Source organism: Telmatherina bonti (assembly GCF_933228915.1).
Source record: "Telmatherina bonti genome assembly, chromosome: 15".
Lineage (NCBI taxonomy): Eukaryota > Metazoa > Chordata > Actinopteri > Atheriniformes > Telmatherinidae > Telmatherina > Telmatherina bonti.
The window spans coordinates 25,405,568-25,466,515 of record NC_136613.1 but is presented as its reverse complement, the minus strand read 5'-3'; the positions used below and the strand labels follow the sequence as shown (position 1 = coordinate 25,466,515).

Genomic DNA, 60,948 nt, shown 5'->3' with positions numbered 1-60,948 from the left:
TAAAACTATGAGATGCAGAGTAAAGTTACAAGATTTAAAACGAATGAGCAATAAAAATGACATAAAATTGACCTAGGTTTCTTGTTGACTTATGTGAACCAGACTGAATGAATTTTCAAATTAAATTTGAAATTTCAATTTAGAATCAAACACAACCTGGATGGCTTCACCATGAATGATTCTTAATCTGTGTTCACCACTGTGTCTGACTGTGATGGACTGGTGACCTATCCTGGCTGTACCCTGCCTCTCGCCCAATGACTACTGGTACAGGTTCCAGCTTCCCGCAACCTTAGATTGGACTAAATGTTAAAGAAAATGAATGGATGGCACTATGTCTGAAATCAGTGCTAATATTTTCTGCTTTTGTTTTATATATATATATATATATATATATATATATATATATATATATATATATATATATATATATATATATATATATATATATATATATATATATATATATACATATATATATATGCAGGATGTTATCATAAATTAATTCAAAGCATATCCATGTTCAGAATCAAAAGTAAAGAGCGGAGACAGGAGGACGGTGTCGCCTGAGAATTTAACCAGATTTTTGTTTTCCTGTGAAGATCTGCAGGTATTTGTTAACATAATAAAAAGCAGCCATGATAACACACAACTCTGTGTTGGACCAGTGTGTGAAGATTTTCTGCATGACTATTAAAAAACCTGTTGAGCTTTATCAGTGGGAAAAAAAGAGTATTGTTTAATACCATTTCCTCCTAACAAATTATATTTTAAGAAAAAAAAATCATTCTGTTAAATAATATGTGAATTATATTACATCCAATGCAGTGTAAACAAATTTCATATTTATGAATTATAAAAACACCCATTCAGTCCAACAATTATATCGAAACCCTTGACTCGTGTTTGGTTTTCCTATTTTCTTGCTATTCTTTGAATGCAGCACATTAGGTGTCCTTTCATGTGCCTGAAGAAAATCGTAAACGTTCCAATCAGCGACGCCGCTTCTGCCCTTCAGTGCAGGACTTACTCTTCATTTGCTAACTTTTAGTGTGTAAGAGCGTCTACACATTTTAATGTAGGTTTCAGGATCAATTCAGTTAGCGGTCTCTTTCCAGTAATTTACACGCAAACTACAGTCATGGAGTGTCGCGTGCTGTCCATTCAGAGTCATGTTGTCAGAGGATACGTAGGGAACAAGTCCGCGACATTTCCGCTGCAGGTGAGTAGAAATGCATGTTATATTTTAGTGGGTATTTTATAGTAGGCCAGTGGTGTGTAAAGAGAGAGAAAAACGGGGTAGGAACCGTGATGAAAACCCTGTAAAAGATTTGTTGGGTTTTGAAAGCGACTTCCCGATCTGTCAAATTAAATTGGGGTTTTCTATAATGTAACATAAGCGATCCATTTCTGCATCGACTAAAGATGTCATCTTTTTAAAGTTTAGGTGCTAAACTTGATGCCCAACACTAAAAATAGTTTAATGTGCCGTGAATGCAATTAAAATGTCACTGGCATTCAATATGAAGTCTTGCTGGTGCTTTGAATGTTTCGTCAGTCTTATCATACTGACTGCATATAGCTACAGGTATGAAATACTTCTAAGAAAGTTGCACGTATTGCTAAAATCAAGCAAAGTTTCACAGCTTCTGTGTGTTGACTGTAATTTCAGATACATCATTTTGCAATAACCATGTGTTGTCATTATAGTTATGGGAACTGCAGGTTGCAAACGTGATGCTTTTAATGGTATTCAGAGTTAAATAGTTGAAACCAAACACGATTATGTCATATTTCCTATTTTGATTACTTAACCAGAAAACAGTGCCCCATTCAGGTGGATTAAAGGGTCAGTGATTGGTTTGATAAGTGTGGAAATGATATGAAGGTGAAACGACTTCATAAGACAGTTAACACATTTTGTTTTAGTTTATTTCCCGTATTTGATAATAACGTCATGTTGTGGATGGACTCACAAATGAAGACTTTTGAAAACAGTGGAGGAAAATCCATGAGCTTATTTTAATGTTTGTTTTCATGGCTTTTTCATTTCTCTGTTCTCAGGTACTGGGCTTTGAAGTAGACTCCATCAACTCTGTGCAGTTCTCCAATCACACAGGTTGGCTGCAGATTTCCATCTCATTATTCAGATGTGTTAGATGTGAGGCAATCTACTGGCAGAAATTCATTTTAGTGTTCTTCATACATTTAGTGTTTCTTTTTTGTGTGGGAAAAAAAAGATGTTTTTACTATTTTAGAGAGTTTTTTTCATTCAAATGAGCAGTGAATCCCTCTACTTGCCTGTCTGTAATGTTGTACTAACGTATTACTACAGTAGCCCTGGGGAAAAAAAACAAGCCAGTTTTTTCAGATTTACTCTTATTGTCCCACAACTATTTTAAGAATATTCTTATTGTTGCTACTTTCCAATAGGAGTGTTCACATTTATCATACTGAACCTTTTAAAGAGCACTTTATAGCTTTGGGGTTTACGTGAAGCTTGTTTTCATCACTATTTTGTGCTAATTTTTCATATGGCGAATTTACTGAACAGAAAAATAGATTATTCTGATATTGATTCAGTGTTGAATATCACAAAAAAACACTTAGTATGTTTATGTTCTCTCATATTATTAGATCATTTTGGCTTTTTTTATTTTTATTTTTTATTTAAATTTTTTTTTTTAAATTTAAATTGAGACAAACAAGGAAAAGCCAACTCCCAAGACTGGAAAAGTCTACACAATCCCACCCTGATGTTCTTAGCTTAAGCCCACTGAGTTCCCAGAAATGAGAAGGTCCAAGTGATTCAGTAAAACAAAAGGAGCAGAGTGAGGATAAAAACCACATGGAGCATCTTATTCAGCGCTTCCTCCCCCACAGTACTTGCGCAATTTTAAGTGATTGTTAGCATCAGTATGAAGCAAGTCATCACATGTTTATAATAAGAAAACTTTCACATTCCAGGCAAACTCCTCACTCTCATGCGAGAATAAACAGACGAAATAAACAATTTACTTAATTTGTACTTGGTAGAAAAAAAAAACAAGATGTGCTCCATCTGCATGTTTTATGTGACTTGGTGGATTTCTCTTTCAGTCGGGTTCAAACAGGTGGACTCTGGTACTGTTAGAATGAAAACTTGAAGTTAATGGTTTTCAGCGACTCTCCTTCAGCTCTCGTGGTTAACTCATAACAAGGGCTTGGACTCTCAAATTAGACTTTGTTACATGATGTAAAGGCTTTATTGCACAGTAAATGCTTACACAATTGAACTGAAAATAAGATAACAAAACGTCTAATCAACATGACATTTATTTTTAAACTTATCAAGAGCATTATTTAAGTTAATGAAGTTCTAAAATAAAGATAAAATGACGTAGATTTCTAATATAAATGGAAGAACATTCCTGCATTGTATGCGGTGCACTTGGGACTTGTTTCCACACAGACAGTACAGATTGACTGGTGATGTAAAACGGACAAGTATGAAGACTTAAAGGAATCACTGAACCCTGTTAATGTTTTCTGTTTATAGGTTTTTTTCTTTTTAAGACAACCATTAAAAAGGTGTGGTGTCCAGTAGCTATTGATGCTGTGCTCCTAGCCTGAATTGGAGCTTTAGCATTTTAAAATATGAGAAATAATCCTTTTGTTTGTCTTTTACTCAGAGGATTTTAGTCTTTATTTTTGTGATACAGTGAGCAGTGCTACAACGTTATCGAGCCACTATATCCAGGTCGCACTTTATCAGGTAAACTACATTCTGAATGTTGTTTTGGGACTAATCCAATTCTCCCCCTGGTTTTACTAAGTTGTGATTTAGAAAAAGTTAACACTTATAATGCTTTTGTATTTAACTTACCTGAGCAAATAGACAGCAGTCAAATAAATGAGCGAAAGCTAAAAGAGGGATTATTTTTCTCATCCAAATGTTACTCATCTAAATCTAATCTAAAACCCAAATATAAATCATTATACATTAGTTTGTCACTATTTTTACTCAACCTAAATATGTCTGTTTTGCTCCACACCATTGCCTCCAGGAGGTGTCTGGACTGTATTCTGCTGCTGATCATTACGAGTCCATTATGGAGCAACGTGGATGTTCTTGGGTTGAGGAAAAACAGTAACTTAAATAGGTTTGATGCAAAAGTGGCGTGGTCTGAAACAATTTATAGTGGCTCATTTGTAGGTCGCTTCTTAACGCTACCTTGCCCATCAGGAAAGCTCAATATACTCCCAACTGCAGGAAGGACACCGCTCCTATATGATATCCGGCCCCAATTTCCAAAAAAAAAGAAAAAGATCTCTTAAAGGTTTCCGTACCATAATGACCACATTTAGCTAACCATTGAAAATTTGTTAAGATCGATTCTTAAGATTCATTCTTTCATATTTTATTTCTTATTTTTGTTTACTTACTTTTCTGTTCTGAATCAAATGTTATAAGATTCTATTTAACTAAAAATTACTTAAAACATAGAGATTTCAGCCACATATGATATTTTCTTTCTTGCTGCTAATATTTACCTCATCAGTTATGATGTCCCAGTCTCTAAAAACATGTTAGTTATTGTAATCTTTGCTTGGAGAAGAAAAGAAGAAAACCCAGTCGTAAGTGGACAATTAATGTCTCAAATGTAATATCGCACCATTAGACACCAGACTATAAAATCCTCCATGGGAGCCACAGCGTCTTAAATAATGTTGCCTGGCAACCGGGTCCACATACGCTACACCCTAACCCAAATTCCAACCCACCAAAGAGAAGACCCCTTATTTAAATGTCCACAAACTCAGCACTGAACTCATTCAACTCCTCAACACACCCACAAAGATTTATGTCAGTCGGATGAATGATTGCTTCGATCTGGAAGATGAGGTTTTAGGGACAGGTTGTCATTGAAAGACATTCACCCTTTCTTTGGTGGAATCGACTGATTCCTAAAGGATCTACATGTCAACGTTATGCCCGTACTTTTAGATAAACATGTCACCATAATGGGGTTGAATTAATTTCAACTGGTTTTTCAGATGACTTGTTGGATAACTGTTAGAAAAATAAAAATGTTTGTTAACATGCATGTTGGACAGAAACTGAGTTCATCCTTATTCCACGGATATCTGGTATCGCCGTAACACTGTCAGAAAGCTGAAACGCTTCGTACCACCCCATTAGGGAAAACAATAACACAGTGAAACTAATGGGGGGGCTCAAGACACATGCAGAGATGATAGGATTATTATCTTGGGTTCATGTGTTAAAGTATGTGAAGAATGTGCTTCCACCACAGGGGCAGGAGACTGTTACTAAGAAATCACTTGAATCAGTTAAACCTCTGCTCGTTGCAAAGAGGAGGCTAATTAGTTTCGTGCTAAATAACTAAAGTGTGACACTATAATCCCTTGTCTAGTTTGAAAAGCATCTGTAAAAATTTCTATTTGTTAATGTCCATTTTAAGTAGAGGCAGAAGTAGTGCGCCCCCCCCCCCCCCCGTAAGCACACCACATGCTACCACTTTGCTGAAAGACTTCGTCTAGAGGTGCATTCAGGGTAAAACTTGTCCATATGAACTCGATCCAACACTGTACCAAATTGTTTTTGCCTGTCCGTTTTGTGTCCAGTCATTTGCAGTCAGAACAACTTCTGCGGGTTTATTCTGGGTTAAGCGTGAAAGGGAGACAAAGAAAGGAGGGAGCTGGTAGCCAGGATACAAGGTTACTATTCAGCCTGTGGAGGCCTCTCCTGGCACCACAAAAAGGTTGGGTGGGGGGGGTGGAGACCAGAGAGGACAAACATGCACTTGGAAGAATTACACAACAGCATGCAGAGAAAAATGGTTTTATCAGTTTGAAAAGGGGGAATATTTATTTCCTCAAAATTTAAAGTTGCCATATTTCCTTTTTTATATGTATACTGTACTTCTTAAGGAAGCTGAGATGGTTTAACGTCTGCACCAAGATGTTGCATATCTTCTATAAGTCTGTTGTGGAGAGTGCAGTCAGCTTTGCAGCCATCTGCTGGGGTAGTAGCATCAGAAACAGAGACTTGAAGAGAATCAACAAACTGATCAAGAAAGCTGCTTCTGTGCTTGGAGTAACTCAGGAGCCGCTGGAGCTGATTGTCTAAAGAAGAATGATGCACAAGCTGATGAAGATGATGGAGGATTCTTCACACCCTCTCCACAACACAGTGAAGAAACAACAAAGTGTGTTCCGTGAGAGGCTTCTTCAGGTCCGATGTAAGACTGACAGATAGAGAAGATCATTCCTGCCAGCAGCCATCAGCCTCCAGAACAAGACCTCCTCAAATTAATTATTATTATAGAATACAATATTGAATTTCCCTTTGGGGATTAATTAGTATTTTTCATTTCATTTTATTTCATTCTATTTATGTTTCATCAGAATGAAAGAAGATGCTTTTGTTGTTTTTCTTTAGTTTGAATCCACTCAACATATAAACTGCAAGATGACCCAAGTCCCATTTACTGTGTTTTCAGGCTACGCCCACTGGAAGGGACAGGTACTGACCGCAGAGGAGCTCATTGTGTTGTACGAGGGCATCAAGCTCAATAAGGTCAACCACTATGACTACATTCTTACAGGTGAGTTTAGGAGGAGTTATAGTCTGTATAATATATAGAATAGTTTTCTCCGACTCTACTTCTTGGGGACTGCAGTTCTGCAGGTTATGGAGGTTTCCCTGCTCCAGCACACTTGATCAAGTTGCTGTTTGCTCGGCAGTCCTTGTGTTGGTGAAGCATTTCTGGATCTGAAAAGGCTTCTAATTCTCTTTTTTTCCCAAGTGTTCCTGCTGAAACACACCAGACTCAGACTCAGACAAGCTCAGCACATGTCTGCTAAATACACATTTAAATCCGGTGTGTTGCATCAGGGACAATTGGAAAACAGCAGGACACTGGCCCTCCAGGACCAGGATTGGGCATCCCGGCTCTAAACCACCAGATTTTATTATCCAGACTGATTCAGTTTAATATCTGTAAACATGTCCCTGCATAAGTCATTAATATACAGTTACATCTGGGACAGTGTGTGTTGGTGGTGGCATTGCATCTTCATTCTACCTCAGACTGTGATGTTCTGCAAGGGAGGATATTTGAATCAGTCTTATTTTCTTTGTTCAAAGATTTACCAAACTCTTGCCATAATGTCTATACATAGATCTATGTGATGTAGATGATGCTGTGATCTATACTCAATCAAAAGATGCTCATTAAGCTGCTGGTGTCCTTACAGAAGCATTCTCCTCTGTGTATCATTGTTCTTGGCCTGCTGCTGAACGTCAAGAGGACAGTATGCATGCACTTTGCCAAACATTATCTAGGTGTAATGTGGTCAAAGATCTTTCTGAATGGGGTGGAGCTTGATGTTAAATATAAATATTTTGGTGTATTAGATCCTAGACTGTCATTCATAATCAATAATAAAAAATAAATAAATTAAAAAAAAAGAACTGTCCGTGTTAATCTTCAAAACTTCTGATATATCAAACACAACCGAACTGAGAACGCAGCTAATATGTGTTTTCCACTCCATGACTTTCTGCACAAGTTGAACTTTGTCTGAGGTGTGTCGAGGCTTATGTTCTTTTACAGTGGGACTTTTTTATGTATCAATGTTTGTCTGGAGTATATTTTTTATTACCTTTTTTCTTTGTACCAACTGTATGATTTTCATGTTTTCTATTTTAACATCTTTTAGCAGCAATGGATAGAAATAAGCCTTGGGCTGTTATCTGCTGTGTTTACATTTATACTTTATAAAATCCATATTGTGCTAGCAAAGTAAATAAAACTGGAGTTGAAACAGCTTGCTTTCAAGTTCCACACAAGTCTGACTTGTTAATGTGAGTGAAGTGAATTAGGGTTTGAAAACAATCCAAATGTGATCAAATCACCAGCAACTTCTTGCTAATAAAATAATAATAAAGTTGTTACTTTCAAGTAAGAGACTGTGAGAAACAACAGTATGTCTATCTGACAGCAACGTTCATGAAACACACACAGTTTTACTGCTGTTTGATAATTTTCTCTGATTCTCGTGCCTTAGGGTACAGCAGGGACACGTCCTTCTTGGAGACGGTGGTTGATATTATCCAGGAGCTGAAGAAAGCCAATCCCAGCTTGGTATACGGTAGGTGATGGATTACATTTTTCATTTTGAAATGATTTTAAAATAAGAATAAGTACATGGCAGTGTTTGTTTTTTCTTCCCTCCCTCAGTTTGTGATCCTGTTATGGGAGACCAGGGTGCTATGGTAAGCGCTCTCCACTAAACTCCCATGTTTTTTGTCTTATATCTGCATAGGTATTAATGACTTGCTGAATTTGCATATTAGTAGTAATATGTAACATTTCTATGGAGAGTTTGTTAAAGTAGTTTACAGTTTAAGTGGAGGAAACGCTTCTTGTTTCAGTATGTTCCGGAAAATCTGCTGCCCGTCTACAAGAACAAAGTAGTGCCTTTGGCCGACATCCTCACTCCCAACCAGTTTGAAGCAGAGTGAGAGCATTTTAAACACCTCCTACAGAAAAGAGAGAAAGAAATGAGTCGATTTAGTGCTTGATAATGTGGAAAATCTTATGCTCTCTGGTTTTCACTAGGCTGTTAACTGGTAGGAAAATTAACACAGAGGGCGATGCTGTCGAGGTAAGCATGAGAAACATTTCCTGTTTCTGCATTTAGATGTAAAATGATGCTTGAAGAAGATAATCCTCATCTTTTCTTTCAGGTGATGGACTTGCTTCATGAAATGGGCCCAGAGACAGTGGTCCTTACCAGTACAGACCTGCCTTCGAAACGTGGGGACCAGTTTCTGGTGGCGCTTGGCAGCCAAAAAATAAGTAAAGCTCAAACTTTTCTTCACAGGGAGCACCATCTTCCCTCTTATATGAACGCTGGCAGCTTGTCGTTTGCATTAGTTGGACTTTGATTTTGAACGTTCAGTGTGACAGGAGTTGTACTATACCAACTGCAAGTCTGTAGGTAAACAGGAAAAGTTGTGGTGTATGAAATTAGATAGATAGACTCTTTCACGGTACTTAAACTTCTGGGGTTCCAGCATCGTCATTGTGTGTCTTCTTTTTCCTGCAGAGAAACCAGATGGGACCATCACCAGTCAAAAAATCTGCCTGGACATCCCCAAAGTCGATGCTGTGTTTGTGGGGACTGGGGACCTCTTTGCCGCCATGCTGTTAGCTTGGACTCACCATCACCCCAAGGACCTAAAGGTTGGTGCCACATGTGCATTGTCAGTGAAAATTTGATTAAATGCTTCCTGTACCTTTCCGTATGTCACTAAATATGTTGTTACTCATCTTTTCGTCTTTCCTTTTTCCTCTCAGACTGCCTGTGAGAAAACCGTTTCAGTCATGCACCATGTCATTAAGAGGACCATCACATATGCCAATGGTAGGGTCTGTTTGTCTGTCTGTGCTTCATGAGAGCTCTTTATGTTGTCTTCAAGTTATTTCCTGGATAAGGACACTCTACTCCCTGTTATTATTTTATTTACAAAAAAGGCAGTATTTGGTAACCATGGTTAATGTTATGTGGAGCAGCTGCTTTTATTTTAAATCCTTATTGCTGGTGTTTTACAGATGTGGTTGAGCTTCAGTGTAACAAGAAGTCACCTTGTAATGTCATGTTTGCTTCTCTTATTTTAACTTAAACGAACTGAACTCTAGGCTAAGGAGTAAAAACCAGAGGTCTACAAGCCTAATGTATTAACTGCTGTCCTTTTTCTTCTGCGTTTCAGAAATGGCTGGTCCTGGAAAGAAGCCCAGTCCTGCCCAGCTTGAGCTGAGGATGGTCCAGAGCAAAGCTGACATAGAGAGTCCTGCCATTGCAGTGGAAGCTAAGGTTCTCCAAAACCCATTGCACTGAAAACTGTCAACTTTCTGGGAACATTCACATTGTGTTGGTAGAAATCTGACCAGTCAACCGGACACCTGTAGGATTTTTCACATTAAAAACTGTCACGAGTCTCTGCCTTACGTAACCTCTGAGGAAGTAAAACCATGTATTAGTAGTGGTCAGCAGGATGTGCTGTATTTTCTCTGCTCACAAACACACTGGTGTCACTGCCATCTGTGTCTGTAGACTGTAGACCTCATCTGCCCTTTATTAAAGAAAAAAAAGGAATTAATGATGTTTAGGTTAAAGAGTGGCTTGAATGAAGTTGAATCCTCGTTAAAGAGTGAAAATAAAACAAACTCATTCCAGTTCTCTAGAAAGAAAAACCAACGATGTGTGCATGACCATGCATCTGCTTGTTGTGACTGCAAAGTCAGGACTAGTCATGTGTACTTTGTGTGTTGCTCACAGAGCTTTATAAGCACACTAATATACTGTTTGTAATGGCATTAACACATGCTGTTAGGTCAGAATGCATAGTGCAGAAGCACTGTGCACATTTTATCTGAAATGATTTTCATAAGACCTTATGAATGCATGCACTTGGGTGTTTTATCACTTCATAAAGTGTTACCACCTCACACATAATGATTAGATTAATTTTGTGCTAAGACGTGTAATTTTAACACCCTCAAAATGTTGAACATCATATGCAATTGATTCATGGTCTAGTTTTATTGTCCTATCTGATTTCACTGATTTATTTTAGAGAAATTCTAACTGTAATAATGATGATAATAATCGCTTACATAACGTAATGTTCTTTAAATCAGTTGTCTTTTTTTTAATTACCTGTTGTTGTTTTTTTTTGTTTTTTTAATTATGCAATACTTTCTTGAACTAGCAGGTGTGTAACGTGTTAGATTCATGTCCTGAACATCTCAAATTGAGGTATTTGCACAGATAATCTTTAATATAATTAATAGTGGTCACAATTTTTATTTTGGACTGTTGTCATATCTCAAGGCTGTACAAGAGACAGCGATGTGTAGCCTTAACAGGGTTAGAAAAGCAAAACATTGGTTGTGAATGTTTTTGTGCTCTGATAGCAGATACTTACACATAGTGTTAAAGAGCCAAGTGCCAAACCTTGAACTGCTGCTGTCACAGAGCATTATACGAACAGAAATGATAATAAATTACTAATCTTTTACTGAAACTGCATTGATGGTTTTGGCTGTGTTTTGATTCTGTCTTTTGTTTCATTCCATGTAAAAATTTACATATAAATCTTTTAAAGGAAAGATTTCTTTTTTTTTTTTTTTGGTTTGCTTTTGCAAATTCTGACATAATTATTGTTGGGTTTTTTTTTTTTTAACTGTTATTAAATGTAAGTCTGGATGGTACAGGCAAGAGTCATTGTTCATCCACGTGTTCACTTGAGGGAGCTGTTGTGCCTTGAGGTTATTTTACTACACTTGCATACAAATGAGAAATGTGTGACAGAATGAAATCCTCCTAATCTGTGCATCAATGAAAAGCGCTATAGGAGAAAATCTGGGATTAATTGAAGATTACCACCATTTACACTACATTTACAGATTTAGCATGTACCAAATGGCTGCACATATTTTACATTTGTATTTAAAAAGTCTTTTTTTTTTTCTCTCAGGAGCAAATAAAGGTAAACAAAATCTCTGTTACGCCAGATGCTTACTTCATTGTGCGATTAGGGCTTGGTGACACAGCACTAATCCACAGTAAGAAGAGCCAGCATTAGCCCAGATAGCCAGACAGGCCAGTATGTGTTTGGCCAACTGCAGCCTTACAGAAACTCAGTTAAGACTTGTTAAATAATTTTAAGGTTAGCATGCAGGTGGTAATATGGCATGTTTAAAGCAGGCCTTTCTGTGAATATGTTCTTTTATTAAAGCAAGTTGTTCCTGTTTCATACTCTGGTCAGGTAGGTGGAGAAAAGAAATGCTATCCCATCAGCAAGACTTCAGGTCACAGATGGCCGCAGAGGAAGTGTCTCAGCAAGAAGCGTCTGATCTGCTCCAGGTTTAGGCGCAGTCCCACGTACACAACAGTAGAGGGCAGAAGACAGAAGTGTGTGTGAGACTAGTGATGCAACAGAAGCAAGGCCGGATTATCCAATGGGCATAATGGGCACCGGCCCAGGGGCCCACACCCTCTTGGGCCCATGTGGGGATTACGTAGGCTTTATACCAACAGTTTGGACATGAAACAAAATGTACATAAAAGACAGATAGTTACACCACAGCTTCTTGTGTATTGCTATTGGTACCACTGGCTGAGAGATGTTAGAAATGTCTTTCACAGTTAATTCACAGTTTCCACAATGTTATGGTGTGGAATGGGGCCCCTGGTACAATCTGGGCCCAGGGGCCTGTGCACTTTTAATCTAGCACTGAACAGAGGCTGCAGACATCTAGGCAGAGCTGGGGTTTGAGGGAAATAAAAGCATTGTTCGAGTCTTATACAACTTCAAACAAGAAAATAATTATTTTCACACAATAATATGAATAATACATTTCCCTTGTAATAGACTTTAACAAATTTCAAAGTGCTACTGCAACAAAAACAGCAAAAACAAAACGACAAACAATTAAGCAAACACTTCAGAAAAAAAGATTAAAGTAAGATTAAATGTATTAACCTGTGGTTGCAAGTAAAAAAATTTGCTACATTACAATTTAATGCGCACGAATCAGACTTCTGTATTGTTTTTTTTTTTTTTTTTTTTTTTTAAAGGGATAATGAAAATCTTTTTTCCTGTGCTTGTCATTTCAACGTGTGGGAAATACTGTTAATTGGTTCCGATAATTAGATAAATAAAGATCCAGATTTCCTCCCGTGACAAAGAAGTATTTTCTTTTTAAATGGAGTTGATGAGAAGTAGGTGAAAGGTCAAGCAGAAATGCGCTGTTTTGCATGAATGCTGCACGTTTTCTGAACCAGTAAAATTGGATGAAAACAAGCATAAAAAGGAGGGCCACTAACAAATGTACTCTATTTGATGTAATATGACTTGCAGACCTGTGAGGGGCTGTAGTGGTCCGCCGTTTCATGCAGATAATATTGTATTTATGTGTGGAAATGAATATGGGGCTGGACCGGATGTAGGACCTGCCACCTTCAGACAGCATCGGAGGAAATGTGGAGCTACAAGCCACAAACAATAGCGCTCGTGCAAATCGCATTACCTTAAGTTTTTATTGCATTTCACAAAACGAGGCCACCTTTCTTTACAGATTATTTTGACGCCTCCAGAAGGCAGAAAAAACTAAAAGAAAAAAATCTACCAACTGGTTTGACTCCCAGGCGAATTATCCTCAGGTAAGACTGGAGTACCGCTGCTGACACTGGCTAGCTAGCATAGCTCAGACCCAGTCCTCTGTTTACAGAGGAGTTCATCAATGTGGGGAAAGTTGCCATTTGTTTGCAAAAGAACAGTCCAGTAGACAAACTCCACCCTTTTTTTCCAAAAGCAATTAGTACCCTTGATGGACTGAATTTGCTAAGTTAGCATGCTAACACGTACCGCTAGCTGCGCACGCTGCCCTTGTTATCCTGTCGCTGCGTTGTTGGGTTTTATTGTCAACTAGATTTCACTCATTAATGTTACTCACAGCACGAGCTGGACAGGTTTTATAAGTATTCACATGGTGAATGATTGGTGTCTGCAACTTTAGGTTCACCGAGCAGCTAGCTTACTACTCCGGCCGCAGTTAAGCCATGTGTGTCAGAAGATAAGCGCTGTCGGTGGTCGGAAGGAAGGGGTATACTAGTTAAACTGGTTAACTGGTTACTGAGCATTTACCAAACCAGGTTTCCCGCATTGGTGCAAGTTGTCCAGCTGTTAGCTGATGTTTAAGCACTTTGGCAACGTTTTTGATCGTGAATCAAGGTAACGTGAGAGACTAAAATAGCACACAGAGCTGGGCATCGCAGATCTGTTAATAAAATAAATAATATTAATGACGTTAGCACTGTCTCGCGGCACGTCATGCGGGACAGCTGCCTCTTAGTTGACCTACGCACCAGTTACACCACACAGGAGACGGAAGGTTACTGGAGTTCATTTCAGTGTTACTCCCAGAGCTAAAGCTAACTTCAGTCCTTTTTTCCCCAGCAAAACTTTATGGAAACCACAAAAACATATCTTGTATACTCAAGATTAAACAAAATGGGTACAATAAGTCAATACAGAAAAGACTAACAAGGTTACATACAAATTAATTAGAATTAAGCTTGAAGCAAGAACAAAAACAGAGGATACAATTTTATATGACAATTAAATATAAAGTATAAATTATGAGGAGGGATCTACACGATTAAAAATATTTTCATAAAAATTGAGAAGCCTCATATTCTTCATATTGTTTCAGAGAAACTCCTTAAAAAGTGAGTTAATTTCTATTTGGAATAAGGGAAACGGCAGTTGTTGTTTGAGGAATCTGTTTATGAATAAAGAATTTGGCTTGTAATATGAAATACTTAACTACATGTTCAAAAGGTTTATTGTTGGGGTTTTCATAATAGAAAATGATATTTTAGTTTATAGGAGCATGCAAGGTTCAGGTGATCACATAGGTGAATTTTGAGAACAGTTAAACATTTTGTTCTCTTGTAATAAAAAAAATAAATAAATAAAAAAAAGTTAGTTTAATCTTCTGCCTCACAAAAGGAGCATTTATTAGTTTTATTCAAATATCTGGAGATCACAGCATTAACCGGGTAAATATTATGAAGGTTCTTAAAATAAATTTCTTCAGCTTTGTTGGGAATTCAGTATTTATCAGGAAGAAGCCAAGGTTTCTCCCAATTAACATCTTGAATGTGAGATCTAAAAACACAAAATTACCACGTGGAGTGATTTTCCTTTCCATTTGAAATGTCTGACAAATATGTTTATTACAGTTTCTGTTTGTCATGGTAATACCATTCACAAGTGATGTAGGTTATATAGCTATGAGATCCAAAGGATAAATAATTTTTAATTAGAAAAATGAATCCAGGAGGAATAGCTTTCATTAAGAGGTTAAAATCTGTAGGAGTTACTGGAAAACTGTAATGTGCAAGAAACTGTTCAGAAGCCAACATATTGCCAGTTACATCAAATAGTGATATGATATTGGAAATACAATGGTTCCACCTCTACTTGAAAAACAAGGGTCTATTTTTCATAGTTATTTCCTCATTGTTCCAGATGATCATCTTGCGTGGGGCGAGATGTTGTAAGAGAAACATTATTTAGAGGCAAGAAGACACTGTTGATGAAACTTAGAAAGAGTTACTGATAGTTTAGTAGGAGAATAGTTGCATTTTAAAAGGTAGGAAAGTCCACCAATTGAGTTAATGTGCTAACTTCAGTCTCGCGACAAACGTGGGATGTCAGGCACGTCATCATTTCAGCTTCTCCTTTTATTCTTCTTCCTCCTCTTCAATGACTTTTTTGCATGCACTGTTAAACCCAATACGGTGATGTTTACTAGGGATTACACCTTACGATCCACGTTCATCTTATTTGACACTGACATGTAGATAAAGGAGTGTTAGATGGGATACCAGTTGTAGAGCCACTCGTTTTTAATGCGTGAACATTTGCACAACTAAATTTAATAGTGGTATACTTTTACAACACTGTTGGGTAAGTAAGCATAACTTTAAAAATAATTATTTAATACAAGCGGGATATAAACGGCTCAAGAAGAGCAATTGTTATCAGGATCAGTTAATTATATCTGTGGCATAATCTTATGAGCTTTCAAATAATCTTATTTCTGTCATACTGATTTCAGTGAGCCCACATGGCCGCTACACAAAATTTGATAAAATAAAATGCTACCTAATTATGTTGTGAAGTAAGTGGAATAAACTGGAACAAAACTTAAGTATTCCTGCCTGCAGTCTGGTGAGAAGAATTATACACAAACACTTTTGTTGTTGTTGTTGCAGGACTGTTCCTGTCTAAAAAGTGTCCCATTTAGTCTTAATTGTGCTATTTGTTAGCCAAGATTGAAACCTAAAAGCAAACTGAAATTGTCATTTTTATCACATATTTTCCCAGCAGTGTTTCCCAGTCCGAGTCCTCAGGATCCTCTGGCCTACACGTCTTACATGTGTTCTTACTTCAGTGCACTTGATTCAGATTAATGAACTTCCTCTTCGCAGCCTGTTGGCAAGCCATTCATTTACTTTGGGTGTGTTAAAGTAGGTCTGCTGTAAAACATGAAGGGCAGTGGGTCTTAAATATCAGGATTGGGAAACACTGTTTTATATTGATAATTTTAAGTATCTTCCTCAGAATGTGTTTGGTACAAAGTGCAGTCACATCCTACGCGTAGTAAACCATTGATCTCTGTTATCTGCTAATCAAGGGCAGTTTTGCCCTATAGGACTTTGAAGCATTATGATGTTGATAAGCCGTTATCTGAGTAATGACGTCTCGGATGGTACTTAAAGATTCTTGTAGTATTGTAGCGTCTGTATACCCAGTTACTCACTTCTGTGACTGTGGGCTTTAGTGCAAAATATCTTTGAGTATTTATATTTAAATTGGTGTTTTATGCTGAATATTTCACCCAGTAAAATCTTTTTGCCTTTTAGTCTATTCGTTAACTACTGCAATGAAAACCTAAATTATCCTAGAGTCTTATCACTCATCGGTTATTTGTATGTCCATCTACAATGCTGAGGCAGCCTTGAAAGGGTTAAAATTGGTTCTTAGCTTTTCTGCTTCAGCCAACCCTTTTAAATAATTTAATACTTTTTGCCATTTCTAAAATGAACCTTTTTCCAATTACTTTGACAAATAATCTGAATTGTTTACAGTATTTAGCTAATTTTTCCAGATCATAATCTATTCGGTTGCTTATTATATTATCTCCCAATGACAAGGATTAAATTAGTCTTTAAATTGCTGTTTTGACACCAACATTAAAAATGGGCTTTAGTGATAGGAAGTGAATCCAGATGGGATACAAATGGTCGCTCTTGGATGATTTTGAGTGCAGATGAGTATACTGGTGTTATATGAGGATTGAGAGCTTTGAAACATGAATGACCTTCATCGGTCAGCTACTACAGTGCATTTTTTATCTCCATTCGTTGTTGGTTTTTTTTGACTGGGGGTAAGACCTCAAGTCTATATTTTAACCTTTGCCCTACTTGCTTCAGTTGAGCCCTCATGGTTGCTGTCTGCTAGATTGTTATAACCTTGCTTGTAATAGAATTGGATGGCTGCTGGAAACCATTTTCTATACAGCTTACTGTCAAAAATGGAGGGCAAACATGGCAACAAAATCTCTGACTTCCAGGCTTTAGGATAATGCATCCCTAATTACACTTCACCAGTCAGGACGCACAGTGTGTTAATCATTCCTTGGAAATCACCACTTAGCTAATTTAAGGCGTTACCAACAGGTGGCTGATGGCAAGGTGAATCAAGAAAATCTACATTGTGACTGGTTTCTTCAGCATGACAGATGCCAACTTTACCCTGGCTAGAGAGAACCCAGGCCTGGTCTTTGTTAATGTTAATGAAATGTGACATATCCAGGGTGCACATAGCCTGCTAATCAGCACTAATCTGATCCACTGGATTAGAGGATGGGAATCCAGGCAAGACCATGCTTACAGTATGTGTGCCTACTTCCTTCCAGAAGTGAGCCATCTTCCAAGCCAACTTTCCTTCCATTTAGTATTGAGCTCTAGTTATTAGTTTTCTGCGTGCTCTTGCTTGCAATGGAAATCCATTCTTTTTAAAAAAAAATTTCTTCCTTTTCATTCCTTTGTTTGAACATCTTTTGCTGGTCAGGCAGTTCCTCCAACAGGTCTGAGATCTGGTCGTATTCTGCTGTCATCATCATAATCTCCCGCTTTCGTTCTGTGGGATTATCATGGCTATGAAGCAGACCAGCCTGTGACTGTCCACTGCGCTCTGCAGGCCTTTACTTTTTATATATTTATATTTTTTTACTCTGGTTGTGAGTTAGTGGGACACCAGGAGCCAAAATGCTGAACCAGAGCGCTGTCATGATCTTCACTGGGATTTGTGGGGCAATGGTGTTCATGGCCATGGCCTACTATGTCTACTGGTAAGTAAGGGGCAGTTTGGCTTGTTGCTGCAGCAATGCTGAGATAAGTCCTCAGTGATTTATGAGGAATTTTTAGAAGCTAGTGTAGAATTTCAGGGTGTACCATTAGCATGTGTAGCGAAGTCTTTTGATGACCAGATTACGTTTTTAGAATGACATGTCCTTAAAATGGGGCGGCTACAAAGCATGACGGATTTTTTTAAACGTATCTTAGCTGGTGTTTGAAAATGTACACTTTAGTATCATTTTGTTTATTGCAAGGTCTGTACAAGCAGTGGTTATTTGTTTGTGTAGAAGCTGCATTTAGATCCAGAGCAGAAGCAGCTGTCCAGCTCTAAGCAGCTTTAACTCGGTCAGCATTAGTAATCTTTCCACAAGTTGGGCCTGCAGACTTTGTCAGCTATTATTTGTCATTTCTATACACATTTTACAAATAATCTGTGGATGTCTTTGTTTATGCAAAATCATCTGTAGTTTCCACAGTACATGAATATTTCTTAATCTAATATTGTTGGTGCTTATTTAGGTTCAAACATTCACATTAAGATCCTCACATTGAGTGGTGAAGTATAAATATTTGGATTAAAAATGGGTTTTTAACTTCCTTTTCATTTAGTTTTTTTTTTTTTTTTTTTTTTTAATACACCAACTTAATAGCCCAAAAGACTGACCTGGAATGCCTGTCCAAACAATCATGCCTGCTAGGATGGTGTTTACTTCAGTTATCATGATATGGTTGCTTTAATTAGTGTTTGTGTGTTTTTATTCATAAACTTCACAGCAGTTCAGATATGATGCAAGTGAGAGTGAATAACTCTGCAATATTTTAATAGGTGAGTCAGAGGCGTAAACAGAGATAATCAGCAGATAAGCCCATTTAGCCATGCTGTCAGCTGATAAGACAAAAGAAAATTACACCGTAGCAGTCTCAAAGATGTGTTGGAGAAAATGTGGAAATGTTTGAAAGTTATAAGCTCTGGCCTTTCTTGATGTGTGTTTTATTGAAACTTGAACACACCATATTGTCAGTATGAGTTCGGGTTGATTGACAGAAATGCAATCGCAGGTCAGTCTGCTCTCGGCTTTTTTGGTTTACTTTTAGATTTTAGGCATTTTTGCACTTTGAGTACATATACAGTTGTGCTCTTATGTATTCACACCCTTTCATAAAAGAAAAGGCTGAATTTACAACAGTCACTCAAATAACTGGAGACTTAAAAAAGGAACAATTACTAAAAATTTGCAAAAATCTTTGCAAAAAAAAGAATTTAGTAAGATAAGACACCATTTTTTTCGTTTAATAGAGTTGAAGAAAGGAAAACAAACAAACAAACAAATTGGTCCTGGACAAATTAGAGCACTTTTCTGTTGAACAGTGGGACAAAATACCTGTCAACAGGTGCAGAAGTCTGACTGAGAGGAACAGAAAACACCTGAGTGTAGCGGAAACATTAAAGGATTGTTCAACAACATATTAGTTTATGAGTGATGTAATAAATTATCTTATTTGTTTGCTTTCTAAAAAGAATATTTCCATTGAGCCAGAATTAGAAAATAATGTGATGATTTTCATAAAATTTTTATTCATTATTACTTTAGTCAATTTCAGTTTATTTTACAGGCAGCTGTTTTTTTTTCCTTCTTTAATGAAAGGGTATGAATAAATATGAGCACAACTGTATGTTCAAAATTCTGAGTAAACTCTGGTTCTGTCACATGTTCACGGCCTCGACTTGCAGCTTAAAATTAATTCTAACCTGAAAATGCTGCTGGCAGGTTGTGTGGAGATGTGTGAGCAGAAGTTGTATTGTTTTGTGTGTGTGTGTGTGTGTGTGTGTGTGTGTGTGTGTGTGTGTGTGTGTGTGTGTGTGTGTGTGTGTGTGTGTGTGTGTGTGTGTGTGTGTGTGTGTGTGTGTGTGTGGTGGAATTAAAACAAAGTAATGACATATTGGGCAGACTTCTTGTGAGTCCCAGTTTGTTGCCACAGCAGAAGTTGGCCAAGGAACTTGTCCATTGGCAGCTTGTGTAAAACACAGCCAGAGTGACTAATCATCAGGGTACATTCAGTAATCGATTATTACATTTATCCATAAACATATAAGCACAAGAACGACTAAGAAGTCTAATCTTTCTTTCAAACCTGGTTGATACTTTTGGTCATAGCTTTTGGTTGTTTCTGTTCTCGTTAACTGTGACAAAGCAATTAGAAAATGTTTTTTTAAAAAAAGGGTAAAAACACATGTTTTGGATGTTTTCAAAATGTTTTATTAAAATATGTCCTTCATGTTGCTAAATATATCAGACATCTGGGTCAAAGTGGAAACCTGACTAATATTGTCAATCTCTGAGCTTTATAACCCAGCACACTGGTCTGTTTTATCTAGTTAAGCTGAGGAAAACAGCTGTTCAAAGAAAAATCAGATTAATATCCACCAGTCTCTGCTTTTTGGCCAAGTCATCAAAAAAGAAACATACAGTAATGTAACTTTACCCTCCCATTCAGTCTCACACCATATGAACAAAGGTCACACTTGTAACATAATGACATCTGTGCATGTTCATGCTGATAACCCGCCTCTGGTTTATCCATGAGACACCTGCAGCCGCTATTTCTAAGCGTCTGAGATATGGAAGTTTTGTGTTGCTTCGTTGAATGATCCAGGAAACTGAGCTGAACTTCGGTGGATTTGAATGTAAGATTTTATTATCTTTGCACCAAAGCAGCTTCATTAATGTTTGTTACAATGTGAGAGAGGCTGATTGCACTGGAAAGGACTTGTTGCCTCCCTTCATTAATCTGGCTTTTTATAAACTATGCTGTTTTATGCTATGACTGCTTGATAATAAAATGTTGCAGGCTGGAGATACAAGTGGGTGGAAATTTTTTAATTCCTTGTGGTTTATAATGAACCCATGTTCAGTTATTCATGCAGGGTCTGTGTTCCTACACTGTGTATTTAGTGCACTTTTATAAGACAGCGCTGTTGGAAGTAAAGCCAGAAGTTATTTCAGACACTGAACAAGAGGTTGCCAGAGCTGAAAAGTGTTGTCACTGGGACATGCGACAGTTGCACAATGTTTGCATCTCCCTAGAATACAGGAAACAGTAGACAACATTGTGTATTTGCTGTTTTTTTTCCCCTCATAGTTTTAGCAAAGAATGGAAGAATTTGCATAAATGTTGATGTTGCATTCAGTTGTACGATCATGATCTTTCATTCCCTATTTATCTATTTGCGCATTGTTTTTATGTAAATACATTATCTGTGGTAAAGATTTCTTGTCAACGTGGACTTGATGTATTAATATTTACACTTGATTCACTTTTTAATATTGTTTTAAATGTTTACACAACTCCACAGGGTAATGTAGAACAAAGCAGGTGGAGATTTGGCCAACTGTCTACAAGTTACAGATTAGAAATGGTCATCAGAACTGCGTTAAAACGGGCTTGACCTACACTCTAATGGGCTTTGGTGTCATTGTACGAACAGTGCATTTAGGGCCTCTTGATCTATTGTTGTGCTAATAAACAGTAATTGTGATGTTAAATAAAAAAAATACCAGATATTAATGTGATGCCAGTTTGATCTGTTTGTGTGTAGGATGATCTGCTTTTTAACCCGTTATTGTAGGGATTTGATAAATTTGGACTAGCCCAGTTTACTTAGCACAAATGCAAAGCCTTGCTCTTCAGTTTGTAACAGAGCTCGTAGTCTGACAGCCAAGTCCTGACGCAGAGCTAAACAGATGTCTCTAGGTCACCTGCAGTAGAAAAATGGAGCTTTTATAAGCCAATATGGAGGGCTCTGTGTGACCTCTTAGCAGAGCTTTATTGTCCAGATCTGTAATGTGTCAGTCTGTCTGGCCAGTTGTCCAGAAGATGGTCTTTTATTTGACTTAATGCAAACCCGAGAAAAGCGGCTAATAGTCAGGTATATACACATACACCTGTTGTGATAAAGTTTGGGCACAAAGTTTAATTCAGAAATGTAACAGGCGTTTTCAGGTCAAAATCAGCTGAAACAAAAGCTTGTTGGTGTTTGTGCGTCATTCATTTTGCCTCATTACTTTGCAAGACGTCTTATTAACTTGCCACCCACACAGTGTGATCGAGGCGGTTTCTAATCTCACAGCACTGCTGTCTTTATCTGGTGACATAATTCAAACTCTGGGCTGAAACACCCACAGAACCATGGACATGTTGCTGCAGCCTGCAACGTGCTAACTTTTATTCCTCTGCTGTCTTTGACAGGTCCGTGGTATTGGCCGAAGGACCGTGTAAACGCGGCTTGTAAAGAAATTCCACCGTGGTAAGAACGACTTGTCTTTTTTTTTTTTTCATTTTTAAATAAGGTTTCCCCCTGAAGCTCAGCCGAGCTAAACGGGCCACATCCTCCTGTCAACACCGTGCTATCAACATGTAATTGTTAGCCACGCTAGCATCCCTCTCTCTCTCCTTTTTTTTTTTTTCCACTTCTCGAGCTCTTTTCACATCTCAGCTCTGTTGTAGTCATTGTGGCTCTGCTCTCTGTCAGGTTTGTCGTGGTGTATAGAGAGGAGCCTCCTCAGCTCTCCAGGCTCCTCAGTCATGGCTCTCCTGGCCTACCTGAAGAGCCTGTTTATCCTGCAGCTGCTGATGGGCTTTGTGTTTGTGGTGAGCGGCCTCATCATAAACTTTATTCAGCTGTGCACCTGCATCCTCTGGCCGATCAACAAGCAGCTCTATCGCAGAATCAACTGCCGGCTCGCCTACTCCCTCTGGAGCCGTGAGTAGAGGATTTTCCAGTCTGTGTCTGTATATTTTATAGATATGTAAAATTTAAAACTGTGAGAGTATGAGGAAAATGCTGCAGGCTGTGGTGTTTGCATACATATTTTAAGCCCTTTTGTTAGGATTTCTGCCAAACGCTTCAGTGTTCAGGCTTCATATTTCATTTGTCACATGCACATCTGACATCGCGCCACAGTGACTCTCACAGATGATGAACTTTTACCTACTTAGACTCAACACCAGGACACAAGCAACTGCTGCTCTTACTCACTCCTGATCGTCCATTTGACTCAATCTGAAGTTTTGAAGAATAAAAATCCAAATAATGCATCAAAATAATTAAATACCGAGAAATGTTCTTAAAGTTTCCTGATCCCTAACTGTCATCACACTAACTGAATAGTTTTCCTCCAGTTAGTTTCATTAAACTGTTTTGTTGTAATTAGTTGTGGATTATTTGTCACCATCTTCCTAACTTGTGTCTGCGCAGAGCTGGTGATGCTGCTGGAGTGGTGGTCGGGCACAGAATGCACCCTATACACCGACCAGGCTACGGTGGACAAGTTTGGCAAGGAGCACGTCATCATCATCCTCAACCATAACTATGAAATTGACTTCCTCTGTGGCTGGACTATGTGTGAAAGATACGGTGTCTTAGGGGTCAGTTGAGCAACAAACTGTGCTCATATGTAGTCTTCACTGCTGCTAATAATTTCACCATTAAGAAAAGCCTCATTATTAAAACATGTGTACTTCCTCCCTCTATAGAGTTCAAAAGTGCTGGCCAAGCACGAGCTACTGAAGGTTCCTCTAATTGGCTGGACCTGGTACTTTCTAGAAATCGTTTTCTGCAAAAGAAAGTGGGAGGAGGACCGAGACACTGTCTTCACAGGCCTAAACAGACTCCGAGACTACCCTGAGTATATGTGGGTAAGTACGGACGTGTTGAAGTGTCGATGTTTCGACATCAAACTGGCGTTTTGCATCACATGCATTCAGCTCTCACCCAGTTAGACTGTAAAACAACCTCCCAGAAGATCTGACTTCTGGTTCTCATTTTGATGAAGTGTTGGTATAAAGTTAGTAAATAAAAATGCAGATTGTAGATAAACTAAAATTCCTTAAGCTTTACAAGAAAACAAACAATTCATCCTTGCAGTGAGTGTTCCTGCTGCTGCCCTTTGTCCCAGTTTCTCACACAGATTTATCTTGGCAGTGAAACACAAATAGTCTTCAGTGCAGCAGCTGGGTTTGACATCTCTCAACATGAGGTTGTCATTGTATTTTTATTTGATTTTTTTTTTTATTTTTCCTGGGGAACTTTATGCTCTAGACTTCATGCTAAAACATCATAGTAAACCAGGTTATTCTTTATTTTCATGAATTTTTCTCTATGAAAATCAAGGATGAACCTGTTTTTCAGGGTTTTTTGAGGTTGCTGATGTTATCTGAGTGTTTATTGTTCACCTTTTTCTCAAAGTGTAATTGGTTGTTGGAGATTTTCACAATGACTCATTGAACTCTCAGCAAACTGCTGCTAAGACAAGAATATTTTGGTTGATCTGCAGTCGATATGTCTACTTTTGTACACCTAAGTTGAAGTGGTGCTTTTATGATTGTGTAGTGTTTCACTGAGATGAATTAAATTAGTAATTTCACTAAAACAGGGTGGATGGGAGAAGAGAAAAGAGGTCATCCCAAGCCTGTGATTTATTCTGTTTCCTTATTGTACATGTTTGGAGGTAAATATGCATGAATCTGTAAGCACAGCTCTTCTCTCTCCACAGTTTCTGCTGTACTGTGAAGGAACCCGCTTTACAGAGAAGAAACACCAGATCAGCATGCAGGTTGCAGAGAGTAAAGGCCTGCCTAAACTCAAGTATCACCTGTTACCCCGAACCAAAGGATTCACCACCACACTGCAGTGTCTGAAGGGCACAGGTAGTTTTATTAGCTCTCACAGTCAATTCACTGTGAATAAAAAGAAACACTTTTAGAAGAAATTTTTAATCTGCTTTTTTCTTTTTTTTCCCTGTCTCTGCTTATCTCTCTATTACAGTAACTGCTGTTTATGACGTGACTCTTAACTTCAAAGACAACCAGACACCCACTCTCCTGGGCATCGTCAACGGCAAGAAATACAAAGCTGACATGAGAATTAGGTGCGTGTCACTTATGCTCTTATTTCATGTTTAATAGTCAGTGTTTGCAATAACTAGAGACAACAAAAGGATTTACTTTTTGCTTTTTTTTTTTTTTTTTTAAATATTTTGTTCTTCAACAATCCAAGTGAAGGAGGCTGACTTGATTCCAGTACTTCCATATAAGCAGTCTCCTCAAAAAACTAGTGGTCTGACACTCCAAGTTAAAGTGGGTTAGAATACAAAGAAGGACAGCTCTATTTTCTGTGTTTACCTGATTTAATTAGATTATTTTTTAATTGGTTTTACTCAATAAATGATGAAAAGTAAATGTTTGGAGATGTTTGATTCTTTATTTTAGTTTGGAGATCAGGAATGTAAACGGCGGCGCTTGATGCCCTCTGGTGGTGAAATGCTGCCACTACAGACCAAATGTGCCTCGCTTTATTTTATTATAAAACACTTGCAGTTTTGCTCTAAAATCTAGAAGAAATAAAAAGTAATATTAAATATTGTCTTCTAATGAAGCTGTAAATTGTCCATGTTTAGTTACTGCATTGCTCAGTCTGGCTGGCATGTCCTCTATAGATGTACATATAGCTGCCTGTCATTCTCATAAAGATCAAATTTCCTAAATAAAATTATGTCAGTTGACTTTTTGTCAACAAAGATTTACAGGTTGCAAATCTTAGCTGCTTTTTTGTGTAAATTAAACCTAGGTTCAGGGAGTCTTTATAATCCCTGTGGGGTTATTTGCTGTGCATCGAGCAGTAAAAATATCAATCAGTGCAACAATCACAGAGGTACAACAATAAATATTAAGAGTACCATAATAAATAGATTCATAAATAAGTCATCATGTGATCATTTGTTATGCTAGAGTCCTTCGACCCCAAGAAGCTGAACTTTTCTTTCTCATTTATATGTGCATGTAAAACTGAATTGGAAGCCACACATCCAACACATACAGAATAGAATCTCCAAAAATATTGCAATAATGAATAAAGTAAAATTTAATTTGGATTCCAAAGCCCTTTACTTGTTGTACTGCAGCCTTGTTTTGCCCCATATAAGTTATGGTGTGGAAATTTGGGGTAATAATTATAAGACTTCCCTACAATCAATTTTTAAACTTCAAAAAAGAGCAGTTAAAACCATTCATAAAGCTGGATTCTATGACCACACACACATACTATTTCTACAATCAAAATTATTTAAATTACATGACTTGGTAAACTTTTACACTGCACAGCTATTGTATAAGGCAAGTAAAAATGCAATACCAGCAAACATTCAAATTATGTTCAAAGTAAGAGAAGGAGAACATAATTTACGAGAATGTAATAATTTCAAATATCCACCTGTTAGAACCACCAGAAAGAGTATGTGTGTGACTGTCTGCGGGGTTAGACTCTGGAACGGGTTGGGGAGAGAACTTAAGCAATGCTCTTCTATTTATCAATTTAAAGCTAAGTATAAAGCAATGGTATTGATGAAATATAATGCAGAGGAATATATGTAGGGTTATTTATAAGTATAATGTTGTTATAAGTGTGATGCTCAAGTATTCTTTCATTCATTCAAGACTACAGTATTGTTGTGATTATGTATGTAGTGGTGATGATGTTAATAGTTACATTTCCATACATGAATGGTCATGCACATTTTAAATATCAGATCAGGGCTGGCAAGTAGTGGATCGGTTGTCCAGAGGGCGCCCCCTACTGGCAGCTGACTCACCAAAACCTTGTTTATTTTAATGCACAGTATAGACTCAAAAACAGAGCGTGTTCCTGTTGTTGGGAGCTGTCTCCAATAACAGCAGGTTCATATTAATAGCCAACCTTTTTAAGGGACAATACACACAAGTTAATGAATTTGTTATTAACATAAACACCACTTAGAGAAATTGCTTAATACAATCTTTATGATTGTATTACAGTCTATTTATATTACAGTCTATTTACATATTGTTTTTGAGTGAAGATGAGTTATAACAATACTAAGTTATTTATTATTGTCCCTTACCATTGTTGGTAATAGTGAACTTAACATTGTTGGTATTAAGTCTTCTTAACTAATGTTGGTATTAAGTCATGTCGTTACTATTGTTTGGTATTACTCATGACCATTGTTGGTATTGTGTCGTGCATCCTTTGTATTGTAAGGTTTTGATTTGTGTTATCTAGGGGTGGGATTTAATAAGTTTTTCTTCTTCCCACTCCTTTTCGAGCTTATATATATATATTTTTTTTTTTTTTTTTTTTTTTTGGTTATGTATATGTACATCTTGGTATTGGTTTTGTTCATCTGCTCGAAATAAAGTTACTACGAAAAAAAAAAAAAAAACTGTTTCTGACACTCCTGTGGTATCATTTACTCCATCCCATCCAGGCGGTTTCCTGTGGAGGATATTCCAGATGATGAGCAGGAGTGTGCCAGCTGGCTGCATAAGATCTACCAGGAGAAAGTAAGTGGACATCGCAGAGAGTCTGAAGAGAAGCAGCCAGAAAAAAGATCCTTTTTATCCTCCTGTATTGGTCAGCAGTGCCACTTGATAATTAGTGAAAGTTATAATCAAACCAGTCACCATAATCATAATAAAGAAAAAGGATATTGAACATAATAAAATTTGAAGGCAGCCATCCAGTTGTAAATGGAAATTAAGTACACTGTTGGATTGTAGCTACATTGGTTCCCTTTTCTGACAAACTCGGCACAGCGTTTCAAATCAGATGAAGCAGTTATAATCATCAGCTGTTTATTTTTTTCCTCATCGTCCTTCAGGATGCCTTGCAGGAAATGTACAGTAAGGAAGGCAAATTCCCTGGACCGACCATCATCCCCCCTCGACGCCTGTGGACACTGCTCAACTTCCTTTTTTGGGCCACCCTTCTGCTGTCGCCCCTCATCAACTTTGCTTGCGGAGTGGTTGTCAGCGGCTCCCCTCTCCTCATCATCGGCTTCATCATTTTCCTCATCATAGGTAAGTCAAAGCTGCATCAGCAGCTTGCAGATTGAAAACTGATGCTGCTGCTTTCATGTTGAATTGAAAAGAGAAAAGTTCCCATTGGAGCACTAATTTACCACTTCGTTTGCTCTTTTTTTTTTTTCTTTCTTTTTGTGCCTCCCCAGCCTCCATAGCTATCCGTCGTCTCATCGGAGTCACCGAGGTGAAGAAAACAGGCTCCAGTTATGGCAACCAGGAGGCCAAGAAACAAAACTAAAACTGTGTAACCCCCTCCCGTGTAAGGCTGTTTGTCTACGGCCGTCCTGCGGTGTCTCACCCCTACCCAGCTCCATTCTCCTCCTACTGTCGGGTCAGTTGGTAGGCTGGGGGAGCAGACCCACCTGTGAAAACATAGGACACCAGAGTGAAATATTTCTAATGGCACTAGAGTTGGAGAGAATAACAGAGGGTGGGCAGTCCAAGCTCTGGTGTCGCACCGAACATGAGGGGGGAGATTCAGTACTGTAATCCTTGCATCTTTCTTAATTCACATAGCCTCCATTTGAAGTTCCATTAAATTTCAGTAACACCCAAGATTAAGCTCCTAACATGTCTGAGGTCACATGTACCACCATTCAGCCCATTTTCTGAGCTGCACCACCTACCTCCACTTCCTGTCATACATCAGCCAGTCAGGGAGAAGGAACACAATCCAATCCATATTTAATCTTTTTCTAATCCTAAATCTCCATCCAGGGGTAGTTTGTCCCCTCTTAAAGCAGTCTTCAGCACGCAGGACGTCCCACTACCCTTTTCTCAATAAGATTGGCTTGTAATGGAAATCGGTGCCTTGAGGCCCAGCCTGGCTTTCCCTAATTGGGTCACTTCACCCAGATCATGCAAAATGTTGCATTATTTTTGCCCAGCTGTTTCACTGGTTTTGTATTTCCAGGCTCTAAGATGTGCACTGCTTCACCTAAACAGTGGTTTACTTTTGTTTATGGTGCAGAAATTATTATAAAATAATGAAATGTAAAAGGGAAATAATGTCCGATCAGCTAGCACAATAATTCTGGGTGGTTTCTGGAGCAAGACCTTATGGATGTGATTTTACCTCCAGCAGTTTTCATTACAAAAAATCTTTAAATAAAAACTCACATCATGCTTTGTAATGATCTAACTCCTGTGATCTTGGTGTACTGACCCTCTAACATCTTGGAATCAAACAGGCTGGTGTCTGTTTTACCACAGCAAGGGCTTTGAATGTGAAATCTGTCCTTTTTCAAGGACACCTACCATCTGTTACAGGTCTCATTTGCCGCCCACAGCACCAGAGCACATGGTTACAGTTTGATTCTTTTTCCAATCTCTCCATTTCCCAAATCCAGCTTTTACTTTCTGAACACATTTAGGAGTTTACTTTCATGTCCTCATTTGCTTCTAACCAGAGCATCTCCTAAATGTGCTGTTTATTAACCCCCTCCCCTCTGATGCCAGTCACGATGGTTGAAATGCAACTCACTGTTGGATGTGACTGTTGTGCTGCTGCTGTTGAATAGCAGCGGAGTCAGATAGATCAGGATAGAGGTCACCAACTGTCTTCATGTAGCCGCACAGCTGTTAGCATAGCCTGTAGTGATATTTCAACCTTTGCCTTAAAACAAGCTTGCTCAGGCAAGGGATTGCTTATTTGCCACCCCTTTAAAACAAAAAAAAAAAAAAAGAAGAAAAAAAATACACTCACTTGTGTTATGTTGGAGTACTTGTCCTCTTCCTCTCATTACCATAATGCATGGTGGAGTAGCATGCATTTATTTGGCTTCATTACCAAAATGAGTGAATTATTCCTTAAAAAAAAAAAAAAAAAAAAAAAAAAAAACACACTTGCAAAGGTGTCAGTTTGGTAAAATCATCCTCGCAACTGCACACAGTGCCGTTGGGTAAAGAAAGCTTGACGTGAAGGCAGGTACAACTTGGCTGTTGATGGTGTGCGTCGAGTTAAATGTTGGCTGCTGCAGTATTAGAGAAGGTCTTTTCCCTCTCTGAAATAAGCCACATTCTCTGGTCCATATTGGTAGCAAAAATATGGAGTGGGATGTGTGTGTGTGTTTTTTCACCCCCCCACCCCACCCCCAAAGCATTTCACCTAAACAGCAACGTTGTACGTCCTCTTTCTGTAGTCATCTCTTACCAGACAGACTTCATGCAAGCCTTAATTAGTGCTGCTTAAATCTTACTTTTTGTGTGTGTGTGTGTGTGTGTGTGTGTGTGTGTGTGTGTGTGTGTGTGTGTGTGTGTGTGTGTGTGTGTGTGTGTGTGTGTGTGTGTGTGTGTGTGTGTGTGTGTGTGTGTGTGTGTGTGTGTGTGTAATATAGAGGCGAACTCACATGTTAGGGAAGGTTTGAAAGTTTTTACAGCAAACAAAAAAAAAGACAATAAGCAGGTTTTTGGGATTCGTTGCCAAGTAACTTGCTATGAAGTTTTAACATAAATAGAGCCAAGTTGCTTATAAAGAATTTTGTTCACTCTTCTTTTACACAAAGTTAGTTTGAGTCGCATCATTTCAAATCCGCGAGAAACATTCAGGATTCAGATGTGTTTCTGTTCTAAATCTCCATTCAATGTGAACGCCGTGCGAAAATCCTACTCCACAACTCCACAAGGCTTCGAGAAGATTCAAATCCGTATTTGCAAAAATGTTCTGCACTGGATGTTTTTCTTTCTTGTTTAACTCAGTAAAGAAACATACCTGTGATCATTTTCCCCTTCTCATCTGAATTTTTGATTACTGTGAAGCAACTCTACAAATCCAGACTTCTTTAGACAAACCACTTTTTAAAACCTCCAGGAATCCCATTAGCAGCACCTCTTGCATCAGCTTATGTTTTGTTTTCTACAGCTATTTTTATGTTTTCTTTAATTTAAACACTTGAGAATATTAAAGGATTTAATCACAAAGCAAACTCTTACTCTTTGGACTTATTTGGATTTGTGTGACTCTCTTTGGCGTGTAGGTGAAAGAAGAGCAGCTTAGTGTGAAACCTGTGACTGTGGGAGTTTCCTCTTTCCATGTCGCCTTCATCAACAGCCATGTCGCAGAGGCACTCTGGCTTTCATCCACTTTCATTTATCATGATTGCATCTAAGACACAGTATCAAGTTACATCAATGGGACTTTGTCTGGGGACTGTATAAACTATAAATATGTACATATCCTACTGTAAGAGATGAATGTCACACTCAAGTTGTAGAGATGTACGTAGCTGCTCTATAGACCATTTGAATGACACATCATTATTCTATCCTACATCCACAGAAAGGTGTGGATACATTATTGCTGGATGTGTGAACTGTACAAATATATACATAATGTAAATGATGAGTAGAATACTTAGTTTTTAAATACTGGTTTAGACTTCTGTCCTCTTGACAGCGCCGTGACTTCAGGCTTTGACCAAATGTACCACTGATGGACCACAGGAGGAGGATTCGAAGTGAGCAGTCCTGCAGCTGCCGTTTACAAGCGATATCACACTCGACACAGTGGGGCTGTAAATACCTCCAGCAACGCCGTTCTAATGAAATCTACAACAGCCGTCACAAACTATGCGTACGGAGCATTTCCCACACTTTGTAATTATTGTTTCCTACTGTAGTCACTTCCTTTTTGCATGATGTGCATTTCTGCACAGCCACTGAATTGAGTTAATTCTGACTCAGGGATTCTTTTACAGATGGGAAATGCAACAGTTGTGGCATTAACTCTGAATCTGAATAAAGAGGCTTTCTGGGGAACATCACTACGAGTTTCATTATTGCTGCTGTTACCATTATGATTGCAACAGTTATAGGTCATTTTTGAGAAACTGAGGAGGTTATTTTGCTATAAATTTTTATTTAAAAGTAAATAAAGGAAAAATATCTGTAAGTAAGCATGTGCATAAGTCTGGGGTAACCTATAACCTAGTGGGTTCTTTTGTTGTATATTGAATAAGTGGAGCATAAAATGCAGAAAATTGACAGCGACTTGCTTTTACAGATGCATTCAGTTTTAGTTAAACTTTTATAACAATGTGATTCTTTTTTTTTATGGAACAAAACCCTGTTTTTCCAGCCATGTAATCAGCAATGAAAAGCACAAATGCTACTTGGTGACTGTATTCCACAACCACCAGTCCAGTTTTAGATTTCCGACCAGACTTGTGTGATGCTGACTGAAGTAAATTCAAACCAAACTCAAGTTTCCACAATTAAGTAAGTGTGTGCACAAGTCCTGCTGTTCTTCATCTGTGGTGATGAAAACCTACCAGGAAAGTGTTTCTTTACATCTGTTGTGTAGCAGTGAAAGTTGTTCTCTGGGTATAAATGTCACCTTTTCATTAAGGCAAGGCAAGTTTATCTGTACAGCACCTTTCATGTACAAGACAAGTCAGAGTGCTTTACATGAAATGTTAAAAAACATTTAAAAAAAAAAAAAAGCATAAAAGAAAACACAGATAACAAAATCGCAATTAAGTAATAAATTATATTAAAATAATTGGGTGAGAGTTTAATCTCCACTGGCAGTTTGTTCCACTTGTTTGCAGCATGAACAGCTAAATGCTGCTTCTCCATGTTTAGTCTGGACTCTGGTCTGGACTAGTTGACCTGAGTCTTTGGATCTAAGAGTTCTGCTTGGTTTATATTCTCAAAACATATCACCTATGTATTCTGGTCCTGATTTGTAAACAATCAGCAGGGATTTAAAGTCTGTCCAGTGACTGACTGGAAACCAGTGTGAAGATTTTAAAACTGGTCTGATGTGTTCAGACCTCTTAGTTCTAGTTAAAGCTCTTCCAGCAGCATCTGAATGAGCTGCAGATGTTTAATGCTCTTTTTAGGAAGTCCTGTTTAAAGACCATTACAGTAATCCAGTCTACTTGAGATAAATGCCTGGATGAGTTTCTCCTGGTCTTACTGGGAGACTAAACTTTAACCAGCAAAAAGTGCTGAACCATCACTCATTTCTTTATATTCTGCTTATAAGAAGTTAGTCTTGTATTCTATCAAAGTGGCCTAGAATAAGAGTTCTTCAGGCTTTCTGGTGATCTAGCCACAGAATGCGTCATGTGATTCTAAATACAGCAAAGAAAACTAAAGCATTCCCATCACTGCTTTATATGTATGTATTTATACTGTAAATACACTGTAAGTACTTAACCGATGGATCTGCTGCATTAGATTTACCTTCAGTTTCCTCTGTGACTCCCAGGTACCACCATGCTTTAGGAGTTTGGATCTGTTTTGGTAACACAAACAGGACAGACATGTTTTGGCTCACAATGAGAGTGTGACTGAAGGAGATTTTGAAGGAAGTTACGCACATACTAAACTCAAGCTTTAGATGTAAAGACTACTTAATGCAATCACATTGTTACAAAGCTGCTTTGTGTGTTAATAGCATGATATTTCTCCTCAGCAGTCACATTGGCTGGACTTTGACCACTGGTGAGACGGAGAGCCGAGTCAACCATTAAAGAGGAGGTTCACATTGAAAAGGGGACATGCATGGCTACTTCATCTGGTGTGGGTAAAAACACTGGTTTGGCATCGAAAGGCTCAGCTTTAAGTTATCATTTTGGCTAAGAGAAAGATTAAAGCCAAGGTTATGATGGCAAACAGGATACATGCAGAAAAAGGTAAGCTGCTTAGATACACTGAGCTCTTTTAGTCTTTTGAGTACAACCAGGAGCATTTTGGGCACAAAAGTTAATTGTATTTATCCTGGACCTTTAATTAATATTCTAGCTGCATTTTTCATTCATTAAATATTAAAAGAAACTCTTTTTTGTTTAGTTTTTCTGACCTAATGTTGTTTTATTCATGTATTTAGCATTAAAAACAAGACTCAGAAGTACATGTGGCAGTGTTGGTGAATCAGTGTTTAACAATCTGGCAGGGGGCAAACTCTGTCTTCGTGAGCTCAGGATTGTCCTCTTGGGGCACGACTGGCTTGAGAAGAGTATGACAGGGAACACCATCCTTGGCCAAAAGATGTTTGACACCAGCAGGGATGTGAAGATGTGCGTCAGGAGGCAAGGTGTCCTCTGTAATGGCAGGAAAATCGTTGTGGTCAGCACCCCTGAGCGATGGATCCACTACTCTGTCCAAGACCCCAGCCTGACAAATGCAAACATGGCAGCCTGCATGGCCATGTGCCCACCCGGACCTCACGCCTTCCTGCTGGTTATTCCCATCAGCTCTCACAGAGGCAGGGAGTGGACAGTAGAGGTACCTCTTGAGCTGTTAAATGAAACTCTGTGGAGCAGCACAGTTGTAATATTCAGCAGAAGTGAGCGACTGAAAGGAAGGTCTGTGGAAAGCTTTGTGGAAAAATACAGTTTTCTTAAGACCGTTTTAGAGAAGTGTGCATACAGATACCACCTCTTAGATACAAGCATGTGGGCAGAGGGAGCTGCTGCTCAGGCTGAAGAACTGTTACAGAAGATTGATGCCATGGTGGGAGGCAACAAACAGCTAGGAGGAGCTGCTTATGTGACTGCAGATCAAGAGGTCTCCAAGATAACTGAGAGGGAGAAGAGAGCTGTAGAGGAGAGGGCAACGTTAAGGAGAAGGAACGTGAAGATGGCTAGAAGCGCGCTCAGATCCCTGATAGGTAAGCATCTCTTTCTGCTGTCATATTGTTTTACATCACGGTGACATTAGAACAAAGATTGAGAGATCTTCTCTCAATAAAATCACAATCAGTGTCATTTTTAACGCAGAAGTCAGCTGTTTTGAGAGAAAATAGTTGGTCATTTGTTAGTGAACACACTGATACTGTTTTATGTAAACTTAACCCTTTAAAGTCCAACCTTTGAACCACTGGGCAGAAAAGCCCTTTTTTTTTTTTTTTTTAAATTGGAAATCTTTATTTAGCCCCTTGACAAAATTTGAAAATAATTTAAACTTTTTTTTTTTTTTTTTTTTTTTTTTTTTGTATTTATAATCATTCATTACGGCTGCACGGTGGCGCAGTGGTTAGCACTGTGGCCTCACAGCAAGAAGGTCGCTGGTTCGATCCTTGGCTGGTTTGGTCAGTGGCCTTTCTGTGTGGAGTTTGCATGTTCTCCCAGTGTATGCGTGGGTTCTCTCCGGGTACTCCGGCTTCCTCCCACCATCCAAAGACATGCATGATAGGTTAATTGGTCACTCTAAATTGCCCCTAGGAGTGAGTGTGAGCATGAGTGTGGTTGTTCATCTCTCTGTGTGTGGCCCTGCAATGGACTGGCAAGCTGTCCAGGGTGTACCCTGCCTGTCGCCTGTGGCTGGCTGGGGTGGGCTCCAGCTTCCCCACAACCCTGAATGGAATAAGTGGTTTGGAAAATGAATGAATGAATGAATCATTCATTACCATGTGATGAGTCAAAATTATTGTAGTGTAATCTTCTGTTTTCTGGTGTCCAGGAGGCAGGAGAATAGTATAATGACGTACAATAGGGTTTTGAGTAAAGTTTCTACCATAAAGTGATGCCAAACTGTATGTATTGAATATGTTACACTTGGCTTTCTAGGGTTAATCAGAGCATTGGCAGTGTTAATCTAATTTATATGTCATATTTGATTACATGCACGTTTGTTGCACTTAACAAAAATACACATACAGAAGAGGCAGCAGAGGGAATCTGGAGGATTTCCACAACAAATGTTGTTCCTTTTTCCTTTTTCAGTGAATGTTGACTCTATATGGTTAAAAAAAAAAAATCCTAAAATATTAGATATGTGGAGAAATTATTGATGAAAATACAGGAACATGTTTACAGAAGATGAAACTAGTTTTTACTGAAGTCAATGAGTACATTTATGGTCTCATAACATCTGGAGTACTTAGAACTTAAAATAAAGTGATACTTTTTGTATCATTTAGTCATTTTCTACACTTACTTCATCCAGTTTATGATTGGATTGAGAAAGGGATGGGGGGGGGGGGGGGGGGGGGGGTTGTATTGTGTTACAGGAATTGGTTTGTCTTTTATAGGATATGTATTGTACCAGATGTTTGTGCATGGGGAAACAGTTTGGAGAGTTATCTGTGGTAGCGGGAAAAGAATGACTAAGACATTATTTAGTGCACGTACCTGAAAAGTGGAAGATGCTGGGGGCGGCTATGTTGGGATTCAGGTATGAGGGTATTTAAGGTGGGCATTTTGTTTGTCCGCGAGAGCCGATATTGATGTAGCAGGGTGCATGTTAGATTACTTTAGGTTTATTCGATTTCAGTTTATGTTTAGTGGGTAAAATGTAATGTGTGTAATGATAATCTTCCATTGTGGGTTTCTATGTATTTTAAGACTACATGCACCATTGCAAAATAAATTCTCAATTTGTCGGAGGACGTCTGCTGACTGCCATCTGTTAGCCACTCTGGCCACGCAACCTACAACATGCAGAATGCCATTCGCCGCATAAGAATTAGAAATTCTTTTCAGGAAAAAATAGTCCTGAAATTAATGCTGCTGCTGAAATCCTTCATCATCCTCATATTTATAGTTTCTTCTTTATGATCCAGCAGGATATCCGTCAACATCCACACTTCGAACTCTAGTTGTGGGACCAAAGCAAGTTGGGAAGAGCTCAGCTGGCAACTCCATCCTAGGTCATGAAGGCTTTACTGCAGGACATCCAACATCACAGTGCAGTGAGAGGCAGGGTGGCACTGGCAACAAGCAAGCGTCTGTTGTTGATACTCCTGGCTGGCATGGACGATACTGCCATGAAGACACTCCCACAGGAGGTGAAGCAGCAGATTACCCATAGTGCATCTCTGTGTGCTCCCACTCCCCACGCTGTCCTACTAGTTGTACGCAGTGATGAGACTTTCACCAATACTGACAGGAGACAAGTGGAAGAGCACTTGGGTTTGCTTGGATTTTGGGTGTGGACTCGAACCATCGTGCTGTTCACGTGGGGAGACAGCTTGGAGACGCTGCCATCGAGGAGCACATCGAGAGGTGGCCCGCTCTGCTGTGGCTGGTGGACAAATGTGGAAATAGGTATCATGTTTTTGACAACACAAACAAAGTTGGAAAAATTCAATTTAGGGAACTTTTAGAGAAGATTGAAGAGACAGTCATGGAGAACGATACTGAATGTTTGTTGAAAAATTATATAAATCTACGGGAAATCAACAGAAAACTCGATCAACGGTCAAACAAAGCTGCAAGGCGGTATAAGAAAGCAAAAGCAGAGAACGCTGTCCTCATGCAAAGCATTGAGGAAAAAGAAAAACTAGTAAAAGACATGTTGAGGGCATCTGAAGACAAAGATGAGAATTTTAAAGCCTTACAGGCAACAATAGACATAGAGACGATGAGAGACACAAGCCAAAAGAAAGACTATGAAGAAGTTAGCACAAGATTAGCAGAAGCTGACGAGGAGAGCAACCATCTGAGAGAGATTGTAATGGAGAAAGATAGAATCATAAGAGGTCTGACGGAAAGATGTGCTGAAAAAGATAAGGTCTTAAAGGCTACAAAGCAAAAGGTTGAGTTGGAAAAGGAAAGGCAACGGGAAAAGCTGAAGGAACAGGAGCGAGAAATGGCAGCCTTGAAGACAATGTATGAGAGGAAAACTGAAGAACTCAGGCAAACGATGGCAGATCACAAAGAGAAGCAACAGAGCTAAAACAGGAAAGTGAACGACTGAGGAGAGAAAACAGAGATACAAAGAAAATGTTGCAAGAATCCATTGAAGAGGTGCAAATGCACCATACCTTGGTTCAGAAGCACCATCAGACAAAGGAAACTACGGCGAGCACTGTGTCCGGTGATAACCACCTCAGGCAAAGGAAAACTATTACAGACATCAAGTTTCTGGAGAAACTCTGCAGACGACAAAATGGGCATTCACAATCACATCAAGTCACTATCGAGAAACTAGACCCAGTGAGTACGACCCAACGGTGAACAAAGTGATCTGTTGTTCACAGATAACTGATGCTTGTCATCCTCTAAGTCACAGAAACAGAACAGGAAAGCCAGACGGTGTTGGAGAGTGGCGCCCAGCTCCATGAGGAGGTGAGCAAAATTGACGGGTTCAGCTGGGAGACAGCTTTTTAAAGGCTAATCATAAGAGAGAGAGAGACTAATGGACGCTACAGCTGTGGAAAAAACACTCTTTCAGTTTCATGGTTTATATTTAGAAAAGAAAATCCTCATGAAGAAGACAGTAGAACCGTTAACATGACATGTTAGATTTTTGATCCACTCTTCTTAGCAATGGGGCATCAGTTCATTGATTTGCTGCTGCGCTTGTCCTGCTGCACACCCAGTTTCAGCTCTGATGAGCTCAACACCCTCGTGGTGCCTTTCCATTTTATCATACGGTACAGTGAAGCACATTTTCACTGAGGACCATGCCTCAACAATAGGGATATATTGCTGAGGCATGGTAATAAAGGCATCCTTTCCTGCATGTGGTCAAACATGTGATTGATTATTTTAACAGAAGTTGAGGTTTTCAGAGCCATTTCCATTCAAAAGGGAATGAACTTGTCTCACAAGATATGCTGTTTAATTTTTCAAGTCTTTTGGTTTCTGATAGCTTTCAGCAATGTATGCTGCAATCTTCTCATTTTCCACACAAAACTTAAAGTATACAAACCTGTACTGCAAAGTCAAAGTTTTACATCAGTTTGTGATTACAAATCAGAAACAGCAGAGATGGAAGCTTCTGGTTCTCAGTGTGTGAATCCTCGTTTAGCTTCCATTAGCACTCCCAGTTATATGTACAACTTCCTTGTCAACAGGTTGTACACTGCTGTGTATGATATTGCTGACTTTGGACAAAGGAGTCTTGCATATTGTTACAGTTTGCTTCTACTTCTGGGTCCACAGAGAGAGATCGTAAACCATGTGTGGCAACTTGAAACCAGTTGGAAATCTTTGTGGCTGAGAACTGGCAGTGCAGCACTGGGAGCTGCTGTTGGTGCTGCGATTGCTTCCTTCAGGTTGCCAGCAGGAATCAGCTCCAGGTCAGCTGGATGGGCTGCAGTTGGGGCAGCACTGGGCAGCTTACTGGTACAAGGATCCCAGTCCCAGCAGAATAAGAATCTACAAGCAAATGAAGATGCTTGAAATTCTGCTGTTGTCATGAATATTTCTGACTGGGACTATGTCTGGGTAAGACTCATACTCTCACATACTCTTGTTCAATGTTTTAAGTACAATGTCCCACATAATCTTGTAGATCAGTGTTTCTTCATCCTGGTCTTCGGGGCTCACTGCCCTGCAAGAGTTATAGGTAAACCTACTTTAACACAACTGACTAAAATCAGTGGATCATTATCAGGTTTTCATAGAACTAGGCAAGCAGTTCAGCTAATCTACATCAGGTGTACTGGAGTTGGTACTAAAACATGCAGGGCAGTGGGCCCCGAGGACCAGAACCACTGTCCTAGATAACTTCTTTTTCTTTCTTTTTTTTTTTTTTTTTGTGGCTGAAGGACCCTTAAATATTTAATTTGGAAGGAATAAGAATGCACATCTTAGCATTGTAAAAAAAAAAAAAAAAGTGCATTCACAGGAAGTGGAGCAAAGCTTTTTTATTTGTTTTTCCAAACTGGTCCTGTCCAGCATCATGATAGGCGAATGAAGGTCTGGCTACCTTATTGCGTTGAACAAATTTATCTTGCCAAGAGGAGCCACCTTCCAAGAATCAGTGCTGGACCAAAAGAGCCCATAATGTCTGTAAATACTTGAGATGACATTTAATTATATTGAAATAGACATCACTTGAAACAGCAAAGGGATAACAAACACTTAGTTTTGGGCTATGCAACATGGGATGACTGTGTGTGTGTGTGTGTGTGTGTGTGTGTGTGTGTGTCTGGGAAATGTTTAGAGGTGGGGGGGGGGGGGGGGGGGGGGGGGGGGGGGTCAGTATGGGTGTGTGAATGATCAGATGTGTCCACACATTTGTATTCTTTGTTGTTTTTAATGTATGCAAAACACTTTTTGCTGCTTCAGGTATGAAAGGTGCTATGCAGTTCTTTTTTTTTTTTTTAAATTTGATTTAATTTGATTTAAAAAAATAAAAATAAAAAAAAATAAAAAACAAAATTTCTTTGCAATCAGAACTGAATTCATTGTTGAATTTTATTTTTCATTTTATCATAAAATGATGCAAAACCAATGTTTTTATCATTATATCATAAATATGTTTTTGCCATTTTGCTTATAATTTCCAGACCAGTCTGAAGGGAGAGACAGTGGAGGGAAAAGCGTAGAAAAAGAAAAAAAAGTAAAGTAGAAAGAAGAAAAAGGGGAGAACAAAACAAACCTGGCTTCATCTGACCGTGATCTCCAGCTCTCGCTTGAGCAATTTGCAGCAGGGTGTGAAGCGGCTGAGAGGAGAATCAGAACCTCCAAATCTGAGACCATGGTCCTCAGCCGGAATAGGGTGGTTTGCCCTCTCCGGGTCAGGAGTCAGGTCCTGCCTTAAGTGGAGGAGTTTAAATATCTCGGGGTCTTGTTCACGAGTGAGGGAAGGATGGAGCGCAAGATCGACAGATGGATCAGTGCAGCATCTGCAGTAATGTGGACTCTGCGCCGGTCTGTCGTGGTGAAGAAGGAGCTGAGCCAGAAGTCGAAGCTCTCGATTTACCAGTCGATCTACGTTCCTACCCTCACCTTTGGTCATGAGCTGTGGGTCGTGACCGAAAGAAGGAGATCTCGTATACAGGCGGCTGAAATGAGTTTCCTCCGCAGGGTGGCTGGGCTCACCCTTACAGATAGGGTGAGGAGCTCGGTCATCCAGGAGGGGCTCAGAGTAGAGCCGCTGCTCCTCCGCATTGAGAGGAACCAGTTGAGGTGGCTCGGGCATCTGGTCAGGATGCCTCCTGGATGCCTTCCTGGTGAGGAGTTCCAGGCACGTCACTCTAGGAGGAGACCCAGGGAAGACCGAGGACACACTGGAGGGATTATATCATGCCTTTCCATTATATCTAGTACCACTTGTTGTCATAGTAACTAAAGTTCCAGTTTTACTTTTGAGCTTTTGCTGCACAAATCTTGGATTGTTGCAGATTGTTGTTGGACTATTTGGACCTTTCTATTTATAATTTAACGCATATATACATTCACAGAGATGTCGACATGACAACAACATGACAACATGAGGCAAGGATTCACAACATATGCACTAAAGTCCTGAGTTCAGGGCTGTTACACTGGCAGCCCACAGACAGAACCAGTCTGCCAGTCTACTTGGACCGACCCGCTTCCCATCTACTCATAAATAGTAAATTAATCCTCTTATGAGCAATGACTAATGTGTAAATGTACAACTTTGAGAGATCAGGATTTGGGAAAAAAAAAAAAAAAAAAAAGATAGCGTAAGGTGTTACAGGATATCAACTAAAGCATCTGTAAAGTGTGATTGACATCTAGTGGTGGTTGATCAACATTACAGAGGTCATCAGCGTAAAAGAGGTCAAGGAAGCATTCTGGAAGATGTTCATTGATCTGTCTGTTACAGCTTTCATCCATGATGTCACTTTGAAAAGACAGGAAGTGCTTTAAAGGTAGAGTATGTAAGATTTTCAATATTTAAAGAAAAAAAATTAACTAAAAAATAACTACAATCATAACTAGTTTTTTTTTTTAAACATGTAGGTTCCAGTCTGTCCATATTTGATGTGTTATTAAATTACAAGTTTAATTAATGACAAAGACCCTTCTTAAATGTTTGCCTACCAGTAAAAAAAATGTGCTTTTTGTCATTTGTCAGTAATTAAACTTGTAATTTAATAACACATCAAATATGGACAGACTGGAACCCACATGTTAAAAAAACTATCTAATTATGATTGTAGTTATTTTATTAGTTAATTTATTTTGAAAATATTGAAAATCTGACATTCTCCATCTTTAAGTGCTGGAGACACAATCAAACAAATCACACTAAAAATAAATTGTTTTGTCTGTTTTTTATTGACTAATGTGCGTACATTTATAAAAGCTCATTTCAACATCACAAATTATGTCTTTCTTTTTCTTGTTTTTTTTCTTTTCTTTTGTGCTTAATGTCAACTCTGTTTACTATAATAACTCAGTCTAATCTAGTATTTTAAAATAGTAATCTTAAAAATGTGGAATTGTATTTTTTTTCATTTGTCAACCGAGGAAAAAACAGCACCCCCCCCCCCCCCCCCCCCCCCAAAAAAAAACCCCAAAAAAACTCGTGAATAATGAACAGATGGAATAACAAAGATGCCCAACAGGCCTGAAGTGTTTCAATGTTTGCATATGATGCCTGTTCACATAAATATAACATAAAAAATTTGACAGGTTGACAAGTTTTATTTGACAGTGTTGAAATACACACCTTACAGTTATTTAAAAGAAATACACACTTGATGAGTGATGAGAATGAGCATAGTAGCTGCTGAATGAAAGAATTAATATTTCAGACTTCACACATCACAAACTGAGAAGGGCTCATTCAAGAAGCCTTTAAATTTGGTGGTGATTGTTTTAATCTTTAAAATGTTGTCAAATTTTGAACACCAGGAAGAGAAACGAGTTTCTTTGTAAATGTTTGAGATGATAGTTAATCATATTCAAATAGTCATAACTAGAAACATTAATGGGATAACAAACATTAACATTGAGCATTATATTCCCAAACCAAGTAATTGTGGTGCCTCAGACAGGAGGTTTTTTAGATTTAAAATAGTCACTGACAATGCTATAAAAATGATATAGCTTGCATTTAAAGGGCTAAACGTAAACTGAACTCACAATTAATACAAATTTTTTTTTTTTTTTTTAAAAACTAAAAAAAAAACCAATAGTATGTTTTTACACTGGATATAAAAAATATTTTACTGACAGTCCTCAAATAAAAACTAAGCTCAGAATTCTGTTTCTTATTTTGTTGAGTTTAAACCCATATATGAGAGGATTCATCAGTGGAGGGAAGAGGAGAAATTCTATTGCAATAAAGTTTTGAAGGTTTTGAGGTAAATCTGTGGAACCAAATCGCATGTACATCAAGTCAAAAAGTATTACCACCAAGAAAGTAATCAAAGAGATTAGATGGGGCACACATGTCTGCATAAACTTCACTCTGACATCTTTTGACCTTGTGCACGTTTTAATAAGATGCATGTAAGTCCAAATGATGAAAAAGCCATGAGACACATAAATGATTATTGTTGCATAAGAAACTATACTATTTGAAATGGTGTGACTGTGAGAACAAGCAAGCTGAACAATTATCCAGTTCACACAAAGGATTCTCTTGATTTTCGATCCACATAACTCCAATCTAGATGTTTGTATAATGCTGACAGAAAAAATACAAAAAGGTGTCAGCCAGGAGAAACCCACCAGCTGAGCCAGCCTCTTCTTTGTCATGAGAGTGTGATAGTGCAGTGGGTGACATATGGCCAGGTATCTGTCATATGCCATTACTGCTAGAATAGACAATTCACAGCAAGCAAAGGAGTACATGACAAAGGCTTGTAGGAGACACCATTCATATGAGATTTCTTGGGAGAAAGACAAGAGATCCAAAAGAAATTTAGGGTAAAAACCTGTTGTACCATAAAGGGAATTAAAGCAAACGCTGCATAGTAAAATGTACATAGGTTCATGCAGGTTTTCATCTAAGACAATGATGATGATAAGAGAGACATTAAGAAACAAAATCACACAGTAATACAGTAAAGTAAAGGAGAAGATAGTTATTCTATAGTCCACTGTCTCATTTATCCCTGTGAGAGTGAAAAACTTTACAACAGAAACATTATCCATAATCTGGTCAACTATTGTCACAGCTCGTCTTCTGATTATACCTGTGTGGTGTTCCAGCAGGCTGTAGGTTGCTGAGTGGAGATTTTCTTCAGGGTTGTCTGTTCTGTCTCTGCTCTCCTTGCATCATCTACTAATAAACCCTCTGACTATGTCAGCTGGGGATCCAGACTGGTCCTGAACTCACAGAAGCCATTACAACTAACAGTGACAACATATTTTCAGAAAATTGTGTCCAGACTTTGACTGACACTGCACATGACAGCCAGAGGTACTTTAATCTATTTCCCACACAGTGGCTTTTTAAAATTTCCAATTTCATTCTCTTTTTTTTTTTGTCATATGATTTTTTTATGTGTGGGATTAAAAGAATAATCAAGTTAATGATGGTCTTAAATTTGATTAGTTGCATTTTAATCACATAACGATATTTGGCACAAAAATTATCTATATATTGTTTTCATTGTAAATGAATTTTAGTATATGACTAAATCAAATAATAGACACAGACATTAATATTGTAAACTCAAGCTTTACTAAGGTCTGGTAAAATGCATTCAATTTTCAAACTGTAAAAAATAATAAATAGAAAATACCCCTAATTTTATGCCCTGCCTCTCGTTCGATGATCGACTCTGGCTCTGGATGGATGGATGGATGGATGTGTGGATGTTTTCATCCGCACTCTTTGTTAATAGGATAAATATCTGACAGAAAACCATGGTGGGATCAATCAGTCTCAACTTCAGGCTGAAGAGAAAATTGTTGGTAGAAAAAGCTGCGAACTAGAAAAGCCTTAGAGAGCGCAAATATCCGCTGAGGCCTTTAAAAAAGTTCCTCGATCTAAATGGTGATCCGGATCCCCACCAAAATTAAATCAGTTCTTCCTTTCAACATTTCCAACAACTTCTGAAAATTTAATTAAAATCTGTCCATACTTTTTGAGTTATTTTGAGCACAAACAGATAAACACTGGTAAAAACATAACCTTCTTGGTGGAGATAAGAAAAAAGCCTTGGATCGCGCAAGGAGCAAAACCAGAGGGGGAGGAGCCATCACAGGATGCTACTTTCAAATCTGGCTAGCTCCCCAACATTACCTATTGTTACTTTAAATTGCCACCAGATCGCCCTAAAAGTATCACAACATCATGCCGCTCTCTAACCCATTACAAATTCATCTTGGGTTTCACCACTTAAAAATTAACAGGTATTTCACTAACTTCAGTAACATCTTCAGCTTTTTTGCATTATACATCAGCAATTCCACATTATTGCATTCACAGTTGCTGTTATGTAATAGCAGCACGATTCTAGTTAGTCTGAATGCGATGCCTATTGGGCATTCACAGTATTGAGATCCTGTTCTTTATTTCTTTCAATCTTATTATTATTCCACCAAACTTTGGCACACTACTCCTCCTACATATCAGAAAATCAGAATATTGACCTCCTTCGTTGATCAAAGCGAAGGCAGTCGCTTTTTCTCTGCTCTCCTGTTTTCCTCCCTCCCTCGTGGCCCGCTACTTGTCCTGTCTGACTTGGAGCCTCTTTTTAGATCTCTTTCCTCAAATTTTTAAATTATGGATCTGATTGGCTGGTCTCTCTCAAGACAATCAATCAAATTTTCTCATCCCGGAGATCAGGCAGAGGAGAGCCTGAGGGGACGCTTCTGGCAGAATACGTTCAGGACTCATGGGCCAGGTGGAGACCGATGTGTCTGATGGTTCTGTCCTCTGAGGATGTGGAGGATGTTTACATCTTTGGATTATTGGTGATCGGGATTCTGCTGATTGGCACTAGTGGAGTTTTGATATACCTAAAGACCCATGAGATTCTGGCAACAACTGGCAGGCTGCCAGAATTCTCCAACGGAATGTGCCAAGCTAGCAGTACACAGACTCGTGTTGACCGAACTCGATCTTAAGCAGGATACCAGTTTAGCTCAGACTGGTCATCTTTCGTTGGTCCCAGGAGCTGGTATGCAGAATTGATAACAACATGGAGAAGATGTCTGCTAAAATCGATGGAAATTGACCCCCCATTCGGCTGTTTGGAGCTGCCAGCCTAAGACCTGCAATGGACTCAAGGCCAAGGGCAAAGTGTTTTCCTCGCCTGGAACCCAAACAAAAATCATATCTAGATTCGGCTTCCCAGCGACCTTGGGCCGGTGCAACCCCCGCTCTGTCCCCCCTCCTCAACCACCCCCGGCCCCTTCCCACCTAACTCACTGCCTCCCTGGAGTGTGTCTTTTGTCTGAGTTTGTGCTTAAGTGTATGAGGTTTTTTCCCTGTCTTTCCAGACTATGCCATCTAGAGGCGCGGTCTGGAGTTACATGTTTTTTTCCCTCGACCCCCTATGATCCTAATGTATCTCTGTTCCTATCTGTCATAAGGCAGCGGCGGTAAAGCTGGCTGCAGGGCCTAAGCTACAGTTTGTTTCTGTAAACTTGTCATAAATGTTACATGTCTGTATGTCAAACCTTGGATGAGCTGGCTTGAACCTTGACTTTCCCCTTGGGGATGAATAAAGTATCATTGATTGATTATGAAAAGTTCAATATTTTTGTCACTCATTTCAGAATGTGAAACCCAAATATTGTATAGATTCATTATACATAGAGTGAAACATTTCAAACATTTATTTCTTGAAATTTTGATGATTGTGGCTTATAGATAATGAAAACCCAAAATGCAGTGTCTCAGAAAATCAGAATAAGTCCTGCTGGAAAATGAAATCAGTATCTACATCAAGCTTGTCAGCAGAAGGAAGTATGAAGTGCTCTAAAATTTCCTGGTACATGGCTGTGTTGACTCTGCACTTCAGAAAACATAGTGGACCAACACCAGCATTTGACATGGCTCCCCAAATCATCACAGACTGTGGAAACTTCACACTGGACTTCAACCAACATGGATTCTGTACCTCTCCACTCTTCCTCCAGACTGGGACCTTGATTTCCAAATGAAATGCAAAATTTGCTTTCATCTGAGAAACAGTCCAGTCTTTTTTCTCCTTAGCTCAGGTGAGATGCTTCTGTTGTTGTCTCTGATTCAGGAGTGGCTTGACCCGAGGAATGTGACATCTATAGCCCATGTCTAGGATTTGTCTGTGCATAGTGGCTCTTGATGCGCTGAGTCCAGCTTCAGTCCACTCCTTGTGAAACTCCCCAAATTCTTGAATGGATGTTGCTTAAAAATCCTCTCAAGGCTGCGGTTATCCCTTTTGCTGGTGCACCTTTTCCTTCCACACTTTCCTTCCACTAAACTTTCTATTAATATTCTTGGATACAACACTCTGTGAACAACCAGCTTCTTTAGCATTACCTTCAGCTTGATAAATCAAGTCAGGTAATTGTGCTTCTTCTCCAAATGGTTATGCAATTGCCCATGGGACCTTCACAGTATTGAGATCCTGTTCCGCCATTTTCATTATTATTCTGGCAAACTTCAGTGCACTACTCCTCCTGCACCGTTCAGGTCACTTTAACCACTCAGATCTTAAACCCTGCAGCTCCTTCAAAAGATGAGAGCGATGACTTTTGTTATTTCAGATCTTTGTAGTTTTTGAGATATTTAGCATTTTGTAAAGATTAATTCAGCCTTGTGATAGGATGTAAGCCCTTCAAACTAAATGCAGATTGGACACTGAAAAAATTCAGCTCAGCTATTGGTCAGTTTTTGCATAATTAGCTGGAAATTGCTTTAACGGGGTTCAGTGCTCTGCACCAGTTTTCAGTGGCCGGTACATGGTAGCCATATGAATACTGACAACTTCCATTTTATTACTCATTTGGGAGAGTTTCACAAAAGTTATGTACACATAGAGATGTTTCTCAATGTCAATCTGCCCTGTGCTACTTAAAAAATAACATCATTATTCATAAATTCCGCGACCGAAGTGTATGATGATATACAAGCTCCAGGGTCTAATCCAGCATCTAACATGGACCTTCTTGATGGTCAGTGTTTGAATATAATGAGGCACATTCAGAGGCATTTGATTGGTGCTGTTTATTAATTGCCACCAACTGTGTGCTGCTCAGGCTGCAAGTTGCAATTGAAAAGGAGGAAAAATGTATCTGAGTAGTACAGTGCAAAATGCAATGTCATTGTTGGGGGGAAAAAGATGTTAAAATTTCAGAACACAGGTGTTTTGAAAGACCACACAAGCAGATTTAAATGATTGTTTACAATGATTTCAACAACCAAACACAAATTTTTATTGCTGACTTTAAATTTATAGTTATATCTGAAACCTACTATCAAGTCCAGCTTTTTTTTTTTAAACTGGTTCAGATGTCTGCAGCAGTCCTTAGTGTCCAGTACATTGCAATCCTGACTCCCATGTAACCCCGGAGGGTCTTGGTTGCAGCCTAGAGAATGGGGTGGGGCAAGATATTGGGCAGGGTTGGAGGTCCAACCCCGCCCGATATCTAGCTCTGCTTCATTCTCCAGACTGCAGCACAGGGTTAGTAACCCTGTGCTGTTTAGAAACCAGCAAGTTTTACACAAATTTATGGTGCAATTTGTTTAATTGATTTTTTTTATTTTCATAAAAACTATAGACAACATATTTATTGTGTTGCAACTATTAAACTAGACAAAATTGCAAATTAATCGACTAATTTAGCCTGTTGTTGGAAAATCCCAGGAGGCCTTGCTGGATCTGTTGCTGTTTGAAAAAAAGAAAGGGAGGTCCTCGGTACATCTAGTCAGCTCAGTACCTCTTAATAGTATCTATTAATAGGACCTAAAAATGAAAAGTGTTCCTTTACATGGTCATTGAATGGCACTTTAAGACCTGTGCTTTTCAGTCTATGGTGCTTTTCAGTTGACCAACAGGTAAATGGAAAAAAAAAAGGTTAATGCTACTGCAAGGGTGCTGCCAAGTCTTCTGGTGTTGTAGTGGTTTAATGAAAGGGCTGTGGCTCGAAAGTTCACAGGTTTAAATCCTGTTACTGCACCATGTAAAATAACAGTGCTTCTTCTCCTAATGGTTACACTTATGCTTAGACTCTCCAACTCATTCTGATATGTATGCTTTTGCACTATTTATAACTATATCTTTAGCTTCTTCACAGCAGTTTAGTTCAACCTTTTTCCTTTTTTTGTGATTGGTTTTTTTGTGCATGGTGCAACCAGCAACATCTGTTTGTTACTAACTAAATCAGCATAGTTAGTATCAGCTAAGGCTTTTGTAAATGTATCTTTTTTTTTTTTTTTTTTTAAAAAAGGAGAGCCTGTTATATCAACTCAGATCTGTGCCTCTTAGTAGTACATAGTAATAGCACCTAAAGTGAACATTTAGTTTCATTGCCACTAGATGGGACTCCAAGACCAGAATTTATAAGAAACTGCGTGGTTTTCAGTCTATGGTTCTTTTCAGTTGACCAACATGTCAATTGCAAAAAAAAAAAAAAAAAAAGTACTGCCAGTATGTGGTTGGTGTTGTGGCTTAATGAAAGGGCTGTGGTTCGGAGGGTCACATGTTTAATTTCTGGTACTGCATAATGTAAAGTAGCAGCACTTCTTCTAGTAATGGTTACACCTATGCTCAGAAAACCATGGTTTAAATCTTCTATGTCTGTTGTGTTACTACACCCATTCAAATACTAAACTCTCAAGCTCATTATGAAATATGTGCTTTTGCACTATTTATAACTATCTTTAGCTTCTTCACAGCAGTTAAGTTCAACCTTTCCCTTTTAGCAATCATACTGATTACACACTGATGGAAGTTCTAAAAAGGCATTTTGATGCCAATAGCAAAACTCTTCAGTATTTTTGCCAGTACCTTGAACATCCTCTTTTCAATAGAAAAGTTTTACTTTTTTCCACACATGTATATCTGGGCAAAATGGTGGCCTAGTGGGAATGAGGTTTAGTTAACCTCCTCTGCTCTGACATACAGCCAAGTCTGAAGTTTCTGGGTCAAAGGGGGACTTTATTAGGACATTCCTTTGGACCACTGGCCCAAAAGAGATGACCTCTCCTTTCTGTAATATCTCAACAGTGTTCTGAGGTTGCAGCAACAAAGATGGGGGGCTTCACTAGGCCTGAAAAGCCTTCAAAACAGCAAAAACAAATATTTTAATTTGTCAGCATTAACCAGACTAACAGGGTGTCATTGGGATATTGACTTGTATACAGTTTGATGTATTTGGGTGTTGAAATAAAAAGTTGCTCAGACTGTAGTCAAAAAAAGACAAACCAGCAGAATCTTTGAGAAAATTTGACTTGCAAGAAGTACATATTAGCAGGATGATGGAATAGAAAACGAGAATACAATGGGCCCTCTTTCATAACTTATGCATACGTCACTTGTGCATGCTCGTGTCTTCCAAATGCACCCAGAATAGTTTATTTGCATTGTATTTTCTAGTTGCTCAGACTAGAAAAATATTATTTAAAAACTATTTTTGTGGTTTTTGTGGAAGAATGGGATCAGTAATTAGATGGACTTGACATATGTAGTTGCTAGGCAATGGAGGAGCATAATGGGTAATTCTCGTACACTAGATAGGCCTTCTCATTTTACTGGCAGTAAGCGCACTTCGGTGTGTGCAGACCCTGAATTGAGAAACACATCTTGTATCCTTCATTTTAAGCTAATCTGGAGCCAAACGAAGTGTGGATTTGAAGGGTGGACTCGGAGGAGCCTTTGAATTGGGACAGCACTTGATATGATGCATGCAGCCGACGAATCTGCACTCCAAAGAGAGCAGAACCTGAATTTGAGAAACACCCAAGAGATGTATCCTAAGCACCCTCTCCCACAGGGCATTCACTGTATTAAGATCCAGTTCTTTCTTTCAATATACTGTGAATGCCCAAAGGCACTTCAACCATTCAGATCTTAAACCCTGCAGCTCCTTCAGGAGATGTGTGCTATGACTTTTGTCATTTCAAATCTTTGTAGTTGAGATTTTTAGCATTTTGTAAAAATTAAATCTGCCTTGTGATTGGATGAAAGCCCTTAAAACTAAATGTGGACATTGGACATTGAAAAAATTCAGCTCAGCCATTGGTCAGTTTTTACATATTGAGTGACAAATTACTTCAACAGGGTTTAGAGGTCTGCACCAGTTTCTAGTGTCCGATACGTGGAAGCCTTATTTATACCGACAACTTTTGTTTCATTACTGGTTTAGCAATTTCACAGCAGCCATGTACATAGAGGTTCTCTTCCATGTACATCTGCCTCTGCCCTGTGCTACTTAAAAACAAACAAGTTTTACATTAATTCATGGTAGAACTTTACTTTTATTGAAGATGATTCGATTCACAATGTGTCACGTTAGATGATTGCTCCCAGCTGTGTTCTTCAACCAGCAGCGTCTGTTACCAACTAAATCAGCATAGTTAGTATCAGCTCAGACTTTTTGCTTTTTTTTTTTTCCAAAAAAGGGGGCGTAACCTTGTTGCATCAAGTCAACTGAGAACTTATATTTTGTTATTTTGCCACTTCGTCCATTCAAATATTAAACTTTTGAGCTTATTCAGGAGATATGTGCAACAGCAAATTTTCAAACAGAAACAGAAATTCACCTTAACAATTGGTCCATTTTGTTCACTATGAGCTGCAGACTGCTTCACTGGTGTACAAGGCCCAGGTTCTCATCCAGCATGTAGCGTTGAGCATTTTGATAATAAATGTTTGGATATTATGGGTCTCAGTCAGAGGGTTTTGACTGGCTCTATTAATTAATTACCACCAACTGTGTGCAACACATACTGCAAGGTGCACTCTAAAAGGAGACAAAATACACTTGAGTCGGACAGTGTAAAATGCAACATAATTGTTGATGGAAAAAATAATAAAAGGAAGTGTTGCAATTTGCGAAAATAGTTCTTAAAAGACCACACAAGCAGTAATAAATTATCTATAATGATTTCAGCAACCAAATACAATGTTTTACTATTGCCTTTAAATTTACAGTTACATCTGAAAGTTTATTGTCAAGTCAAACATTTTAAGCTTTTTCAGCAGTCTGCACCAGTATTCAGTGTCCGGTACATTGCTGTCCTGACTCTACTTTCTTTATTGTAAAACGTTCCTATTCAGCTCATTCAGGAGATATATGCTATGGCTTTTGGTCTATCTTTTCATTTTTTTCCAGTAATTCAGATTTTTGTCAAGCATTGAATTCAGTATTGTGATTGGACCAGACAGATATTCAGCTCAGCCGTTGGTCAGTTATGTGCATAATGAGCTCCTAAGTGCTTCAACAGGAATTTGAGGTCTGCACCAGTTTCCAGTGTCCGGTACATTGCAGCCCTATTGTGATGTGAGTTGAAATTTGTGTATTCTGATGGACTCCACTGGGAGATGCTGGTGACTTTCATGTTGATCATCAATGCTTGTTCACAGCAGTAGAGACACCTTTACAGCAGACAAAATGTGTAAAGTTAATGTTGGCTTCGGTCCACTTTTGTTTTGTTAAACCTGTTAAATAAACAGCGGTTAAAAACTACTTCTAGGAATCTGTGAATTCATGGCACTACTAATACTGAAAACTTCCATTTTTGTACCACTTTGGCAGTGTCTTACAACAGCCATGTACATACAGAGATGCTCTTATATGTAACTCTGACCTGTTTGAAAGCTGATGTATTTCAGTTGACTAACAAGCTCTATAGTAGTTATACTTAAATAGATAGTGGGAAATGGTTGATGCAACATTCAAATATAATTCTATGATTAGCTGAAGTTTAATAATTATTTCTGCAAAGCATTTTGACCATCTTTAGTTCTTCATAGCATTATAGTCAAACATTTCAAATTTCTCTACGACGTCTCCACCAAGTATTCACCCTCTTCTCAATAGAAGAGTTTTGTTCGTTCCTACACATTTAGGCATGTCTGAGGTGGTAGCCTGGTGGTTATGAGAAGGGGCTGTATCTCTGGATGTTGTGGCTACAAATCCAGCAAGAGACACATTATGGAATGTGCCTTTGCAATACAACTTACCATCTTCCTCTTTTTAATCTTCAAGAAATTATTCCTCTCTCTTACTGCAGTTTTTTGTCACTTCAAAACATTTTTTCTTCAGATTTCTTTTACACAATTTGGAAAGACTGCTGCGCATCTGCTAGCTGCTGGAATATGCTGCCACTAATTTCAGTGGCATCTTCAGCTTTTTTGCATTATAAATCAGTAATTACACATTAATGCATTCACACTTGCTGTTATGTAATAACAACAATAGTCTAGTTTGATTTAATCATTGACTAAAATCCATTTAAATAAAAAAAAAACCCCAAAAAAACCCTTTTTGTGCCAAATGTTGTTATGTGATTAAAATGCAACTAATCAAAATTAATTGTTCACAAAGCCTATAATTAATTTGATTATTTTTAATTGAGTCACATCCTTAAAAAAATCATATAACAAGAAAGAAATGACAAGCAGAGTGGAAATTTTAAAAAGCCACAATAAAATGAAAATGGGTCTGGTTGTCATGCACGCTGTCAGTCAAAGTCTAGACAAACTATTTTCGCATTTGGTTGTAATGGCTTCTGTGAGTTGTGTCTGTTGACTATTGAATCCAGTCATCCACTAAAATTATTTTGAATTAAAAAAAATTCTGTTTTTTGAGACAATTATTCTTATGCGATTACAATGTAATAAATTTAAGATTACTTAATTACAAAGCCTGTAATTATTAGATTATTTCCTTTAATCGAGTCCCACCCTATATAAAAAGTCTGAAAATCAGAAATGGTCTGGAGAAAACCTAAATGCACCCTCACTATTACCATCAAGACAAATTAACAGTGGATCTGACAGTCAGGTGTTAATTGCATTTTATTAGGTGACCATTTGCAAACCCAACCTAACAGACATTTTTCTGGCATGAAGTCCGATACGTATTATTACAATGCAAAGAAGGAAAGACATGCGCAGTCATCTGCTGTTATAAGGCCATTTCCAAAGCCATCCATCATTTTTTTCAGTGAAATAGAATATTTAACTACAGTTGTCATTCAAGACAGCTGACAATAGCACAGCTTATTTTATTCAATAAAAGATGCTTCTAAAGTAATATTCTAAAATATTTATTTATCCAGTCTATTGAAATAAAGCTTTACCATTTTCTGTTCCTCTTTATCACTGAGGCATACTTGGTAATTACAATGTTTATGTGAATTTTATAATATATCTATCTATTTTGGAAAAAGTCCTGCGATAGACTGGCGAGCTGTCCAGGGTGTACCCTGCCTGTCGCCCAAAGCCAGCTGGGATAGACTCCAGCTTCCCCGCGACCCTGAATTGGATTAAGCGGTTCAGAAAATGAATGAATGAATGACTATTTTGGAAATAATATCTTCACCCATGCATACACTAGACAGCCTGTTGATCTGTATCAACTGTGATGGACAAGATGCATGAAAAGGTTATTATCATGTGTTATGATGATCATGTTTTATTACCATAAATATCTTCAATAAAAGTGGCCAGTTGTGTGATGATGATTGGAGTAAGTTAGGCACAAAGGATGATGGTTCCGACATTTCATCCTAAATACAGAATGCAATGCAGATGCCTGCACAATAACGTGACATGTTCACTGGTTGAATTACAATTTAAACAGAGCGAGAGGGAGAGAGAGACAGAAAAAGAGAGCGAGTGACTGTTGTAATGCCATTAAACTAACAATGAACTTCTTAATTTATATTAATTAAGAATATCAGTAACTGTATCATTTTTCCATCATTCGACACTTGGAGCTTTTCTTGGGCCAGAATAGCTCATGACTTTAATGTAAAAACACAGCTTTTAAATGATTTAAAGACACGTTTTCTGATTTTTGTCAAAGTAAAGCCGTAGATGAGAGGGTTAATAATTGGTGGGACCAGGAGAAATTCCATTGCTATAAAGTTCTGAACGTTTTGTGGCAACTCCTTTGAGCCAAATCGCATGTACAACAAGTCAAAGAGCAACGATGCAACAACAATTACTAAAGAGAGTAAATGTGGTAAACATGTCTGCATGAATTTACGCCTGTTCTCTTTAGATGCATGGCTTGTTTTTACCAGATATATGTAAGACCAAACAATAAAAATAACATGGCCAAAGTAAAACGTGTAATTAAAAGCTGGAATGACAACCTGTGCTATGGATGAAGAGCAAGCTAGATTAGAAATTAACCAGTTAATACAGTAGAGTTTTGGTATGTGTGAGCCACATAATTTTGATGTTGACGTTGTTATTGTGCTCAAGAAAAGCAGGTAAAAGGGAACAAGCCAAGCAAAAAACACATAAACAAAAACCCTCCTTTTAGTCATCACAGAGTGGTACACCAGAGGTCGACATATTGCCACATATCTGTCATAAGCCATCAGAGCCAAAATGGAGAAGTCAGCAGTGGCTGAAGAGTGCAGCACAAAACCCTGCAGAAGGCAGCCAGAATAAGAAATTACATGAGCACTTGATAGAAGATCATGGAGAAATTTGGGGTAAAAACCTGCTGTCCCGTAGAGTCCATTGATGCACAGATTGCAGAGAAAGACATACATGGGTTCATGAAGATTTTTATCTAAAATGACTGTTACAGCAATGGTGAGATTTACCAGCCAAATCACACAATAACACAATAAAGTGAGAGCAAAGAGGATACCTCTGTACCCCGCTGTTCCACCAAGCCCTGAAAGAGTGAACATAGTAATAAAAGAAATATTATCCATCATAAAATGGCTTTTTCTGTGTCTTTTACGTGAACAGAATGAAGCTGCATTTGCACACCCCAATGTCTGTGTGAAACCAAGTGCAACTCTCTGCACTCGCTCATTATGTTGTCATGACTTTTTAAGCCTTTGTGGCAGCAGCAGTCACTGACGTTGCTAATGTTACTGTCGAACATCCTATCAATAATCTGGGAGTGGCATTAACTACCGTTGTCAAACTGCTGATCATATTATTTTTTAAATAAAATGTAAATTTTTCATATTTTCATATTTCTGTTTCTTTCACTTTTTTTTTCTTTACTTTGTGGAGATGAATACAGAAAAGTCAATCAGATTATAAGCAATTAGGCATTCAGCCATGCCTGTATCTTTCCAAAGTAAGAAATGACAAATCAAAGTTTAGCTCTTTTTTTTTTTGTTTGTTTGTAAAATGCATTATGTAAATTAAACTCATCCATTGAGAAATAAAGAAATAAAAATTCATTCTAATTAACATAGTAATGTCACTGGATGGTAATTTGTTTTACTGGGGAGGAATTAGATTATTCTACACAGCATTTACAGACTTTACAAACCCTTTCTTTTATACATATTATGAGTTTATTAAAGAGCCTGTATGTCTGGTGAAGATGTTTTAGCAGTCTATAGTAATGATTTATTTGTTGTAATTGTTTATTATCAACTTTTCACAATTTCTTTGCTACAACATGCTTTAATGCAAGACTCATACTGAAACTTTTCAGGTATTCATCATCTCACCTCTCATTTCATTTAAATGAGGAAACATCTGTCCTTGCTGACTTGAATTCTGATTCTTCTGCTCTGGTTGGCTAGCTTAGCCCAGTGTGGAAAGTTGAGGATAGCTGGCATTGAAGAGACACACTGCTCAAAAAAAATAAAGGGAACACTAAAGTAACACGTTGTACATCGGAATGAATGAAATGTTTTTATTAAATACTTGGTTCTTTCCATAGCTGAATGTGCTGATGACAAAACCACACAAAAATGATCAATGAAAATCAAATGTATCAACCGGAGGTCTGGATTTGGAGTTATGCTCAAAATGAAAGTGGAAAAACACACTACAGGCTGATCCAACGTTGATGTAATGTGCTTTAAACAAGTCAAAATGATACTCAGCAGTGTGTGTGGCCTCGGTGTGCCTGTATGACCTCCCTACAGCATCTGGGCATGCTTCTGATGAGGCGGCAGATGTTCTCCTGAGAGATTTCCTCCCAGACCTGGACTAAAGCATCCGCCAACTCCTGGACAGTCTGTGGTGCAAGTTGGTGTTGGTGGATGGAGCGAGACATGATGTCCCAGATGTGCTCAACTGGATTCAAGTCTGGGGAACGGGCAGGCCAGTCCATAACATCAATGCCTTCATGTTGCAGGAACTGCTGACACACTCCAGTCACATGAGGTCTAGCATTGTCTTGCATTAGAAGGAACCCAGAGCCAACCCCACCAGCATATGGTCCCACAAGGGGTCTGAGGATCTCATCTCGGTACCTAATGGCAGTCAGGCTACCTCTGGCGAGCACATGGAGGGCTGTGCGGCCCTCCAAAGAAATGCCACCCCACACCATTACTGACCCACTGCCAAACTGGTCATGCTGGAGGATGTTGCAGGCAGCAGAACGTTCTCCACGGCGTCTCCAGACTCTGTCACGTCTGTCACATGTGCTCAGTGTGAACCTGCTTTCATCTGTGATGAACACAGGGTGCCAGTGGTGAATTTGCCAATCTTGGTGTTCTCTGGCAAATGCCAAACGTCCTGTATAGTGTTGGGCTATAAACACAACCCCTACCTGTGTACGTCGGGCCCTCATACCACCCTCATGGAGTCTTCTTCTGACTGTTTGAGCAGACACATGTACATTTGTGGCCTAATGGAGTTCATTTTGCAGGGCTCTGGCAGTGGTCCTCCTGTTCCTCCTTGCACAAAGAAGGATGTAGCGGTCCTGCTGCTGGGTTGTTGCCCTCCCACGGCCTCCTCCACATCTCCTGATGTACTGGCCTGTCTCCTGGTAGTGCCTCCATGCTCTGGACTCTATGCTGACAGATACAACAAACCTTCTTGCCACAGATCGCATTGATGTGCCATCCTGGATGAGCTGCACTACCTGAGCCACTTGTGTGGGTTGTAGACTCCGTCTCATGCTACCACCAGAGTGAAAGCAACACTACCATTCAAAAGTGACCAAAACATCAGCCAGAAAGCATCGGAACTGAGAAGTGGGCTGTGGTCACCACCTGCAGAACCACTCCTTTATTGGGTGTGTCTTGCCAATTGTCTGTAATTTCCACCTGTTGTCTATTCCATTTGCACAACAGCATGTGAAATTGATTGTCAATCAGTGTTGCTTCCTAAGTGGACAGTTCGATTTCACAGAAGTGTGTTTGACTCAGAGTTACGTTGTCTTGTTTAAGTGTTCCCTATATATATATATGTATGTATATATATATATATATATATATATATATATATATATATATATATATATATATATATATATATATATATATTTATATTTATGTATGTATATATATATATAAAAAAAAAAAAAAAAAGAACCAAAATTGAACATTTGTTCTTATGGACACCCTTTATTTCTGAAAATTGACATACAGCTTCTTAGTCTGATTTTAGTCATCCTAATTTAAACAATTAATGGGTTTTGTGCTCTTATTTCTTACCATAGTCATTCATTCATTCATTTTCTGGACCGCTTAATCCAATTCAGGATCGCGAGGAACCTGGAGCCTATCCCAGCTGGCTTTGGGCGACAGGCACGATACACCCTGGACAGCTTGCCAGTCCATCGCAGGGCTTACCATACTCTTATGTTGTAATAATGCTTCTCTTGTTCTAAATGATTATCTCTTATACCATGATAACAACCCTGAAATGTGTCTTCTGATATCTGGTAGCTTAAGACCATACACAACTGGATTCAAAACTGGAGGAATGACAACAAACTCCAGTGATAAAACAACAATTACAAATGGATTTATGTCGTCTGGATCATAACGGCTCAAAGCAATGTCACAAAAGCCCGTAATGGAATAAATTATGAATGAAACCATGTGTGGCAGACAGCTCTGTAACACCTTACCTTTGAACTCTGCTGATTTTTTCCAACAAACAAGTACAATTCGTAAATACGTGTAAAGCACATAACAAAATGGGAGAAAAACTGTAATTACAGTCAGTAACAGACCGAAAGCATTGTTGACCGCAGTATTAACACATGATAATTTTGTCACATTCCAGTTGGCACAGAAGACTTTCTGTATCACATTACCACATAAAGGGAGCCTGGCAGACATGGAAATTATTGCTATGAGGAACAATGCTGGAAATATCCAAGCCAGGGCTGACAGCAAAGCCACAGTTTTAAAAGTCATCTTTCTGTTATAGTGTAAAGGATGGCAAACAGCAATATATCTGTCATAGGCCATAATGCTGAGAATGGTCAGTTCATTACAGGCATACGTGTAAATGACATAAATCTGGGTGAAGCAAGCAGGACGTGAAATCAAATGCGCATCAGACAGAAGATCCATTAAAAATCTGGGGAAGAAACCTGCTGAGCCATACAGAGAGTTAAGACATAATAACGCAATGAAGATATACATTGGTTTGTGTAATACTCTGTATTGTGATATAATTAGTATCATAAGGAGATTAGCGGAGACAATAAAGCTGTAGAGCAGAAGACAAAAAGTAAAGACTACAAAGCGGTAGTGTCTGATATTCACAAACATGGTGAATTTAAAATAAAAGGGGTCAGTGTTGTTTTCCATCCCACTAGCAGGAACAATGACACATTATCAAGCTGCTGTTAAACAAAGCCCTTCTCCCGCTGCCATACAAAACCCAACTCTGCTTTGATAACGCCTGTAAAAAGCAGCTGCAAGAAGATAACAGGTAAAGTTAGTCCCACCTTCAGTAAATTAACATTAACTCACAGCTTTCGATCAATCTGTCTGACTTTGAGTTGCTGCTGCGTAACAGTTCTGTAGACACTTCACTTGTCTTAGCAAAAGGAGAATTCAGAGACTTTATTATTGTCTGGCATCATACGTCATCGTACTTTTTTCTCTCTCTGGAGAATTCTGACATTAACATTCATTCTAATATAAATTCTTAAGATTTGTTCTTAAAAATTAGCTGCAGTAATGCAAGTTTTGGGCTTCCTTTGTTTAATTTGACCAAATATGACAAATTAAAGAAAGTTGGGGAGGTAATTAACCTTTTAAAACCTAAGCTCCAGCAGTTGAGTTATAGCCAGACTCACAATGTGGACCTCATCTGAGTTATGTAGCACTGAAACTGCTTTAGTTTAACATAGAAATAGAAATATAAAAGTGGCTACCTAAACAAACTGTTTAACTTTGTTTTAATACATCTATTTTATTTTCACATGTAATTTTCAGTTTTTTTTTAATTTGGTGTTTTTTAAATGTCTGTTTTTTTTTTTTGTCTTTTATGTCTGTATTTACTTCTATTTTATTTTCCTTCTTGCATTTTTTTTTTAATTCCATGAAAGGATTTCTTTCTGTATTTTATCAATCTTACTCAGTCAGGCCAAATAACATTTCATTGCAGGTCAACAGAAATATTTCTTTCTGTATTTCATTTTACTTAACATTTTGTTTATTCATTTGCTGAAACCTTTTTTATTTACCATCATATATCCTCATATCCAATCTGGCATTTTCCCCCTTATTTTCATCATGTAAATGAGGGGGACCGTCTTTAAACAGGGTGTGTCTTGGGGACAGATCCTCACATATTGGTCAACCTTGAGCAGGTCACAGGCTCTAAGTGCAGGAAGGACTTTGTAGGCAAGCCTGCCTGGCTCTGCTATATGAGACCTCTGGAGAAAAATAGGGGTTTTGAGCAGGTGAACCAGGAAAAAAGGTTGACTTTTAACAGTAAATTGTGGAGGATCTTTAACATGTCTCTCTCTAAAGGCCTATTTATGCTCAATGCAGTAAACAGATATGCAGAGAGAAGGCCAATTTCACCCGTCTTCTGCATCGGCTACATATGTTATTTTGTGAATTCTTAGGGTTCTTTCTGATCTGTCACTCGATTCAGATGACGAAGCAATACCACAGTAAATTGGGGGGCAGGATTGAGTTGTATAGCCCACACTCAACTGGTGAAATGAACAAACCAGAGAAGAAGAGTAACGGGAAGAGGATGACACAGAAATTGCCAAATGAAAAGAACCAGAAAAAGACAGGACAAGCTGAGAACAAAAAAATGTTTGTTTTACTTCTTCAGGTGTTGTGGAGGTTATAAAGAAACTTGACTGTAAATTACCGCTACCAGCAAGGTCAAAATGACGTGAATGCCAGTCTCAGTACTGCCTTCTGGTGGATGAACACCATGGTAAAATAAAGGATGCATGAAAGTATGAGGGCCACAAAATATGAAAGTGTTTGAAACAGATGTCCCCATTTACAAATTTAAGGTAGCATAAATGGGCTTTAAGCTGAAACTCTCCCAATCAATGATGACTGTTCACTATTGGTGTGGCTACAGTAACAGTTTGTTCCAGCTGCAGCCATGCACAATTA

General features: G+C 38.5%; 4 protein-coding genes across 4 annotated transcripts; 2 read left to right on the top strand and 2 right to left on the bottom strand.

Moving 5' to 3' along the window:
• The first annotated feature begins 1,100 nt into the window (after positions 1-1,100).
• Positions 1,101-10,995, top strand: LOC306766252 (pyridoxal kinase-like). The gene is made up of 11 exons (XM_079253902.1): positions 1,101-1,222; positions 2,065-2,119; positions 6,507-6,611; positions 8,077-8,160; positions 8,250-8,284; positions 8,444-8,529; positions 8,631-8,676; positions 8,759-8,870; positions 9,121-9,257; positions 9,372-9,438; positions 9,785-10,995. Exons 1-11 carry the CDS (start codon positions 1,142-1,144, stop codon positions 9,910-9,912), a joined length of 936 nt encoding a protein of 311 aa, XP_079110028.1. The 5' UTR covers positions 1,101-1,141; the 3' UTR covers positions 9,913-10,995.
• A 2,064-nt stretch (positions 10,996-13,059) lies between these two features.
• Positions 13,060-31,513, top strand: agpat3 (1-acylglycerol-3-phosphate O-acyltransferase 3). Its single transcript, XM_079254492.1, has 10 exons — positions 13,060-13,242; positions 22,261-22,318; positions 22,544-22,774; positions 23,270-23,439; positions 23,548-23,709; positions 24,567-24,720; positions 24,839-24,941; positions 27,315-27,390; positions 27,708-27,906; positions 28,056-31,513. The coding sequence occupies exons 3-10, from the start codon at positions 22,597-22,599 to the stop codon at positions 28,145-28,147; spliced, it is 1,134 nt and encodes a 377-aa protein (XP_079110618.1). The 5' UTR covers positions 13,060-13,242; positions 22,261-22,318; positions 22,544-22,596; the 3' UTR covers positions 28,148-31,513.
• An 11,233-nt stretch (positions 31,514-42,746) lies between these two features.
• LOC306766885 (olfactory receptor 6N1-like) lies at positions 42,747-55,529 on the bottom strand (the record flags this gene model as incomplete). The annotated part of the gene is made up of 4 exons (XM_079254737.1): positions 42,747-42,985; positions 43,214-43,372; positions 55,059-55,313; positions 55,412-55,529. The coding sequence occupies 4 exons, from the start codon at positions 55,527-55,529 to the stop codon at positions 42,747-42,749; spliced, it is 771 nt and encodes a 256-aa protein (XP_079110863.1).
• Positions 55,530-58,233: 2,704 nt separating this feature from the next.
• LOC306766141 (olfactory receptor 10J4-like) lies at positions 58,234-59,163 on the bottom strand (the record flags this gene model as incomplete). The annotated part of the gene is made up of 1 exon (XM_079253752.1): positions 58,234-59,163. One exon carries the CDS (start codon positions 59,161-59,163, stop codon positions 58,234-58,236), a length of 930 nt encoding a protein of 309 aa, XP_079109878.1.
• Between the last annotated feature and the right edge of the window lie 1,785 nt (positions 59,164-60,948).

What these genes read in the sequence shown, in the direction of transcription:
- LOC306766252 (XM_079253902.1), top strand. Translation starts at nt 1,142, where the DNA reads ATGGAGTGTCGCGTGCTGTCCATTCAGAGTCATGTTGTCAGAGGATAC. An exon ending in CCGCGACATTTCCGCTGCAG is followed by an intron (nt 1,223 to 2,064) that starts GTGAGTAGAAAT and finishes CTCTGTTCTCAG; the next exon opens with GTACTGGGCTTTGAAGTAGA. An exon ending in CCCAACCAGTTTGAAGCAGA is followed by an intron (nt 8,530 to 8,630) that starts GTGAGAGCATTT and finishes GGTTTTCACTAG; the next exon opens with GCTGTTAACTGGTAGGAAAA.
- agpat3 (XM_079254492.1), top strand. Translation starts at nt 22,597, where the DNA reads ATGGCTCTCCTGGCCTACCTGAAGAGCCTGTTTATCCTGCAGCTGCTG. An exon ending in CGCCTACTCCCTCTGGAGCC is followed by an intron (nt 22,775 to 23,269) that starts GTGAGTAGAGGA and finishes GTGTCTGCGCAG; the next exon opens with AGCTGGTGATGCTGCTGGAG. An exon ending in ATAAGATCTACCAGGAGAAA is followed by an intron (nt 27,391 to 27,707) that starts GTAAGTGGACAT and finishes ATCGTCCTTCAG; the next exon opens with GATGCCTTGCAGGAAATGTA.